Source organism: Dendrobates tinctorius, unplaced genomic scaffold (assembly GCF_039654945.1).
Source record: "Dendrobates tinctorius isolate UK_male_01 unplaced genomic scaffold, ASM3965494v1 ptg000041l, whole genome shotgun sequence".
Taxonomy (NCBI): domain Eukaryota; kingdom Metazoa; phylum Chordata; class Amphibia; order Anura; family Dendrobatidae; genus Dendrobates; species Dendrobates tinctorius.
Window position 1 is genome coordinate 335,072 of NW_027361709.1, and position 60,948 is coordinate 396,019.

Consider the following 60,948-nt stretch of genomic DNA (forward strand, 5'->3'; position numbering starts at 1 on the left):
TAATGACACTCGGGGTACAGGATATTGACACTGACACTCGGGGTACAGGATAATGATGCTGACACTCGGGGTACAGGATAATGACACTGACACTCGGGGTAGAGGATAATGACGCTGACACTCGGGGTACAGGATAATGACACTGACACTCGGGGTACAGGATGATGACGCTGACACTCGGGGTACAGGATGATGACGCTGACACTCGGGGTACAGGATAATTCGGGGTACAGGGTAACGATATATAGTGATCCACATATCGCTCTCCATCATATGCTGCCTTTTAGCACAGGACGCGCTCAGCTCTGCTACATCGCTTTGTACGGCTCATCCCTCACACATCCTCATTATTACAGGGCTGTTACAATGTGTCTTTGTGCAGAGTAAACCCCGCGCTCTCCTTATTGCAGCCACGATCCCATGAATCCTCTGTATTAGACCATATTGCTGTCATTTCAGATGCAGCTTATGAATTGAACATGCACAGAGAGCACATCATCCAGGCAGCAGTGATTTAATGGGAGCAAAGTAACAAATATCTGGATGTGGCTGGAACATTGGAGCAGAGGCAGCAGCCTGTCCTGGGTGATAAAGGACCAGCCACATCCTGTGCGCAGCAGCTGCCCCCTAGTGGCTGCATGTGGAATTTTCTCTGAAAATATTCTATTAATTTGATGCAACTCCATTGAGTAAAGAACATAATGTCAAGTAATGGAACATTTGCATTTCCAGGCATAAGAACTGTCCTAGCCTAGTCCTGCTCACACAGTTGAAGGTCTGTTACAGTGTGACAGCTCAGTCTAAACAAGCACCTGCACAAATCTCTCCTGTTCGGAGAGTTTGTTACAGTGTAACGGGCCAGTATAAACAATCCTTTGTGAGTTAAACATTATAGCATGCTTACAACCATGAGAATCCCTATTATTTGCATGAAGCAGCTGCACAAATCTCTCCTGTGCTGGGGGTTTGTTACATTGTATCCACTAAGGTAAAATGTTTGAATCCGCAGTCAGGATGAAAAAGAAAACTGATTCACCTCATTGTAGATTGTAAGCTCTCACGAGCAGTGTCGTCTTATTTCGTCTTATTTTGCTTTAATTATTGTATTGTTAACGTTGTTACTTATGACTTGTGTTTTGAAACTGTTAAGCTGTAAAGCGCTGCGGAATATGTTGGCGCTATATAAAGATTATTATTATTATTATGATTCACAAGTCAAAAGTAGAAAGAAATCAACTAAAGTAAGAAGTCATAAAATGACAGGAGATCTGTGATAGGAATCCATTCTCCTGCAGTGTATTCATTCCCTGTTCAGTTACGCGTAGCTGGCCCTTTAATGATGTAGCAGGGCTGTCACTGTCGGTGACAGATCAATAAAAGCCACTATATCCAGTGTCCATATGGAGCCACGGTCAGAGTGCAGATGGCACAGTGGCAGCCCCCGGCCGCCCATCGTGCCTGCCATAACATTGGAGCAGTAATGTTCGGGCTCGCAGTCTGTAAAAGGCTCCTGGTACCAGGAGGAATCACTTATAGCGGCAGCTCATAAATTGTGTCCATTAGCAGAGGCTGAGCCATCGCCATAGGGCCAGAGATCAGAATTGGCGCACAAAGAAGATGCGTTTAACCCCTCTATGCCTGATCCGCTGCTTCTTTCTCTTCTAGAGCAGATCGCTGACCATCTCCAGACATTCAACGCAATCAGTCCCTCTCCACATCACAGATTTACCCTTTTTGTTAAATTGTCCAGAATGAAAAAGAAAAGAAAATGTTGAGTCCATCCTAATGATTTTTTCCCTGACCGGGTTCAAACGGTTGAATTTCATAACCGGCAGGGCCGGCATTAGGGGCAGGCAGCCTAGGCAGCTGCCTAGGGCCCCCGCTCCGACAATGCCCGGACTGAACGTGGGTCTCCCGACCACAACATACAACCCAGTATACATCAGTGTACATGAGCTGTAAGCGGGGGCAGCTGTGGACCTGGTGGTCCGTATAAGAAATGTGGCCGGGCCGCCAGACCCCCACCTGAGGCAAATGGCCCTACCATGACGGGAGTTTTAGTTTTGAAATACCTGAAAAGCAAGAGCCCTGATAGGAGTAACCTGATAGGAGAGATCTGATAGGAGTATACTTGCTGTTGACCTTATACCCTTCTATACTTACTGTTGACCTTATACCCTTCTATATTTGCTGTTGACCTTATACCCTTCTATATTTGCTGTTGACCTTATAATCTTCTATACTTGCTGTTGACCTTATACCCTTCTATATTTGCTGTTGACCTTATACCCTTCTATACTTACTGTTGACCTTATACCCTTCTATACTTACTGTTGACCTTATACCCTTCTATACTTACTGTTGACCTTATACCCTTCTATATTTGCTGTTGACCTTATAATCTTCTATACTTACTGTTGACCTTATACCCTTTTATACTTACTGTTGACCTTATACCCTTCCATACTTACTGTTGACCTTATAATCTTCTATACTTACTGTTGACCTTATACCCTTTTATACTTACTGTTGACATTATACCCTTTTATACTTACTGTTGACCTTATACCCTTCTATACTTACTGTTGACCTTATACCCTTCCATACTTACTGTTGACCTTATACCCTTCTATTCTTGCTGTTGACCTTATACCCTTCTATACTTACTGTTGACCTTTTACCCTTCCATACTTACTGTTGACCTTATACCCTTCTATATTTGCTGTTGACCTTATACCCTTCCATACTTACTGTTGACCTTATACCCTTCCATACTTACTGTTGACCTTATACCCTTCTATTCTTGCTGTTGACCTTATACCCTTCTATACTTACTGTTGACCTTATACCATTCCATACTTACTGTTGACCTTATACCCTTCTATACTTACTGTTGACCTTATACCCTTCTATACTTGCTGTTGACCTTATACCCTTCTATTCTTGCTGTTGACCTTATACCCTTCTATACTTACTGTTGACCTTATACCCTTCCATACTTACTGTTGACCTTATACCCTTCTATACTTACTGTTGACCTTATACCCTTCTATACTTGCTGTTGACCTTATACCCTTCTATTCTTGCTGTTGACCTTATACCCTTCTATACTTGCTGTTGACCTTATACCCTTCTATACTTACTGTTGACCTTTTACCCTTCCATACTTACTGTTGACCTTATACCCTTCTATACTTGCTGTTGACCTTATACCCTTCTATACTTGCTGTTGACCTTTTACCCTTCCATACTTACTGTTGACCTTATACCCTTCTATACTTACTGTTGACCTTATACCCTTCTATACTTACTGTTGACCTTATACCCTTTTATACTTACTGTTGACCTTATACCCTTCTATACTTACTGTTGACCTTATACCCTTCCATACTTACTGTTGACCTTATACCCTTCTATTCTTGCTGTTGACCTTATACCCTTCTATACTTACTGTTGACCTTATACCCTTCCATACTTACTGTTGACCTTATACCCTTCTATACTTACTGTTGACCTTATACCCTTCTATACTTGCTGTTGACCTTATACCCTTCTATTCTTGCTGTTGACCTTATACCCTTCTATACTTACTGTTGACCTTATACCCTTCTATACTTACTGTTGACCTTATACCCTTCTATACTTGCTGTTGACCTTATACCCTTCTATTCTTGCTGTTGACCTTATACCCTTCTATACTTGCTGTTGACCTTATACCCTTCTATACTTACTGTTGACCTTTTACCCTTCCATACTTACTGTTGACCTTATACCCTTCTATACTTGCTGTTGACCTTATACCCTTCTATACTTGCTGTTGACCTTTTACCCTTCCATACTTACTGTTGACCTTATACCCTTCTATACTTACTGTTGACCTTATACCCTTCTATACTTACTGTTGACCTTATACCCTTCTATACTTACTGTTGACCTTTTACCCTTCTACACTTGCTGTTGACCTTATACCCTTCTTTACTTACCGTTGATCTTTTACCCTTCTACACTTGCTGTTGACCTTATACCCTTCTATACTTACTGTTGACCTTATACCCTTCCATACTTACTGTTGACCTTATACCCTTCTATTCTTGCTGTTGACCTTATACCCTTCTATACTTGCTGTTGACCTTATACCCTTTTATACTTACTGTTGACCTTTTACCCTTCCATACTTACTGTTGACCTTATACCCTTCTATACTTGCTGTTGACCTTATACCCTTCTATACTTGCTGTTGACCTTTTACCCTTCCATACTTACTGTTGACCTTATACCCTTCTATACTTACTGTTGACCTTATACCCTTCTATACTTACTGTTGACCTTATACCCTTCTATACTTACTGTTGACCTTATACGCTTCTATACTTACTGTTGACCTTATACCCTTCTATTCTTGCTGTTGACCTTATACGCTTCTATACTTACTGTTGACTTTATACCCTTCTATTCTTGCTTTTGACTTTATACCCTTCTATTCTTGCTTTTGACCTTTTACCCTTCTATACTTACTGTTGACCTTATACCCTTCTATACTTACTGTTGACCTTATACCCTTCTATACTTACTGTTGGCCTTATACCCTTCTATTCTTGCTGTTGACCTTATACCCTTCTATACTTACTGTTGACCTTATACCCTTCTATACTTACTGTTGACCTTTTACCCTTCTATACTTGCTGTTGACCTTATACCCTTCTTTACTTACCGTTGATCTTTTACCCTTCTACACTTACTGTTGACCTTATACCCTTCCATACTTACTGTTGACCTTATACCCTTTTATTCTTGCTGTTGACCTTATACCCTTCTATACTTACTGTTGACCTTTTACCCTTCTATACTTACTGTTGACCTTATACCCTTCTATACTTACTGTTGACCTTATACCCTTCTATACTTACTGTTGACCTTATACCCTTCTATTCTTGCTGTTGACCTTATACCCTTCTTTACTTACCGTTGACCTTTTACCCTTCTTTACTTACCGTTGACCTTTTACCCTTCTTTACTTACCGTTGACCTTTTACCCTTCTACACTTGCTGTTGACCTTATACCCTTCTATACTTACTGTTGACCTTATACCCTTCTATACTTACTGTTGACCTTATACCCTTCCATACTTACTGTTGATCTTATACCCTTCTAAACTTACTGTTGACCTTACACCCTTCTATACTTACTGTTGACTTTATACCCTTCTATTCTTGCTTTTGACTTTATACCCTTCTATTCTTGCTTTTGACCTTTTACCCTTCTATACTTACTGTTGACCTTATACCCTTCTATACTTACTGTTGACCTTATACCCTTCTATACTTACTGTTGACCTTATACCCTTCTATTCTTGCTGTTGTCCTTATACCCTTCTATACTTACTGTTGACCTTATACCCTTCTATACTTACTGTTGACCTTATACCCTTCTATACTTACTGTTGACCTTATACCCTTCTTTACTTACCGTTGACCTTTTACCCTTCTACACTTGCTGTTGACCTTATACCCTTCCATACTTACTGTTGACCTTATACCCTTCTATATTTACTGTTGACTTTATACCCTTCTATTCTTGCTTTTGACTTTATACCCTTCTATTCTTGCTTTTGACCTTTTACCCTTCTATACTTACTGTTGACCTTATACCCTTCTATACTTACTGTTGACCTTATACCCTTCTATACTTACTGTTGACCTTATACCCTTCTATACTTACTGTTGACCTTATACCCTTCTATTCTTGCTGTTGACCTTATACCCTTCTATACTTACTGTTGACCTTATACCCTTCTATACTTACTGTTGACCTTATACCCTTCTATACTTACTGTTGACCTTATAGGCTTCTATACTTACTGTTGACCTTATACCCTTCTTTACTTACCGTTGACCTTTTACCCTTCTACACTTGCTGTTGACCTTATACCCTTCCATACTTACTGTTGACCTTATACCCTTCTATATTTACTGTTGACTTTATACCCTTCTATTCTTGCTTTTGACTTTATACCCTTCTATTCTTGCTTTTGACCTTTTACCCTTCTATACCTACTGTTGACCTTTTACCCTTCTATACCTACTGTTGACCTTATACCCTTCTATACTTACTGTTGGCCTTATACCCTTCTATTCTTGCTGTTGACCTTATACCCTTCTATACTTACTGTTGACCTTATACCCTTCTATTCTTGCTGTTGTCCTTATACCCTTCTATACTTACTGTTGACCTTATACCCTTCTATACTTACTGTTGACCTTATACCCTTCTATACTTACTGTTGACCTTATACCCTTCTTTACTTACCGTTGACCTTTTACCCTTCTACACTTGCTGTTGACCTTATACCCTTCCATACTTACTGTTGACCTTATACCCTTCTATATTTACTGTTGACTTTATACCCTTCTATTCTTGCTTTTGACTTTATACCCTTCTATTCTTGCTTTTGACCTTTTACCCTTCTATACTTACTGTTGACCTTATACCCTTCTATACTTACTGTTGACCTTATACCCTTCTATACTTACTGTTGACCTTATACCCTTCTATTCTTGCTGTTGACCTTATACCCTTCTATACTTACTGTTGACCTTATACCCTTCTATACTTACTGTTGACCTTATACCCTTCTATACTTACTGTTGACCTTATAGGCTTCTATACTTACTGTTGACCTTATACCCTTCTTTACTTACCGTTGACCTTTTACCCTTCTACACTTGCTGTTGACCTTATACCCTTCCATACTTACTGTTGACCTTATACCCTTCTATATTTACTGTTGACTTTATACCCTTCTATTCTTGCTTTTGACTTTATACCCTTCTATTCTTGCTTTTGACCTTTTACCCTTCTATACCTACTGTTGACCTTTTACCCTTCTATACCTACTGTTGACCTTATACCCTTCTATACTTACTGTTGACCTTATACCCTTCTATTCTTGCTGTTGACCTTATACCCTTCTATACTTACTGTTGACCTTATACCCTTCTATACTTACTGTTGGCCTTATACCCTTCTATTCTTGCTGTTGACCTTATACCCTTCTATACTTACTGTTGACCTTATACCCTTCTATACTTACTGTTGACCTTATACCCTTCTATTCTTACTGTTGACCTTATACCCTTCTATACTTACTGTTGACCTTTTACCCTTCTATACTTGCTGTTGACCTTATACCCTTCTATACTTACTGTTGACCTTATAATCTTCTATACTTACTGTTGACCTTATACCCTTCTATACTTGCTGTTGACCTTATACCCTTCTATACTTACTGTTGACCTTATAATCTTCTATACTTACTGTTGACCTTATACCCTTTTATACTTACTGTTGACCTTATACCCTTCTATACTTACTGTTGACCTTATACCCTTCCATACTTGCTGTTGACCTTATACCCTTCTATACTTACTGTTGACCTTTTACCCTTCTATACTTACTGTTGACCTTATACCCTTCTATACTTACTGTTGACCTTATACGCTTCTATACTTACTGTTGACCTTATACCCTTCTATACTTACTGTTGACCTTATACCCTTCTATACTTAATGTTGACCTTATACCCTTCTTTACTTACCGTTGACCTTTTACCCTTCTACACTTGCTGTTGACCTTATACCCTTCCATACTTACTGTTGACCTTATACCCTTCTATATTTACTGTTGACTTTATACCCTTCTATTCTTGCTGTTGATCTTATACCCTTCTATACTTACTGTTGACCTTATACCCTTCCATACTTGCTGTTGACCTTATACCCTTCTATACTTACTGTTGACCTTTTACCCTTCCATACTTGCTGTTGACCTTATACCCTTCTATACTTACTGTTGACCTTATACCCTTCTATTCTTGCTGTTGACCTTATACCCTTCTATACTTACTGTTGACCTTATACCCTTCTATATTTGCTGTTGACCTTATACCCTTCTATATTTGCTGTTGACCTTATACCCTTCTATACTTACTCTTGACCTTATACCCTTCTATACTTACTGTTGACCTTATACGCTTCTATACTTACTGTTGACCTTATACCCTTCTATACTTACTCTTGACCTTATACCCTTCTATACTTACTGTTGACCTTATACGCTTCTATACTTACTGTTGACCTTATACCCTTCTATACTTACTGTTGACCTTATACCCTTCTATACTTACTGTTGACCTTATACACTTCTATACTTACTCTTGACTTTATACCCTTCTATTCTTGCTGTTGATCTTATACCCTTCTAAACTTACTGTTGACCTTATACCCTTCCATACTTGCTGTTGACCTTATACCCTTCTATACTTACTGTTGACCTTATACCCTTTTATACTTACTGTTGACCTTATACCCTTCTATACTTACTGTTGACCTTATACCCTTCCATACTTGCTGTTGACCTTATACCCTTCTATACTTACTGTTGACCTTTTACCCTTCCATACTTGCTGTTGACCTTATACCCTTCTATACTTACTGTTGACCTTATACCCTTCTATACTTACTGTTGACCTTATACGCTTCTATACTTAATGTTGACCTTATACCCTTCTTTACTTACCGTTGACCTTTTACCCTTCTATACTTACTGTTGACCTTATACGCTTCTATACTTACTGTTGACCTTATACCCTTCTATACTTACTGTTGACCTTATACGCTTCTATACTTACTGTTGACCTTATACCCTTCTATACTTACTGTTGACCTTATACCCTTCTATACTTACTGTTGACCTTATACGCTTCTATACTTAATGTTGACCTTATACCCTTCTACACTTGCTGTTGACCTTATACCCTTCTTTACTTACCGTTGACCTTTTACCCTTCTACACTTGCTGTTGACCTTATACCCTTCCATACTTACTGTTGACCTTATACCCTTCTATATTTACTGTTGACTTTATACCCTTCTATTCTTGCTGTTGATCTTATACCCTTCTAAACTTACTGTTGACCTTATACCCTTCTATTCTTGCTGTTGACCTTATACCCTTCTATACTTACTGTTGACCTTATACCCTTCTATATTTGCTGTTGACCTTATACCCTTCTATATTTGCTGTTGACCTTATACCCTTCTATACTTACTGTTGACCTTATACCCTTCTATATTTGCTGTTGACCTTATACGCTTCTATACTTACTGTTGACCTTATACCCTTCTATACTTACTGTTGACCTTATACCCTTCTATACTTACTGTTGACCTTATACCCTTCCATACTTACTGTTGACTTTATACCCTTCTATATTTACTGTTGACTTTATACCCTTCTATTCTTGCTGTTGATCTTATACCCTTCTAAACTTACTGTTGACCTTACACCCTTCTATATTTACTGTTGACTTTATACCCTTCTATTCTTGCTTTTGACTTTATACCCTTCTATTCTTGCTTTTGACCTTTTACACTTCTATACCTACTGTTGACCTTATACCCTTCTATACTTACTGTTGACCTTATACCCTTCTATACTTACTGTTGACCTTATACCCTTCTATACTTACTGTTGACCTTATACCCTTCTATTGTTGCTGTTGACCTTATACCCTTCTATACTTACTGTTGACCTTATACCCTTCTATACTTACTGTTGACCTTATACCCTTCTATTCTTGCTGTTAACCTTATACCCTTCTATACTTGCTGTTGACCTTATACCCTTCTATACTTACTGTTGACCTTATACCCTTCTATACTTACTGTTGACCTTACACCCTTCTATACTTACTGTTGACCTTATACCCTTCTATACTTGCTGTTGACTTTATATCCTTCTATACTTACTGTTGACCTTATACCCTTCTATTCTTGCTGTTCACCTTATACCCTTCTATACTTACTGTTGACCTTATACCCTTCTATACTTACTGTTGACCTTATACCCTTCTATTCTTGCTGTTAACCTTATACCCTTCTATACTTACTGTTGACCTTATACCCTTCTATACTTGCTGTTGACTTTATATCCTTCTATACTTACTGTTGACCTTATACCCTTCTATACTTGCTGTTGACCTTATACACTTCTATACTTACTGTTGACCTTATACCCTTCTATACTTACTGTTGACCTTATACCCTTCTATACTTACTGTTGACCTTATACCCTTCTATACTTGCTGTTGACTTTATATCCTTCTATTCTTGCTGTTGACCTTATACCCTTCTATTTTTGCTGTTGACCTTATACCCTTCTATACTTACTGTTGACCTTATACCCTTCTATACTTACTGTTGACCTTAAACCCTTCTATTCTTGCTGTTGATCTTATTCCCTTCTATACTTACTGTTGACCTTATACCCTTCTATTCTTGCTTTTGACCTTATACCCTTCTATTCTTGCTTTTGACCTTTTACCCTTCTATACTTACTGTTGACCTTATACCCTTCTATACTTACTGTTGGCCTTATACCCTTCTATTCTTGCTGTTGACCTTATACCCTTCTATATTTACTGTTGACCTTATACCCTTCTATATTTACTGTTGACCTTATACCCTTCTATATTTACTGTTGACCTTATACCCTTCTATACTTTCTGTTGACCTTATACCCTTCTATACTTGCTGTTGACTTTATACCCTTCTATACTTCCTGTTGACTTTATACCCTTCTATACTTACTGTTGACCTTATACCCTTCTATACTTGCTGTTGACTTTATACCCTTCTATACTTACTGTTGACCTTATACCCTTCTATACTTACTGTTGACCTTATACCCTTCTATTCTTGCTGTTCACCTTATACCCTTCTATACTTACTGTTGACCTTATACCCTTCTATACTTACTGTTCACCTTATACCCTTCTATACTTACTGTTGACTTTATACCCTTCTATACTTACTGTTGACCTTATACCCTTCTATACTTACTGTTGACCTTATACCCTTCTATTCTTGCTGTTCACCTTATACCCTTCTATACTTACTGTTGACCTTATACCCTTCTATACTTACTGTTGACTTTATACCCTTCTATATTTACTGTTGACCTTATACCCGTCTATACTTACTGTTGACCTTATACCCTTCTATACTTACTGTTGACCTTATACCCTTCTATACTTGCTGTTGACCTTATACCCTTCTATACTTACTGTTGACCTAATACCCTTCTATACTTACTGTTGACCTTATACCCTTCTATACTTGCTGTTGACCTTATACCCTTCCATACTTGCTGTTGACCTTATAACCTTCCATACTTGCTGTTGACCTTATACCCTTCTATACTTGCTGTTGACCTTATACCCTTCTATACTTACTGTTGACCTTATACCCTTCTATACTTACTGTTGACCTTATACCCGTCTATACTTACTGTTGACCTTATACCCTTCTATACTTACTGTTGACCTTATACCCGTCTATACTTACTGTTGACCTTATACCCTTCTATACTTGCTGTTGACCTTATACCCTTCTATACTTACTGTTGACCTTATACCCTTCTATACTTACTGTTGACCTTATACCCTTCTATACTTACTGTTGACCTTATACCCTTCTATACTTGCTGTTGACCTTATACCCTTCTATACTTACTGTTGACCTTATACCCTTCTATACTTACTGTTGACCTTATACCCTTCTATACTTACTGTTGACCTTATACCCTTCTATACTTGCTGTTGACCTTATACCCTTCTATACTTACTGTTGACCTTATACCCTTCTATACTTACTGTTGACCTTATACCCTTCTATACTTACTGTTGACCTTATACCCTTCTATACTTACTGTTGACCTTATACCCGTCTATACTTACTGTTGACCTTATACCCTTCTATACTTTCTGTTGACCTTATACCCTTCTATACTTACTGTTGACCTTATACCCTTCTATACTTACTGTTGACCTTATACCCTTCTATACTTTCTGTTGACCTTATACCCTTCTATACTTACTGTTGACCTTATACCCTTCTATACTTACTGTTGACCTTATACCCTTCTATACTTGCTGTTGACCTTATACCCTTCTATACTTACTGTTGACCTTATATGCCCTTCTATATTTTCTGACCTTATTCCCTTTTGTGGTGTTTCCATTATTTGAGTCCTTTTTCTAAATTGTTAATAAAGGGCCCGCTTGTCATAGGCCCCAGCAGACGGTCTTTGCACATGAGCGCAGACTCCTGTGTTTGCTTTATCTCCAACAAGTCACCACCTTAATTTGGTCAAAACAGGCACAGGTATAGCGATCTATTGCATCTTCCCCCAGGGTCTCCCTAGAATACGGTTTCCACGACAGCTTGGAGGCAGCTTGCTGCAGCAGGAATCCAACCACTTGATCTGCCTGCATGGAAAGTAAGCTACGTGTGGCCAGATAAGGCCCTCCCCTCATCACAACCAATCAGCAGCAATTTTTAGGGGACAGGTCATTTGTTTCTAGTCCTTGGTGCACCTTTGCCAGAGTTACACTTTAGGGGTAGGCTGATTCCGCTACATTGTATCACTTCACTTTGCGGTACGGTTGTGAGATCACAAACGCTGGCTTTTAAAATCTATTGGGGGATTTTTTTGAAACGTTGTTATTACTTTGCTTCTCAATAGAGGAAACATTGAAGCATCCGATACCAGAAGTGATGATGACCGGTCAATCAGTCGCCCGACTGCTGCAGTCAATCACTGGCCTGAGTGGTCATGTGACAAGCACAGAGATGTCACTACTGAGGACAATGACTGGCTGCAGCAGTCTGGTGACTGATGGGCAGGACCTCATCACTTCTGTCATTGGTGTAGACCACAGGACCGGCATCGCTGGAGTCACAGGGGTGAAGGGGAAATGTAGTTATATCCATATTTTGTACCTTAGAGTTCATTAGCAGACCCCTCAGAGTAGGAACATGAGACCACTGATTGGACCAGGGGGCGCTTCGCTCCCGCACACATTTGTCCGTTCTGTACAAATCTTATTGAGATTCTCATAGAGTTTATCTCTCTACAAGAAGAAAAACAGTGAGAAATGCAGAAAACGTGTCGACATTCGGCTTCAGACGTGTGATAAAAGGAGGAGGAACAGAACATGGAACACGCGGCTAAAAATAAGCTTTTATGTATCAATCACACGGAGCGTCGCTGAATAATTACACGGTGACAGCGCTGCCGACACTCGCTCTGCAAACATTATTACCATCCATGCTGTCACTAGAGGGGCTGAGGGTGCAGATGTCATCACCACCTGGACCCCACACCGTCCCCAGCCCACCAGGACCAATGTGCTGTGTGGCCCCGAAACTCCAGCGTCCAGCCCTGACTGCAGAAGGAGGGGAAATGACCAAAGCATCATTGTATCCTGAAAAGCTCTGCAACTTTCTCTCATACGTCTACATTCCTCATCGTTTTCTATATCTCTCCTTGTCAGGAAAACGTTAAAAAAAAAACCGGTAAAATATTACAATAAATTCAGAGGATGAAAACCTCGCTAGTCGCTACTACTGTATCCAGCCCAGACAATCCTGTGTGAGCGAAACAGATTGATACATTTTACCTGCACTGATACATTGTAACAAAGTCTGCAGGATACAAAAGAGATTTGTTCTGCTGTTCGGCTCTCGTAGAATATTCATTTGCTAACAGAGCCTCCAGAAGACATAATCTGAGTTTGTAGAAGACTATAAGGACTTTATAGAAAGTTACACCAACTTCTTGGTGTAAATCCTACTCATTCATTCCCGGTTCACTGGGAAATTGCCCTTTAAATTCTTCCACCTTTTAAGGACAGAGGTAAAGAGACAAGATGTTGTCTGTGTACAGTTCACACATGGGCCTCTAGGGGGCAGACAGACACAAGTGAGCACAGACATCATTCTGTCCTGTCGCACTGACATCATGTTTTTATTGTTACCCCTTTAAATCTCTGCTTTACTTGCGCTTCTACAAAAATGTTCTCAGCTCTACATTTAATTGTCTCGTATTTCAAGTCGATGTAAATGAGTTAATAAATAACACATGGAATCTCACATACATTTGGTCTGGAACACGTTCACGATGACAGAAGATTGAAAAATACTCAGATAATACACAGCACTGGAGCGCGGAGGATGCAACAGGAGTCTGTCTTTTCAGTCCTTGAATTATTGTAACATGTTTAATGTCTAAGGAAAAGCTGACAGCAATAACCGAGAGCAGAAGGAAACTCTGTATTATCCTCCAGAGCTGCACTCACTATTCTGCTGGTGCAGTCACTGTGTACATACATTACATTACTGATCCTGAGTTACATCCTGTATTATACTCCAGAGCTGCACTCACTATTCTGCTGGTGCAGTCACTGTGTACATACATTACATTACTGATCCTGAGTTATATCCTGTATTATACTCCAGAGCTGCACTCACTATTCTGCTGGTGCAGTCACTGTGTACATACATTACATTACTGATCCTGAGTTACATCCTGTATTATACTCCAGAGCTGCACTCACTATTCTGCTGGTGCAGTCACTGTGTACATACATTACATTACTGATCCTGAGTTACATCCTGTATTATACTCCAGAGCTGCACTCACTATTCTGCTGGTGCAGTCACTGTGTACATACATTACATTACTGATCCTGAGTTACATCCTGTACTATACTCCAGAGCTGCACTCACTATTCTGCTGGTGCAGTCACTGTGTACATACATTACATTACTGATCCTGAGTTACATCCTGTACTATACTCCAGAGCTGCACTCACTATTCTGCTGGTGCTGTCACTGTGTACATACATTACATTACTGATCCTGAGTTACATCCTGTATTATACTCCAGAGCTGCACTCACTATTCTGCTGGTGCAGTCGCTGTGTACATACATTACATTACTGATCCTGAGTTACATCCTGTATTATACTCCAGAGCTGCACTCACTATTCTGCTGGTGCTGTCACTGTGTACATACATTACATTACTGATCCTGAGTTACATCCTGTATTATACTCCAGAGCTGCACTCACTATTCTGCTGGTGCAGTCACTGTGTACATACATTACTGATCCTGAGTTACATCCTGTATTATACTCCAGAGCTGCACTCACTATTCTGCTGGTGCAGTCACTGTGTACATACATTACATTACTGATCCTGAGTTACATCCTGTATTATACTCCAGAGCTGCACTCACTATTCTGCTGGTGCAGTTACTGTGTACATACATTACTGATCCAGAGTTACATCCTGTATTATACTCCAGAGCTGCACTCACTATTCTGCTGGTGCAGTCACTGTGTACATATATTACATTACTGATCCTGAGTTACATCCTGTATTATACTCCAGAGCTGCACTCACTATTCTGCTGGTGCAGTTACTGTGTACATACATTACTGATCCTGAGTTACACCCTGTATTATACTCCAGAGCTGCACTCACTATTCTGCTGGTGCAGTCACTGTGTACATACATTACATTACTGATCCTAAGTTATGTCCTGTATTATACTCCAGAGCTGCACTCACTATTCTGCTGGTGCAATCACTGTGTACATATATTACTGATCCTGAGTTACATCCTGTATTATACCCCAGAGCTGCACTCACTATTCTGCTCGTGCAGTCACTGTGTACATACATTACTGATCCTGAGTTACATCCTGTATTATACTCCAGAGCTGCGCTCACTATTCTGCTGGTGCAGTCACTGTGTACATACATTACATTACTGATCCTGAGTTAAATCCTTTATTATACTCTAGAGCTACACTCACTATTCTGCTGGTGCAGTCACTGTGTACATACATTACACTACTGATCCTGAGTTAAATCCTTTATTATACTCTAGAGCTGCGCTCACTATTCTGCTGGTGCAGTCACTGTGTACATACATTACACTACTGATCCTGAGTTAAATCCTTTATTATACTATAGAGCTACACTCACTATTCTGCTGGTGCAGTCACTGTGTACATACATTACATTACTGATCCTGAGTTAAATCCTTTATTATACTCCAGAGCTGCACTCACTATTCTGCTGGTGCAATCACTGTGTAAGTACAGTACATTACTGACCGGGAGATGCGCCCTGCATTATACTCCAGAGCTGCACTTGCACTTTCGGCCATTTCAGGATGATTGACAGCTAAGTTTCGCTGCAGAGATTTCTTGCACTCCTCCTCGGTCAGATTTTGGATGTGATCTGAGTCACCCCTGTTCTGACATCTCATTGATAAAATGCATAATAAATATTTGAGGATTTCACACCCTATATTATATTTTCACGTTTGACATATGTGAGGAATCTATTCTATTATTTCTAAACACTGTTTTTCGGTGATCACTTTCTTCATACTGCACCCACACATACATGATACACCATTTAAAAGGTAAACTTGCCCCCTTCAGCAAGAAAATAGCCAAACAAACCACACATCCACGATTTGATCACAAAATACAGTTTAAACATTAATTTTCATAAACCTGCAGAAAGGCAAAATGACCTGCAGGTGGCACCACACTACACCAAAGCACACTACCACAAAGCTGCTTACAGACATCACAAACAAATCCAAACGTTTGTCTTGGGGGCTTTCCAGCTTGCTCAAGTGCTTGCCCAGCCTATTTCAGGCACATTGGAGGATTGCAATACCTGTCTGTGTTCATCAGCTCATGAAATACATTTACATTTCACCAGCTTGCTTTTTCTGAAATTGCCTGCGTCCCCGACGACCAATGTGCGAAAATTTCGCATGAGCCATACTATTTATTTAAGAAAATCCAGAAAAATTACAAAACTTCAAGAATCTTTCCAGGTTCAAAGATACAATGCTTGGAAGCTTGTGCCGTTCCCGTTTCCACCCCTGCATCCGGCCACCGCTCATGTGTGATCCTCATGGACATATAAGAGCATGGTATGAGCCGTGCCCGGATGGCGCCCCTGCGGGTCTTTACAAGTGTTGTCTATGGCTTCAATTTGGAGAAATAGTTTCTACGCCGTCTGTGCAGGGAAAACATTTTTTTTGGGACATTCAGCTAAACTCCCAAATTCCGAGGCTTGGAGGAATGTTACTATAATTAGGCGGCATCGCTGCCAACCAGAACCCAGCGTCACTGCCAGAGGTGGCAGTAATGTCACAGTCTGAGATGTGCGGAGCGATGGGTGGAAGGAACAATAACCCCGACCACCATCCGAGGACAGCCGAGCGCATATCGTGCATCTGCTGGAGAAATACGGACCAGAACCAGCGCAGGGCACCGCTCCAGACTGGCGAGAGGCCAAGCGGTGATCAGTCCCGGTGGAGCTGCTGGAAGTTTCTGTGTCTGATGTTAGTTATGTGTCTACTCCCAGTCCTGTCACAGAAATGTCCATTCACTTTCATTCACACCAACCCAAAGATAGGGACTCAGCAAAAATTCCTGCACATTCCTCCGCGCTCTCGTGTTTGCCCGTCATATCCAGCGCAAAGACCCTGAGAAAAGTCAAATGTATTTCTCTGTAGAGAAAAGCTAATTGATTCATAAGTCCCATGTTAAGAATTTTCTGGTCACCATTTTGCTGGATTCTTTTGAGGACCGAGAAAGGGTTAAAAAAAAAACCCACATTGGGCCCAATTCATCCTTTGCAGGGTGTTTTCTTTGCCTCCTGGTATTCATTCACCCTTTTGCACTCAATTCTTCAAAGTATCGCACGGGGTTCTTGAATTTTGCACAAAATAAAAGATACTTTTTATTTTTGCCTTCAACTTGTGTTGACATTTTTTAGCACAAGCTTCGCACGTTCCACTAAAATCGTCTCATATGTCAAGCGGGCAGAAAAGTCCAAGGGGCTGGGAGAACTGGAAAGCATTAGCGCCAAAAAATAATGTAGCAAGGTTTTAAAAAAGTTGCAATTGACGAATCGTCAGAAAATATCTGGGAAAACTCAATCGTCAACCACGACGGCGAACTAACAAAAAACAGGTGATCCCAGATAACGGAGTGTAAGACGGGCGCAAAGAAGGAAAAGGGGCAAATGAAAAACAGGCAAAAAAAACACCAAAAACAAAAGGCGCAAATGTAACGATCTGGGCGCCGGGTCCTCTGTCACATGAGGGACGATGCTCGCTATTGACGAGATCCAAATACTGAAGACCTGAGTGTTGGACCGGGGCAGGGCAGCGGTGCCCGTGGTGGGCTCTGGGGAGGGACTAGGACAGGTGAGTATAATTGGCGCTTTTTTCTTTAATCCCTTCCTTCCCCGCTCATTTATTGCCCTTAGGATTGCATAATATTTGAGGACAACTTTGAACTTTGGGTAGAATTTGCAGTTGATCTTTTATGCAGATTATTCTGCAGAGCATTCCATCAGACCGCAGACACATAAGGGGCACGGCGCAGTCATCCAGGTGGGACTGATTAATGGGCCCTCAATACTGCCGGCTCTGTCTCGCCCTATTTAGAAATCATTCTTCACCCCCTCCTTGTTACTCTGGGGAAGGGGCAGGTGGAAAAGTGGAGTCACCGCAGTCCTGTAGCCACCGCACTCAGAACTGATGATGGATTCCCCCCATTAACAGTAGATTAATGGGAGCTGGTGTGAATCAATTAGTGACGAGGATTGCAGGTCGCCCCGGCATCGACTCCTTGCCATGGACATGGGGGGGGCACGTTTTAGGGAACAAATGCCCCAGAGTAAGCTGCAGCAGCCCCCCCTGCACCAGTGAATGTGGACCCCCGGGTGGCACCCACCATCTCACATCTGTCACACTTCCAAATGTTCAAGAAGTATAATTTTTCCTTGTGGAGAATGACATGCTAAGCATTTCGAGGTGAGGAGACTTAAAGCCGCAATGCTCCTCTGGGAAATATGCTAATTATGCATATTGTCTCTTCAGAGAGGAAGAGGATTAGAACTCTAGTGCCACCTATTGGAAGTAGCAATCCTAGAAGTCAATGTTGACCCTTTAACGAGCCTTGTTACATGACTTAGGATAAAAGCCAGAATCTCAATTTGCAGACACTGTGTTTCGGGGTACTGCCCCTCGTCAGTGCAAAGTGTGAGATCTGGTTTGGCTGTGTGAGAGGCGTCTGACCGATATCCAAGAAGTATCATTTCTCCTTGTGGTTCCAAATGTTGACACATAAACCCATTTTGTCACAGTTTGTTTGTTGGCGCACAGGTTAATGTTTGTTACGCGGCTTTGTACATTGTGACCAGTTGTATCCTTTGAGACCTAACAGTAACATTTAGTGGCCCAGATCACTGCTGTCAGACTTCTGGTCTCCTTTTGTGACTCAGAATTGCATTTTGGCACAAACTGTTTGTTGCAGACACTAGTTTGTGACTTTTCGGTCATTACTATTGTTCTCAGATACAGAATTGCATTTTCTCACCACTGTTTTATGAAGCGGATCGTTATTTTGTGACCAATTAGATTTTTTGATGATTTTTGATTCCGTTTTGCGGGACAGAACGTTGTCCCATGATGTTTTGTGGCCTGTTACATTTTCTGTCCCCCGATCATTATTTTGTCATTTATAGAATCATTTTGTCACCCACAGTTTTGTTTTTTGTGACCGATTCTATTTTGGGGGCACAGATCACTCATTTGGGGCGAATGGAACATTTTTATTCTTTTGTCACCAGTGATGATTTGTCATTCAGGAGTCTGGACAAGTGAGTGACAACCGCGACAGACATTTCTCCATGCAGGACGTTGTGTAACATTTGATGAATGGAATCCAGCTCTGATTTTTCCTTTAATCAGCGGCGGCTCCGGCTCGCGTGACGTCGCTGCAGCACCGGATCGTCTTGATTTGCAGAAGTGGCGGAACGAGACAATCCGGGGAGATGAAACGCGGCTGTGTATAAACATGTGGGAGCTGTTGAATCTTGCCGGAGCTGACGGTACACGCTCGCCGCACGCACTCGTGTTTATACCCCATCAGATGTGAAATATAATGTTGCCCTAAACAAGACTAAATAACACGAAATCCACAAACCAAACATGAGGGAAAACTGCACAGGGGCTGGAAACAGCGAGTGCAGCATCATCTGTGATAAACCTATCCCTGGTAATGGACAAATGCATGAAGGGCAATTCCCAAAAAATGCCCCTTACACGTTCATCCCACTCCGAATGCAAGATGCTGTTTACTGCCCCTGCCCATGACCAACCCTCGATAAATAAATACTGACGTAATGCAGCCCACATAATACCACCACACTGTGTCCAAATAATACTGCTCTACAACGTTATGTAATCGCACCACTCAGTGACCACATAACAATTCACAGATTACTAATATATCAGTACCCATATATTCGCACCATAGAGTAACATTAAAGTGCCGTACAGTAATAAGATTAGTAATATACTGTGCTCAGATACCACTGCTATTCATTGCCCATATAATACTGCCATACAGTGCCCACATCATACTGCCATACAGTGCCCACATCATACTGCCATACAGTGCCCACATCATACTGCCATACAGTGCCCACATCATACTGTCATACAGTGCCCACATCATATTGCCATACAGTGCCCACATCATACTGCCATACAGTGCCCACACCATACTGCCATACAGTGCCCACATCATACTGCCATACAGTGCCCACATCATACTGCCATACAGTGCTCACATAATACTGCCATACAGTGCCCACATAATACTGTCATACAGTGCTCACATAATACTACCATACAGTACTCACATAACTGCACCACTTGTGTCTACACTAGAGATGTTACCAGGAACATACAGCGGTAATACAGCCATACAGTGCCCACATACTGTATTACTGCCATACAGTGCTTACAAATTAATGCCATACAGTGCCCACTTATTGCTGCCATTCAGTGCCCACATAATATTACCATACAGTGCCCACATATTACTGCCATATAGTGCCCAAATAATATTGCTATACAGTGCCCACATATTACTGCCATACAGTACCCACATATTACTGACATACAGTGGTTACATATTACTGCCATACAGTGTCCACATATTACTGCCAAACAAAGCCCGCATATTACTGCCATACAGTGCCCACATAATAGTGCCGTACAGCATGTAACTAATACTTGGGGCCCATAATACAGATGAGCAGTACCCCAGCCCCTCTTTAACAGACGTAGCTCAGGAATGGCTCCACTGAGTTTTCCGCCTTTTGCGCTTGTCTTTGTATTCCTGGGCACGGCTATGGGCACCAGACAAAAACACAGCGACCCGACCCGTGTTCCACTGGGCGCTCAATGCTCGCTTGTTTTCTGTCTTGGACTTCGCTCTCAGATTTGGCAGCGCTGCATCTGGCCCTTGTGGTTGTAACTGGAGACGAGGGCTGAAAAGTAATGAAGGAAAGATTCTGGGAGCAGTCTGCAAAGTTCTGGATAAAGGCTCCAGTGTGCCGATTAACCCCTTAGGGGCAAAGGTCCCAGAGCCTTGGCCCCTTGTAGACCCCTCCTGGTGCACCTGGCACTAGTGGAGTGGATGATAAATTATGAATTTCCAGTTAACATGAAAATCGATACACTGTATCGCTCTATAATGTCTGCAGAAGGCAAAGATGAAGCCTCCAGTGTGAATATAACCCGAATCGTGGAGAATTCACACTCAGGACCCCCAGTGTGACGGCCATCTGCACTGGTCCCTGGCATCTCCTCCACAGCAAAGAGACCAATCCAACATATGCCAACAGGTATAGGGCCAGTACAACACCACCCAGCTTTCCTACAGTCCGAAATGTCACATCCTCCTTTTCATCACTGCAAGCCAAACGACATCGGCTGCGGAGCTGTGATGGCGCCATGTCCCCGAATCCCAGAAACCAGAGCAACAGAACTCAATATGTAACAAGTGGAGAGTTCAGATGTTGTATCTAATCTCATTATGTCTGCTGAGCCGTGTATCTAATCCTCTCCTGTGTGATACTGTCTGCTGAGCCATGTATCTAATCCTATCCTGTGTGATACTGACTGCTGAGCCGTGTATCTAATCCTCTCCTGTGTGATACTGACTGCTGAGCCATGTATCTAATCCTATCCTGTGTGATACTGACTGCTGAGCCGTGTATCTAATCCTATCCTGTGTGATACTGACTGCTGAGCCGTGTATCTAATCCTATCCTGTGTGATGCTGACTGCTGAGCCGTGTATCTAATCCTCTCCTGTGTGATACTGACTGCTGAGCCATGTATCTAATCCTCTCCTGTGTGATACTGACTGCTGAGCCGTGTATCTAATCCTATCCTGTGTGATGCTGACTGCTGAGCTGTGTATCTAATCCTATCCTGTGTGATACTGTCTGCTGAGCCATGTATCTAATCCTATCCTGTGTGATACTGACTGCTGAGCCGTGTATCTAATCCTATCCTGTGTGATACTGTCTGTCCTGTATCTAATCCTCTCCTGTGTGATACTGTCTGCTGAGCTGTGTATCTAATCTTCTCCTGTGTGATACTGACTGCTGAGCTGTGTATCTAATCTCCTGTGTGATACTGTCTGCTGAGCCGTGTATCTAATCCTATCCTGTGTGATGCTGACTGCTGAGCTGTGTATCTAATCCTCTCCTGTGTGATACTGACTGCTGAGCTGTGTATCTAATCCTATCCTGTGTGATACTGTCTGCTGAGCCGTGTATCTAATCCTATCCTGTGTGATGCTGACTGCTGAGCCGTGTATCTAATCCTATCCTGTGTGATACAGTCTGCTGAGCTGTGTATCTAATCCTCTCCTGTGTGATACTGACTGCTGAGCCGTGTATCTAATCCTCTCCTGTGTGATACTGACAGCTGAACTGTGTATCAAATCCTCTCCTGTGTGATACTGACTGCTGAGCTGTGTATCTAATGCTATCCTGTGTGATACTGACTGCTGAGCCGTGTATCTAATCCTCTCCTGTGTGATACTCTCTGCTGAGCCGTGTATCTAATCCTATCCTGTGTGATACAGTCTGCTGAGCCGTGTATCTAATCCTATCCTGTGTGATACAGTCTGCTGAGCCGTGTATCTAATCCTCTCCTGTGTGATACTGACTGCTAAGCCGTGTATCTAATCCTCTCCTGTGTGATACTCTCTGCTGAGCCGTGTATCTAAGCCTCTCCTATGTGATACTGTCTGCTGAGCTGTGTATCTAATCCTATCCTGTGTGATAATGTCTGCTGAGCCGTGTATCTAATCCTCTCCTGTGTGATACTAACTGCTGAGCTGTGTATCTAATTCTCTCCTGTGTGATACTGACTGCTGAGCTGTGTATCTAATCCTCTCCTGTGTGATACTGTCTGCTGAGCTGTGTATCTAATCCTCTCCTGTGTGATACTGACTGCTGAGCCGTGTATCTAATCCTATCCTGTGTGATACTGACTGCTGAGCTGTGTATCTAATCCTCTCCTGTGTGATACTGTCTGCTGAGCTGTGTATCTAATCCTCTCCTGTGTGATACTGACTGCTGAGCCGTGTATCTAATCCTCTCCTGTGTGATACTGTCTGCTGAGCCGTGTATCTAATCCTCTCCTGTGTGATACTGTCTGCTGAGCCGTGTATCTAATCCTATCCTGTGTGATACTGACTGCTGAGCCGTGTATCTAATCCTCTCCTGTGTGATACTGTCTGCTGAGCCGTGTATCTAATCCTCTCCTGTGTGATGCTGTCTGCTGAGCCGTGTATCTATTCCTCTCCTGTGTGATACTGACTGCTGAGCCGTGTATCTAATCCTATCCTGTGTGATACTGCCTGCTGAGCCATGTATCTAATCCTCTCCTGTGTGATACTGCCTGCTGAGTCGTGTATCTAATCCTCTCCTGTGTGATGCTGTCTGCTGAGCCGTGTATCTAATCCTCTCCTGTGTGATACTGCCTGCTGAGCCGTGTATCTAATCCTCTCCTGTGTGATGCTGTCTGCTGAGCCGTGTATCTAATCCTCTCCTGTGTGATACTGACTGCTGAGCCGTGTATCTAATCCTCTCCTGTGTGATACTGACTGCTGAGTCGTGTATCTAATCCTCTCCTGTGTGATACTGTCTGCTGAGCTGTGTATCTAATCCTCTCCTGTGTGATACTGTCTGCTGAGCTGTGTATCTAATCCTATCCTGTGTGATACTGTCTGCTGAGCCGTGTATCTAATCCTATCCTGTGTGATACTGACTGCTGAGCTGTGTATCTAATCCTCTCCTGTGTGATACTGACTGCTGAGCCGTGTATCTAATCCTCTCCTGTGTGATACTGACTGCTGAGCTGTGTATCTAATCCTCTCCTGTGTGATACTGACTGCTGAGCCGTGTATCTAATCCCATCCTGTGTGATACTGACTGCTAAGCTGTGTATCTAATCCTCTCCTGTGTGATACTGACTGCTGAGCCGTGTATCTAATCCTGTCCTGTGAGATACTGACTGCTGAGCTGTGTATCTAATCCTCTCCTGTGTGATACTGACTGCTGAGCCGTGTATCTATTCCTCTCCTGTGTGATACTGACTGCTGAGCCGTGTATCTAATCCCATCCTGTGTGATACTGACTGCTGAGCTGTGTATCTAATCCTCTCCTGTGTGATACTGACTACTGAGCCGTGTATCTAATCCTATCCTGTGAGATGCTGATTGCTGAGCTGTGTATCTAATCCTATCCTGTGTGATACTGACTGCTGAGCCGTGTATCTAATCCTCTCCTGTGTGATACTGACTGCTGAGCCGTGTATCTAATCCCATCCTGTGTGATACCATCTGTCCTGTATCTAATCCCATTATTCCCGACTGATCATTGACCACGGATTATAATTCCAATTCCTTTTTTAGGAATGAGTGTAAATGTCGCAGGACGCTGGGGGTCGGCGGACGGCGCAGTGTGAATCCGGTGTTCTTGGCCCCGGGCCGCGGTCTCATTCACACCGTCTGGGTGTTCCCTGGTGAAACACTGGGAAAGCCGCCAGTGCTGAGCCCCATTGGTGCGGGGCGGATTCTGGGGCGGATTCTGGGATGGGATTGGCCGGCGGAGTTTTTCCAGGAGTTCTAGTTCTGGGCTGAAGTTCCATGAATCAGTCTGTGCTGGAGCTGAAGGTGAAGTCTGACAACCCTGGAGATGGCGCTCAGCGCTGGCACCCAGAAGGTGAGTGCAGAAACATAGCTCCAGCTGTTGTGAAACTACAACTCCCAGCATAACTCAGCATGTTATATTGGTAATGCTGCTATCTGTGCTGTTGAACTACAAGTGCCAGCAGAACACGGCACAAATTTACTTCTAGGCTCTGACTCTGAGGTCCCAGCTGAGGAACTACAAGTCTCATGCTGATTATACATATGACTCTTATCACCTCCAGTCATTGTGAAATGCTTCACAGATACAAGCACTACAAGTCCCAGCAAAACATCCCAGATATTATTCACAGGCTATTGCAGTAGCCCAAAATGTTCTAACCGAAGTAGCTGATGTCTCCTATCTGTTGTAGAACTACAACTCCCAGCAATCACAGGACTTCCTCAGATGCCCCAATATGTGACCTAATGATCCACGTCGTCCTCATATATGACCGCAGAACAGATTGCCATTCAGGAGCCCCAGAAAGCTGGGGGACCACCTACACACAAGGTGGGAAGTTGCCCCTTAAGTAGCCGCCAGCTTTCCCAGAAACAGATATCACAATGTAACCACTGAAGAGGAACAATGTAACAATTTACATTTCCTGGGGCTATTTATTATGGGGGCGCTTTTACTATGTGCCCCCCGTAACATCAGCACTGACTCTATATACAGGGGGCTGCTAATACAGAATGAAGGGGGCAGAAGATTCACAGGAAACAATTCATCCAAAGTAACAATAGGTGACTGATGGGCGGCGTGGACCCCCATGTGCCCCCTCTCCTTGTGTCATCACAATGACTGGCAGCAGCTGTAACCTCCCATCACTGCACACACCTGCACTGGAAACTAGGAAGAGCAAATACTTCCCAGAACTCAGGTCCAGCAGTCAGGTCAGTAATCCCTGTACCCAACTCCTACCTCCCAGCATCCCTACTCTATTGATTAATCAGCCTGAGGCTACAATGTAATGGCCAGGGGACACCGGCAGGTAGGAGGCAAGACTCCGGGCCTGGGAATACTGACCTGACTGCTGGACCTGAGACCAGAGCATTCACTCGCTCATCACTACTATCAACCAATCAGCATTTCCTTAAATGTATTATATGTACACAGTGACTGCACCAGCAGAATAGTGAGTGCAGCTCTGGGGTATAATACAGGGTGTAACTCAGGATCAGTAATGTAATGTATGTACACAGTGACTGCACCAGCAGAATAGTGAGCGCAGCTCTGGAGTATAATACAACTTGATGTAACTCGGGATCAGTAATGTATATACACAGTGACTGCACCAGCAGAATAGTGAGTGCAGCTCTGGAGTATAATACAGGATGTAACTCAGGATCAGTAATGTATGTACACAGTGACTGCACCAGCAGAATAGTGAGCGCAGCTCTGGAGTATAATACACGATGTAACTCAGGATCAGTAATGTAATGTATGTACACAGTGACTGCACCAGCAGAATAGTGAGTGCAGCTCTGGAGTATAATACAGGATGTAGCTCAGGATCAGTAATGTATGTACACAGTGACTGCACCAGCAGAATAGTGAGTGCAGCTCTGGAGTATAATACAGGATGTAGCTCAGGATCAGTAATGTATATACACAGTGACTGCACCAGCAGAATAGTGAGTGCAGCTCTGGAGTATAATACAGGATGTAGCTCAGGATCAGTAATGTATGTACACAGTGTGACTGTACCAGCAGAATAGTGAGTGCAGCTCTGGAGTATAATACAGGATGTAACTCAGGATCAGTAATGTAATGTATGTACAGAGCGACTGCACCAGCAGAATAGTGAGTGCAGCTCTGGAGTATAATACAGGATGTAGCTCAGGATCAGTAATGTATGTACACAGTGTGACTGTACCAGCAGAATAGTGAGTGCAGCTCTGGAGTATAATACAGGATGTAACTCAGGATCAGTAATGTAATGTATGTACACAGCGACTGCACCAGCAGAATAGTGAGTGCAGCTCTGGAGTATAATACAGGATGTAGCTCAGGATCAGTAATGTAATGTATGTACACAGTGACTGCACCAGCAGAATAGGGAGTGCAGCTCTGGGGTATAATACAGGATGTAACTCAGGATCAGTAATGTATGTACACAGTGACTGCACCAGCAGAATAGTGAGTGCAGCTCTGGAGTATAATACAGGATGTAACTCAGGATCAGTAATGTAATGTATGTAAACAGCGACTGCACCAGCAGAATAGTGAGTGCAGCTCTGGAGTATAATACAGGAGGTAACTCAGGATCAGTAACGTATATACACAGTGAGTGCACCAGCAGAATAGTGAGTGCAGCTCTGGGGTATAATACAGGAGGTAACTCAGGATCAGTAACGTATGTGCACAGTTACTGCACCAGCAGAATAGTGAGTGCAGCTCTGGACTCTAAGGGTCTGTTGTCATAGTTCACATTTTCTGATTTATGGGTCTGATACTCTTATTTCCTCTATGATTATTTCTCGCATTGTTTGGCCAGGTTATTGCTCTCTGGTCCTCAGACCTCTGGTTGCTCTCGCCTCGCTCCGGTGGATGGGTTATTAACCTCCTGCCTTTCTCGGCCTCTAGCTCTGGATTCCTCCAATGTGTCTTAGTCCTGGTTATTATGTAGACTTTGTGGCTCTGGTGCTGGGGGGGGAGATGCAGCCGGACAGGTAACCGCACCCAGTCTGTAAATGAACCCTATGTAAATAACTCTGCGCCGTGAAGCTGAATGTAGGCGATTCTGGAACCTGAGGCAAGAAAAGAACATGAAAACTCTTGTCAGACACCGTAAACAAGGTCGGGGAACGTGTACGCGGCACCAGGAGGGAAAAAACAGGTGGTGCTCAAAAATAAATCCCGCGTGTTAGCGCTTTCCTGGAGGTTCTCTCAGACAGTATCACACAGGATGGGATTTGATACACTAGGGGCAACAGAAGGTGTCACACCTGATTGAATTGGACACACTTACTCTACAGAGTATCACACATGATTGGCTTGGATACACGCTCTACATACTATCACTAGTGATGAGCGAGCGTGCTCAGATAAAGTGTTATGCTCGGGTGCTAGCCGAGAGATTTCGGCGTGCTCAAATAATGTTCGAGTCCCCGCGGCTGCATGTCTCACGGCTGTTTGACATGCGCAACATATGTGGTGATTGTCTAACAAACAGGCCAAAGTCTCATAGTTAGCAGCCAAGCATGATAACACCTTATCCGAGCACGGCCGCTCATCACTGATGGATTAGATACACTAGCTCTACAAGTATCACTTATGACAAGCTTGGATACATGAGCTGACTATTATGTGTGCGGTGTCATTGGGGGGGAAATGTGGCTGCTCCGGTGTTTCCTCATTCACCTGTGATATCTATGACTGTCATATGAAACACAACAAACCAGTGATCGCTGACGATCCGCAGCCCCAAACGGCTGGTCGCTGACGATCCGCAGCCCCAGACGGCTGGTCGCTGACGATCCGCAGCCCCAGACGGCTGGTCGCTGACGATCCGCAGCCTCAGACGGCTGGTCGCTGACGATCCGCAGCCCCAGACGGCTGATCGCTGACGATCCGCAGAACCAGACGGCTGGCCGCTGACGATCCGCAGCCCCAGACGGCTGGCCGCTGACGATCCGCAGCCCCAGACGGCTGGCCGCTGACGATCCGCAGCCCCAGACGGCTGGCCGCTGACGATCCGCAGCCCCAGACGGCTGGCCGCTGACGATCCGCAGCCCCAGACGGCTGGTCACTGACGATCCGCAGCCCCAGACGGCTGGTCGCTGACGATCCGCAGCCCCAGACGGCTGGTCGCTGACGATCCGCAGCCCCAGACGGCTGGTCGCTGACGATCCGCTGCCCCAGACGGCTGGTCGCTGACGATCCGCTGCCCCAGACGGCTGGTCGCTGACGATCCGCTGCCCCAGACGGCTGGTCGCTGACGATCCGCTGCCCCAGACGGCTGGTCGCTGACGATCCGCTGCCCCAGACGGCTGGTCGCTGACGATCCGCTGCCCCAGACGGCTGGTCGCTGACGATCCGCTGCCCCAGACGGCTGGTCGCTGACGATCCGCTGCCCCAGACGGCTGGTCGCTGACGATCCGCTGCCCCAGACGGCTGGTCGCTGACGATCCGCTGCCCCAGACGGCTGGTCGCTGACGATCCGCTGCCCCAGACGGCTGGTCGCTGACGATCCGCTGCCCCAGACGGCTGGTCGCTGACGATCCGCAGCTCCAGACGGCTGGTCGCTGACGATCCGCAGCCCCAGACTGGGAAGCTCCAGCTAAAGGTCTCAATTCTGGAGGTATTTGTGGCAGATCCAGGTACATGACTCCGGATGCTGCTGCCAGGAAGGGTTGGAGGAGGTTTATCCTCCTGCTTCATTATTATTCAGAAAGTGATTCCAGATGCAGACGGTTTATTCCCACTCTCTGACTGCACACAGGTCCTATTGTATAAGGCTGCAGGCAGAGGATTCAGGGGTCTGCACAGAACTGACATCTACAGGTGAGACCCCCCGGCTGCAGGGATGTGGGGGCTTATTAATGTGCTATATAAAGTGTGTGGCCCAGATGTATTATATCCATTGTGCTGCGCAATCAAAACTGCGGCTCTATCTGTTGTAAAAAATTAACTTGGTCTCCGGGACGGAAGATGGCGACGTCTGTTTACCGAAGATAAAGTGGCCCCAGAGTCAACAGCATAAAATCTGCAATCACATGTGCAGTAATGATCCATTAGATCCAGCAGAGATCCACTAGAAAAAAACTTGTGCTGATCCATAAATGCGGCGTCCGTAGTCGTCTATTTTTAATGGATCCAAGAAAACGTCTTCTGTTGCTGGATCCGTTAGAAATAGACAACAGATACATTACTGGATCCGTTCTCCATTGACTCCAATGTTAAAAAAAAAAAATCTGTCAGAGATCAGTTAGTGAATAGCAGATTAATAAGTTGTTTCAGAATAAATGTTTCCCTAGTGGATTTCTGCTGGATCCAGGGCCGGACTGGCCATCTGGCAATTCTGGAAAATGCTAGAAGGGCCGGTCTGGTTGTGGGCCGCCTTGTTTGCTGCGTTGTTAGCAGAATCCGGTGTTCTCAAAACAGCCATACTGTGACCGAGCACAAAGTCACTTACCCCAGCAGCCACTGGTGTCATTAGAAATATGGGTCTTGTAGTAAATCTTCCTTTCCTCCATCCAGGGTAATATTACTAATATCTCCCATCTGGAGCTTGGGGACAGGGACAGCATGGGCCTGTGTGATTCTGAATGCCAGGGCTGAATTCCAGCCCCAGTCCGTACCTGGCTGGATCCATTCCAACAGATCATTGCTGGACGTGTGACGGTGTGAACATCGCCTAATAGATTTTTAGGTTTTTTTTCCTCTTTCTTGTTTCTGCAATACATTTTCCTGGAAACAATCAACAAGTTGCAGTTGACGGATCTGATTTTAATTTTCTGTGCTTCTAGGTTGTAATTTAACAATATAACTAGATGCTTTTAGGAATGGGCTCGTTAATGCACCCTAATACTCCCTAAGGGTATGTGCACACATTGCAGATTGCTGTGCGGATTTTTCTGTGTGGAATCTGCATATTTTGGCAGAACCCGCAGGTCAAATTCTGCACGGCTTTATTGTGGATTTCGCCTGCGTTTTTACACTTACAGATTCCTATAATGGAATAGGTGTAAAAACGCTGCGGAATCCGCACAAAGAATTGACATGCTGCAGAAAATAAACCTCTGCGTTTCCGTGCGGATTTTTCCACAGTATGTGCACAGCGGTTTGTGTTTTCCCATTGAATAACATTGTTCTGTAAATCGCTAGCAAATCTGCAGCGGATCCGAAGCAAATCTGCAACGTGTGCACATGTAGCTTTAGATGCTGTGGATTTTTCCATGCGGATTAGCCTGCGGTTTATCATCTCTACAATGGAGAAGGTGTGAAACCGCTGCGGATTCCGCACAAAGAATTGACATGTTGCGGATTTGAACCCGCAGCAAACGCGCTCGGAAAAATCCGCAGCATGTGCACAGCGTTTTTTCAGTTTACCATTGAAAACAATGGTACTGTACAACGCACCTAAATCTGCTGCGGACCCGCAGAGCCTGAAACGCTGCGGATCCGCAGCAGAATCCACGTCGTGTGCACAGAGCCTTAATACTCCCTTGCATGCTGGATCCATTAACACTTAAATAACCAAAGGCGATGTTAAATATTTTGGGTGAGGCTTGGATTTCCACGCATCAAATATTTATTCTTTTAAGCCGATCTGCTGTATGCCGGGGATTTACACAAGTAATAGTAAGATATACAGAAGGCGAGGCTCAGTCAGCCATATTCAGCCACATTCAGCCTGCTTGTTGACTGTTTCCACTAGAATAAGGAACTTTTTTCAAAGTTTTTTGAAGATGCTGCCCGCAGAGCTCTGATGTGGAGGCAAAATACTGGACCTCAAAATGAGTCCGCAGTCCTTATTCCTGAATCCCACTGATATCATAACCACCCCCTATATTATGAATGGGCATTACCAGGCTAAAGGGCTTGTGACAAGTGCCCCAGACGTGGACTGAACCACGACCTATAGAGCCGCATTGGGTGGGTATGCAGGAGGAAGATCAATGCCTAGCCTGTCCCCTCGTGTAGATTGTTGGGGTGTCAATAAATGGAGGCCGTCTTTTCCATACTCGCACCCTAAAGTGCAGTTCGGAAGTAGTGGAGGTTTTCCACAATTTACTGCAGCTTTAACCCTGTGCAGTATCAGGCTGAATTCCCACAATAAGGATTTGGTGCAGTTTTTTTTTTTTTGCGCTGCATTTCTGCACCAATTACCCCTATTTGTGTTTTGATTTTCAGCTGCAGTTTTTCTCTCCTTTCTAATATGTTGTATTTTTTAATAAAACCACTTATTTTGGAAACTTTCTGTTACTTCACTTTGTAGAAACTTTATTGATAAAGTCACGTGCGGACTGCATCTATTTTTACTGCGTTTCTGCTGCCAAAATGCATCCGTGGTGTCTCTGCGCCTCATTCTAGTCTATGGAGCAAATGCGCAAATAAAAACGTATTTTCTGCAAAAGTAATTGACATGTTAAGAGACTTGAGAAATGCGCCGCTGGTCAATTTCCACAGCGCTAAAGCATGAGATTTCATAGAGCTCATCTACATACGTTGGTTTTTTTTGTGCGTAAAAATACGCAGTAGAAAGATTGCATCAATAGTCGTAATGGGAAGGTAGACTCCGGGGCGAAAAGTCGCATTTCTGCAACAGAATTGCTGCAGCTTTAGAAATCTTAGAATGATCAGAATCTCAAACTATTATGTAACCCCATCCACAGACATTGCACTGTAAGGCTGCTTACCATGTTTTTGCGGGCAGATTTTGCGGCCCCAATAGATTTCTATAGGGCCGCAAAATCGGCCCACAAAAATTCCACGGTGTGCCGTGCGGCCGTGACCACCGGTTTTGCGGAACGCCATTTTTTTTTTCCCCCAATACTATTTCCATAGTATTGGAAAACAAAACACGGTGATTCGCAAACTTTTTTGCGGTCCGTTATTGCGGCAGACCACGAAAAATGCGGTAAGGCCGGAGTCACACTGGCGAATAAAACGGACTAATGCAATGCGATAAAAAATCGCATTGCATTCGAACCCATGTTATTCTATGGGGCAGCTCTCATCATGCGATTATTTTTTTATTTTTTTTATTTTTTTTTTTTTTATATCGCATCCGATCCTCTGACCGAGTCAATCGCAGCATGCTGCGATTGTCACCGATTTTCGGATCGGATTCGACAATGCATGTCTATGAGGGTGAGAAAAAATGGGATTGCAAACGGACCCGATGTGAGTTGCGATAAAAATCACACCAAAAGCCGGCAATTTTTTTTTTCCTAAATACAGTAAAATCACAGTGTCCAGTTAAATAAAGCAACGAATTAATAGATATAGACACATTAAATAAATATATATATTTATTTAATGTGTCTATATTAATTAGTTTGTGCGGGGAAACCTGTCATTGGGCTCCATTATATGTCCATTTTGCTTTCCTGCGAGAAAATCTCGCCAGACAGATGTCAAAAGGATGCTTACATGCAATTAAAATCGCATCAATGAAGATAAATCGCATCAAAAACGCATCACTGGTTAAGATTAGAGTTGAGCGACTTTTGGTTTTTTAGGGTCGCGTTTCGTTTCGTGAAACCCGACTTTTCCAAAAGTCGGGTCGAGCAAGATCGTCCGATCATAGGGAAAAGTCGGGGTCGTCCCGAAACACGAAACCCAATGTAAGTCAATGGGGAATAAAAGTCGGCAGTGAGAGGACAGGAAACACACCAACAGTGCCCATTTTAATGCCAAAAGCATCAATTCTTCTTACTTAAGCTTGTCAACCTTAATTAACTTCATAATACAAGTTACGCACTGAAAAATGGGGGTTATTTGGCTTAAGTTGTGGGGGGGTAGGGCTGGCTGCAGGTTTTCATGTGCCCTGGGCGAAAGAGCGCCCCTTTAACACATATCACAACTCATCATGCTCCGATACGGCAGAGAAATAGCGGTATAGTACAATGAAAAATACTTCACTTTTTACATCTCATGACGAGGCCCATCTATTTCTCCATACAGAATCATTGGTCCCATATAATGTTTGAAACAGTATATGATGAGCTCCACATAATGCTACAGTATATGTTGGTCCCCATGGATGAAGCTCCACTGTCTTATGGGCCCAAATAATGCTCCAAACATAATGGGCCCCATTTCTAATGCTCTAGTGTATAATGGGCCCTGTAAATGCTGCTCCAGTGTCTGATGTCCACCTTTGGAATGTTCCAGTGTATGGTGGGCCCCATCTATCATTCTCCAGAGTAACGTGCTCCCCAAAAATTGCTGTCCCAACATTGAAAACAATGAAATAAGTCTCCTCGCTAGGGAATCCCTGTACTAGTCTGGACTCCTCGTCGTTCCCATCTTCCATCTCACTGCACAGTATTTCAACCTTGCAAGTGCTGTGATCCTGAGCAAGCAGGGGGGGCCCACTCGTTGGCGACGGCACTGGCACAGGGCCCCTGATAGTACGGTGGTGTGTCTGATGGCGGGTGGGCCGAACCTGCACTTTCATCTGCAGCTTCCTCTTTGTCACCGTGTAAGATGGAACTGTATATGGGAAGGGTAACCTGAGTTTCATCAGGGTCAGATTCAGGCCGGGTAGCGTGCGAGGGGAATGTAGTGGTCTGGGTCAATGTACCAGCAGATTCATCGAGCAGTGGCTGGGCATCAGTGCACTTGTGTCGCCCCCAGGAGTACGGTCGCCACAGTGGCATTACCTTCCTCCTAGGGAGTGTGATGTCATGCTTGGGAGCAACGAACGATCTCTCTAGCAGGTTAACTGATTGGGCGGCGTTATTCCCACGAGTCATGACCCTCCAAACAGCGTTCATGAAGGCAAAGTGTTTGTTTTACGTGGGCAGTATGGTTGCAAAGCTGAACCTTAAAGGAATGTCCAGAAGGGCACCACCAGGAGTGGAGCCTACGGCGTAATTTGACTCAACACGGGCAACCTCAACCATGCCAGCTACAGAACAGATGCACACATTGCAAGCTTAATTCCGTTAACGAACGAGACTCCGCCATGCCCCGCGGTCCGAGTCCGGCTTACTAGAGGGACACGTGAGGCTCTGGCACATGAGATTGGCCAATAACTAGTGTGTCATGCCCTTACATGTCCGTGGCTGCATGTGCGCTACACTGAAAAGGCCAGCGTTTGTCACTTACAGGTGCAGATAACCCGCTGAACAACGTTAGTGATGGGGATCACTGATTACAATTATTACCCGCGAACAATGATTTCCCAGTAAGTGCAGGTCAACCGCAGTTCCGGAATTAGGTCTAACCGTCATTCCTGAAAAAATGAAAAACTTACGTGTGCAAACCACAGGTGCTGTAGCTTGCTTAACAGCTCGCCAGCCGTTCTCACGCCCAGTATGGATTACACGTGATTGCACAAAGGTGAGAAAGGGTACCGTATCCCTGGATAACATGTATGGATAGCGTACACATTCAAAATATATGTCTATACATCAGGAGGCAGGCTCAGACGGTGTCAGGCACAGTATGGATTTGAAGGCCCAGACTACACAGCGGAAGGGGGGCCCACTCGTGGGCGTCGGTACTGGCACTGGGCCCCTCATAGTACGGCGGTGTGTCTGACGGCGGGTGTGCACCACCACCGTCAGAGACACTTGATTGCACTATGAGGGACCCTGTGCCAGTGCCCGCGCCCAAGAGTCGGCCTACCCACCTGTCCAGGGCAACGGCACTCGCACGGTGTCGTGCGCTAGGTGGTGACCCCGGCCATGGGGGGGGAGGCAGCACAGTTAGGGAGTTTTAGAAAGTGGCATATGTTGATGTTGGACATTCAGCTGATGCAAAAGGCGAAATAGGTGAAGTACCAGGAAGAGGTGGACCAAAGCAAGCCATTTTTCTGTCACCCTATGTGTCATCAGGGGAAGGTGGGACAAAATCCTTGGAAACCCATTCGTGGTTCATTTTAATGAAGGTTAGATCATCCACATTTTGGGTTGACAGACGGGTCCTTTTTTCTGTCAGGATTGATCCAGCTGCACTGAAGACTCTTTCCGATAGCACACTTGCAGCTGGGCAAGCGAGCTCCTGTAAGGCATATTGGGCCAATTCAGGCCAGGTGTCCAGTTTAGCGGCCCAATAGTCAAAGGGGAATGACCTGTGTGGGAGAACATCGATATGGGAGGAAAAGTAGTTTGTAACCATAGTTGACAAGTGCTGTCTCCTGTCACTTTCCATCGATGCAGTATTACCAGTTGTGTGAGCGGTACTTGAAAAATCAGTCCACAACATTGTCATGAAACCCCTGTCTCCAACGCCACTTCTGCTGTGTGCACCACGAACACCTCTGCCAAGCTGCCCCCGGCCCGTACGGCTCGTGTGAGAACCATCACCGCTGCTGTGTGCTGGGAATGCCTCAAGCAACCGATTTACCAGAGTTGCTTGTTTATTAGCCAATATTAGGTCAAGGTTCTCCTGTGGCATGATGTTTTGTAATTTGCCTTTATAGCGTGGATCCAGGATGCTGGCCAACCAGTAGTCGTCATCGTTCATCATTTTGGCAATGCGGGGGTCCCTTTTTAGGATCCGCAAGGCATAATCTGACATGTGGGCCAATGTTCCCGGTGTCAATGATGCACTGCGAGTGCTGGGTGGAGGAGCACTTTCTGGCAAATCCACATCCCTCCAGTCACGCACAAACCCTGTACCAGACCTTGCCACGCCAACATTTTCACTTGCCCCACGAGATGCATCCTCCTCCCCTAAGTAATCATCCCCATCATCATCCTCCTCCTCCTCTTCTTCCTCCACCTCGTCCAGGAGAGGTCCCTGAGCAGACAATGGCTGAATGTCATCAAGGATTCCCTCCTCCTCTTCCTCCTCATCAACATTGGCTGCAGACGCCTGCTCCTTAAGGTGCGTCAAAGTTTGCATGAGTAGACGCATAAGTGGGATGCTCATGCTTAGGATGGCGTCGTCTGCGCTTACCAGCCGTGTGCATTCCTCAAAACACTGAAGGACTTTACAAAGGTCTTTCAGCTTCGACCACTGCACGCCTGTCAACTCCATGTCTGCTCTCAAAGTGCCTGGCCGTGTATCCTCCCACAAATGCATTATGGCCTGCCTCTGCTCGCACAGCCGCTCCACCATGTGCAGGGTGGAGTTCCACCTTGTTGCAATGTCGATAATGAGGCGGTGGTTGGGAAGGTGGAGCAATCGCTGCAGCTTCTGCATACGAACGGAGTGTACAGGCGACCGGCGGATGTGCGCGCACAGTCTTCGCACCTTCTGGAGCAGGGCTGTTAACTCCGGATAATTTTTGAGGAAGCACTGCACCACCAGGTTCAAGGTGTGAGCCAAGCAAGGTATGTGGCTGAGTTTTGAAAGGGCTATGGCTGCCACAAAATTACGGCCGTTATCACTAACTACCTTGCCTGCCTCAAGATGTACACTGCCCAGCCATGACTCAGTTTGTCGCTTCAAGTACTCGGCCAGCACCTCGGCAGTGTGTCTGTCGCCCAAACACATCATCTGCAACACAGCCTGCTGACGCTTTCCACTAGCTGCTCGATAGGGGGACACATCGTGTGCAACAGTGGCAGCTGCAGATGGAGTGCTCGTACGACTGCGCTCTGTGGACGAGCTTTCGCTTCTGGAGGAGGAGGGTCGAAAGCCTACAGCCAACTGTTTCCTAGACCGTGGGCTAGGCAGCACTGTCCCACCACCGCTGTCCCCTGTGGACCCTGCATCCACCACATTAACCCAGTGCGCAGTGATGGACACGTAACGGCCCTGGCCATGCCGACTGGACCATGCATCAGTTGTGAGGTGCACCTTTCCGCTCACTGACTGCTTGAGTGCATGGACAATGCGGTCTTTCACATGATGGTGGAGGGCTGGGATGGCTTTGCGAGAGAAGAAGTGGCGACTGGGTAGGTCATAGCGTGGTACTGCATAGGCCATGAGTTCGCGGAAAGCTGCGCTTTCCACCAACCGAAAGGGCATCATCTCAAACGAGATTAGTTTGGCAATGTGGGCGTTCAAACCCAGTGTACGCGGATGAGAGACTGAGTACTTTCTTGACCTACTCATAGTGTCTGGGAGGGTGAGCTGGACTTGAGAGCTGCATATGGTGGAAGTAGCGGTGGACAGGGCGGACTGAGAGAGCGTTGATGATGGTGATGGAGTTGTTGTTCTTTCTGATGGCCTAGAATCAGTCTTTCGTTGATATAACAGTGGGATTCCCTGACTGCTGTGGCCTTGCAACGACACCTCAACATTTGCTGCTGTGCTAACCGGTGGGCTTACAGTGGGGGAAACAATGTAGCGTTGCTGACTACCTTCGTTGTGATCAGTTGCACATGTGGCACTTGAGGTTTGGTGTTGTGTCCACGCTTGCAAGTGCATGCTGGTTAAATGTCTAAGCATGCAACTGGTATTCAAATTTTTCAGATTTTTCCCTCGGCTAAAGGTCTTTGTGCACTTCTTACAGATAACCTTGGCCTGATCATGAGGATTTTGTTCAAAAAAGTGCCACACTGCACTCTTCCTACTTTGGCAGACATTTTGCGGCCTAGCACGCTGTGATCTTTTGACCCTCTGGACAAGCTGTCCAGCAACTCTTTTGATGTTTGGAACCTGTCTTTGGAGTGCTCCGGGCCTGCCAGATAACAGCTGTTGCGATGTCGATGTCTACTGTGGATGCTCCTCATCTGAGCTATTGGAAGCAGCACCCTCTTCCCCCAATGGATGCCAATCTGGGTCAACAACTGGGTCATCCATCACCTCCTCTTCTATGTCATGTGCACCTTTCTCTGTGTCACCGTGTATGGTGGTATAGTGTGCGGGAAGGGGCACCTGAGTCTCATCAGGGTCAGAATCTGGCTCTGTACACTGCGAGGACAATGTAGTGCTCTGAGTGAATGTACCAGCAGAATCATCCATCAGCGGCTGTGCATCAGTGCACTCCATGTCAGATTCATCTTGGCCTGGGTAATTCACCATTTGACTTGATAATCCAGGCATGGTATGTGAAAACAGCTCCATGGAGTAATCAGTAGTATGGCCTGCGTCATCCTTCAATCTTGGTTGGGGTGAAGGACACAAGGAAAGGTGTGGTTCATGAACATGAGCCTCCAATGACGACTCAGTGCTTTTACTTTTTACAACTGAAGAAGAGGAGGCGATAGAGCTGGAGGCTGAGTCAGCAATGTAAGACAAAACTTTTTCCTGATGCTCTGCCTTTAAAAGCGGTTTGCCAACTCCTAGAAAACTAAGCCTTCGAAGCCTTATGGAGCCAGACGATGACGCAGGCTCAACACCTCCTGCATTCGATCCTATTTTGCTCTTGCCACTACCATCAGATCCACCACCAACACCATCATTACCAGCTGCCAACCCCCGCCCAATTCCACGGCCTCTTCCACCAGCCTTCCTCATTTTTGGTAGAAATGTAGACAAAATCCAACAAACTATATAGTAATGTAAAACAAGGTACAAGGTGTCTATAGGACAGGGGAGATTTTGAATTTCTGCTCACACTAGTGGACACTGGACACTTTTGGATTGTGTGAGGCCCACTGAATATCTGAGCGCTATGTCACAGGCTCGATGGCACAGCTGTGACAAAAGTGACTAGAGGATAAGTGAGATTTTGAATTTCTGCAGACACTTGTGGACACTGGACACTTTTGGATTGTGTGAGGCCCACTGAATATCTGAGCGCTATGTCACAGGCTCGATGGCACAGCTGTGACCAAAGTGACTAGAGGATAAGTGAGATTTTGAATTTCTGCAGACACTTGTGGACACTGGACACTTTTGGATTGTGTGAGGCCCACTGATATCTGAGCGCTATGTCACAGGCTCGATGGCACAGCTGTGACCAAAGTGACTAGCGGATAAGGGAGATTTTGAATTTCTGCTCACACTAGTGGACACTGGACACTTTTGGATTGTGTGAGGCCCACTGATATCTGAGCGCTATGTCACAGGCTCGATGGCACAGCTGTGACCAAAGTGACTAGAGGATAAGGGAGATTTTGAATTTCTGCAGACACTTGTGGACACTGGACACTTTTGGATTGTGTGAGGCCCACTGATATCTGAGCGCTATGTCACAGGCAGAAATTGGCTAGTGTATCACAAACTACAAGGTGTATGTAGAATTGGGCAGAATAGGAATCTCCCTAGAGTGCAGGTCTGTAAGAACGGAACATGTCCTCGACTTATTCTCACAGAGTGACACACTGATAGCTTCACTGTGGCTGTGATAACAGCCGTTACACGGTACTGTGTGAGGAGCGTACACCGCTGTATGGTGTGAAAAAATGCACGCTCAGTACCTCAGCAGGACAAAAAAAAAAATTTGGGATTGCTTTTAAAAAAGCAGTTTGCAGAGCAGTGGATAAACAGCAATGCAGGAATGTCAGGAAGCCTTAGGCCTGTTTCACACTTCCGTTTTTGTGTCCGCCAAACGGATCCGTTTCCGTTTTTTTGACGGATCCGCGGTAACCGTAATGGAAGTCTATGGGACAAAAAAAACGGATCCTGCAAAAAATGGCGGATCCGTTTTTTTACGGAAAACAACGGATTTTGACGGATTTGAAAAAACGGAAGTGTGAAACAGGCCTTAGAAGGCAGCCCAACAACCAACACCACTGATACACCACTATATAGCCTCCCCTTGCACTGCACACACAGTGACTGGTGTGTTGTACAGGCAAAATCGCTAGCAGCAGAAGCAGTTTTTGTTTCTTCTTCCCTGCCTAACGCTCTCCCTACAGAATCAGCAGCAACCTCTCCCTATACTAAAATCGGCAGAAGTAAGATGGCGGTCGGCGTGCACGCCCTTTTATACCCCCTGTGACGCCCACCAAAGCAAGCCAATCACTTGCATGCCCTTCTGAAAGATGCTGGTGACCCGTGCCTATGTCATCACGTTGCCCACAGTGTCCGTGGATCCTGATTGGCTGAAAAAGAGCGCAAAGCAAACTTTTGAAACGCGACTTTGGCGCGTAAGTCGCCGACCTCGTGGCCGACCTCATCCTAGGGTCGGGTTTCGTTTCATGAAACCCGACTTTTGAAATGTTTCGACCCGTTTCGCTCAACTCTAGTTAAGATACCTTTGTGCGATTTCGGACCGTTAAATTGGGACCGATTTTTTTTTTTTTTTTTTTTTATTCGTTGTGTGTGACTCCAGCCTAAGTGTAAAAGTAGCCTAAAGTGTTTTACTTCTTGTCCACAGTTTGTTACAATGTGTCCAGTCCAGATAATCCTGTGACTAAACACTAGCATCTGATCTCCTGCTCTTATCTGCACTGATACATTGTAGCAAAGCAACCTCCCAATGCCATTATTGTAGAGTCACAGCTGTCACTGAGCTCCAGGATCCCTACTCCTGGCTGGGAGCTGCATGGATCACACTTGGCTTTGATCCCTGAATCTATTGTTTATTTTTAAAGGACCTTGAACTTTTTGTCTTGTGGCCACAGGTCTCCCCGACCGGGGGGATTATATGAAGCTGTCATGCTCTGGGTGGGAATCCCACTGTCAGTCCAAGATCAAATCGAGATCCGCTGATGTCTACAAGAGCCCTTAAAAAGTTGCAAAACTATTCTTTGTGCAATGGGAAGTTTCTTTTTTTTTTTTTACTTGTCCTTCCCCCCCCCCCTGAACTCGTGCTCTGTGATCCACATTAGAAAACAGCGCCCCTCTTTTCCTAGGCTGTGTGTGGTACTGCAGGTCTGCCCCCATGTAGGCCCATGTGGTGCTCTTTGTGGGAGAATGTTGGCGTCTGTCTATTCTCAGACATCCAAAGCTCCTGAAGTCACTTTGATAACGTGTTCTACGATTAGATCCGGCGTCTCTTCTGTCACTCTAGGTCTGTTGTTCGCCATTGTCCGGCCAGGGGGCACAATACAGAACGTGATCTAGACATTAGGTAAATGAAAGGGAAATCTAACAATTCTTCTAGCCTAGGCTGGGGGGGCACATACTTTCTTAGAAGACTCAAGCATGACGGAGCACAGTACCAGCTGCTATTTAACGCCTATCAAAAGGGAAAAAATAAATTATATCCGGAGATAATCCTATTATAACGGTGTTATTGCAGCCGCGCTCACAAAGTGAAGATACATAGCGTTTCCTTACAGTCTCCTCCATTTCTCAGGGGTCGCGTTCTGTAATTTTGCCCAAAGTAGGAATTTCTGAAGATGCAACGAAGGGACGATCTGTAATAATACCCAACGATAAGAGCTAGGGGACGAGGGATTCAGTCACATAGGAGAACAGCAGTGAAATCTCCCATGGTTATTAGATCCCACAGACCTGGCACAGGACATCGGTACACGGCTGACACTGGATGACCATAAAAAGGCATTTTGGTAGTCACGTCTGGGGTTAATAGTAGGTCTGTCTGCAATAAACTCATTAGCTCCCCCTAGTGGCAGCTGTAGGCAGCCTGAATTTCCCTATGTAAAGCAATAGTCTATTCTGTCAGTCTGGGCTGAGCACAAAGACTTGTAGTGAATATTGCCCCTATGAAAATCGCACCTTTAGTCCTGTAATGCTGGACTCTCTTCAGAAACTGAACTTCAACAAATATGCTAATTGGTGTACTCTGTGAAGCAAAGAATCTCAACGGACTGTTCCACCCACTTTTTTTGCATGTCCCCGCCTCCCTCACTAATGACTGACAGCACTGACTTGCCGGAGATTTTTCTGCAGACAGTGCTCACTTGCGCCCCTCCCTTCTATGGGGCCAATTCATAAAAACTGTCATTACGCACGTTAGTTTTATGGTAGGACTCGCTGGAGTATGGTGCCTTCAATTCATTAAGATGCACACACCACTTAGTGAATGTGGTGCATCTTCTCAATGGCGTACGCCTCTATACGTGTGGCTAGAAATGCTACTCGAGTCAGGGACTTGAGTAGCATTTCTGGAGGAAGAAAAGCCGGCACTTTTGCTGCTGCAAATTAGTGTAAAAACATAAAGAATGTGCAATATTTTTGCACATCTCCACAATGCACAAAAAAACTGTAACTTTTCAAAGTGTTTTACTCGAGTTTTCTGGCAAACCTACATGGATCATTTGTCACCTATGTGCGTGGATTACACTGCCAGGGCTGAAGAATTAGTGCTCTATATCAGAAAAAGCCGGAGATGAAGAAGGAGCTCTGATCCCTGTAGATTCCTGCGTCTTGTACCTTGGTGCACTGCTACATCTACAACATTCCCACGTAAATGCCATCTGAGTCCGCAGTTATCGCCTACTCCCCTCAGTCCATTTTCCAGTACGAGTTATAGCTCTGCGATAAACAAGGAATGCACGAAGTACATGCAGAGGGTTTTTATTTTTTGAACATGTGAGGGGGGAAAGACTGTGTCTATTTTCCTGGTTTGGTGAAGTCTTGCAAGGTCTCGGAGAAGCTGCCAGGCTTATTTCTGTCTGCTGTGACAGAGGTGACGGTTGCAATGAATTTGTGACATGACATATCTTCGCTAAACAGCCTAAGCCCCTGGGACCATAGGACCGTGCTGCTAGAGCTTCCAGCCGGCTGCATGCGAATGATCTCTTGCATGGACCGAATACCTTCCACAAAACACAATCTAGTCTGACAATAGCGCCTTGCTCCTAAGGGGGACAGGTGAGGCGGATTAGCACATGCCTTTCTGGTTATCTCTCACCAATTTAATCTTCTCATGTTTAAAATAGGCTCAAAGTGATGGTCGAATGCAACATTTAAAGATGGGGAACATTCCCGTCTTCCTCCATCACTGTTATTCCTCCTGTGATCACGTCTTGTCACTGTAATTGACTGTCTCCAATATAAGACATGAAGGTAAACTCAAGGGCACCGCTATGGGGTCTGTGGACAGGCCACATCTCTGTGAACTTGTGCAGTGTTGTATCTTTCCATGGATATTAACCCATTAACAAATAAAGTAAAGAGGAGCAGAAGGGGCAACAATTGCAGATAAGACTCTTTTTGAGATCCTCTAGAAAGTTCAAAATAATCTGAAATTCTCATCTACGTTCATATTTTTTAAGTCTTGCACCATGTGGCTACAACTGAATGTGCCCAATCATTGATAATCTCAGAATCTGACACCATAAGTAATGGCTGATTGTAAAAACTGTGAACACCTGTTGGCTGCATGAATCTTACAGATGTGTGTCCTTATTTTCCAGATGCTGGTGGGACAAGAAGGTGCAGAGAGAGGTCCTCCCTGTGTGAGGTGTAAGGGGACGTGCACAGGATTCCAGACACACTCCTGGAGGTAAAGTCATTAGACAGTGAACTTCTGCACACTGAAAATGGATTGGTTCCGGAAATAATCAGGAAATGTGTCTGACTTCTAATGTGATGTTTCTTCTGGTTTTGTAATCACTGTAGTTTGCAACAAAAAACCTAAATCATCTTCAAATGATAAAACGTGTGAGTCGTTTTCTTAATTTATTTTTCGAGTAAAGCGATGTAACAACCAACATGTTCACTATGGCAGCAGCCATGAGGTTTGTCACCACTTCCAAGATACAGTGTGATTCAGCCCTTACACTTTCACCTCTGAGAGCTCCAAGTGACTGTAGAGTCCCTGGACCACCCCACCTTGACAAGTGCAGATAGCCTTCGGGGTACATGTAATATGTGCAATCGCATGGGATATAACAAGTACTCAGTGGAATGCCACCAGTGCATATGTTCATCATTCTTACTGTGTGGCAGTTTTATTTTATCATTGTGTAGCTTTTACATGAGTTTGTTTGCTATTATTTGATGACTGTATGTTTGTATTATTTGAATATTGTATGGCGGCATTTCTTACCACATGATACTTTTACTGTACACTATGTAGAGTTTTCTGAAGCTCATGACAATGCTATTTAGACAGTGGTTTCATAGTATTAGTTGGCCACCATATGGCACTTCTATTTGGCCACTGTCACTTCTCCGATACCACACAATCAACAGAGCGAGGGAAGTGTGAACAATCCCAAGACCTTTATTATAGGCAAAATTAAAAGGTCCATAAACAATCCACCACACTGAGGATACAATAGTCCAGAGCACGAATGCAGTTCAGTAACAGGATGAATGTCCAAGGAGTTGAGTCCAATAATCCAACAGACAGAGGATAAAATGGGTCCATATGCTTCCCCTCCTCTCTGACGTGCTGTCTTCACACGATCATCACCACACAGGGTCTGACTTGTTCGGCTCCTGTCCTCCCAGCCCCCTCCTTATGTCCAGGGGTTGTCAGACAGGTTGGGGCGGTTTTTAGGCCACCCAGACCTGACAAAGGTGCTTTGGAGATTAAGGCACCACAGGGGGTTCATCAAGAGGCATAGATACACTCAGGCTGCAGACAGTAAAGGGGGTTTTACACTAAGCAATATCGCTAAAACGTCACTGGTTTTGTGACGTTATAGCGATATTGCTAGCGATATCGCTATGTGTGATACTTACCAGCGACCGGCTCCCCCGCTGTCCATCAATGATCGCGCGAGAATGTCCGGCTCCATTTCTCGTCGGGCGCTTCCTGCTGGGCTTCCTGCTGTGACGTCCAGCGACGCGTGGAGGTGGGCGGGAGGACGCAGGATCGCTGTGTGTGAAAGGTGAGTATCGTGCGCTGCGTCGCTGCTGCATCGCTGTGAGATCTTTCTGTATGAAAGCTCACTAGCGATCATTTAGCGATGCACCAGCGATCCTGACCGGGTCGGATCGCTGGTTGGATCGCTGGTGCATCGCTAAATGTAAAAGGGCCTTAAGTGAGCTAATTCAATTATCAGACTTTTGGAAGGTAATTGAGACTCTAGACAATATGGGGGATACACAGAATGATACAGGGCAACAAGAGAACACTATGGAAATCCGTAAAATATAAATATACACAAAATGATACCCACATAACATATCACACCATCACAGCCACCATAAAGTATAACACTGTCTTAAGGTACTGTCACACTTAGCGATGTACCAGCGATCCCGACCAGCGATATGACGCGGTCAGGATCGCTGGTACATCGCTAAGTGGTCGCTAGTGAGCTGCCACACAGGCAGATCTCACTAGCGACATCGCTGGGGTCGGGGATCGCTACTTACCTGTCACACCAGGCGATCCTGCGTCCTCCCGCCCGGCTCCACGCGTCGCTCGTCGTCACAGCAGGAAGCGCCACAGGAAGCTGACGACGAGAAACAGTCCTGAACGTTCTCGCGTGATCAGCGATAACCAGCGGGGGAGCCGGTCGCTGGTAAGTATCAAACACAGAGATATCGCTAGCAATATCGCTATAACGTCACTAGTTATAGCGATATTGCTAGCGATATCTCTTAGTGTGACAGGCCCTTTAGACACTATATGGCGGTATTATTGCAGCACTGTATGACTATATAGGGAAAGGCGCTAACTTTAGTTATAAAAAGAGCGAAGAGCCAGCACTGCCAGTGGTCAGAACGCATAACATGAGGTGCATATGCACATATCTTACTGCATTCAAAATGAGACATTTAGCAAAATATTGATCAATATATTGAGCCACCCCGCCACGCCACGGCAATCTCATATGGGGGGTCCTACTCTGCATTTTTATTTATTCACTGTGCCATTGCGGCCTCCTAAATGTTTTAAAAGCAAGACCATATCAAATGCAATCCATACCTGAAGCATATCTGCATCACTCCCGTGCAGCCAGATGGAGCAGGTGCAGATGAAGGCCAACCAGGTCTGAACACAGACATCTCAGGTTTGACCTCCACACACTGCCTGACCAGCAAACACAGATGAAGGGCAATGCAGGCTCAGACATGGATGCAAAAATAAATAAAGCCTGGGGCAGGGCGGGGCTGCCGTGAGTGTGCACAGCAGCCTAGATCAATCACAATAAACACAGAAAAGATGGCGAACATGACCCAGCGTGCACGGCAACAGTGGTGGTCAGCCACAAAACCAATTTGCAATAAAAAGAGAGAAGAGCCAGCACTGCCAGTGGTCAGAACGCATAACATGAGGTGCATATGCACATAGCGATATCTCTTAGTGTGACATGCCCTTTAGACACTATATGGCGGTATTATTGCAGCACTGTATGACTATATAGGGAAAGGCGCTAACTTTAGTTATCATCCAGATGAACATCCAACATAATGTAGAGCAGGTTTATCCAGACAGTAATACTCCATGGAATCACAAAAGCTTTTCGGCCCTGGCACTGCCATGATAAACCCTAATGGCAGTAAAGAATGAAGTGTTTTATTTACGGGCTACTTAAAGGCTGTCAGGAAAGTCATGCACACAGAAAGTAGGGGAGAAACGACATTAGGCGGTGATGAGTGGATGCAGCGAGCGAGAGACATAATCACAGATAGACGATGCCATAAAAGCAAAGACAAAATGAAACCGAATAAACAAACATTGTAACAAACGTGCAGCGAGATGACAAATGAAAGCGAGCGATCGGGGTGCTACTTCAGCAGACTCTTAGTGAATCATTAATGATGATCATCTGTAGCCGGAGAGCGAACAAGCTCCTATTCATGTCAAAGAGAAACATTCTGGATAGTACCCGGCGCGACAAATGAATATTCCGTATCAATCACGCGGCTCAATAATGAAGCAATTTATGGAGCGTATTTGTCGCTATAAGTTATTCCGAAAATGAGGGAAACCTATTGACTTGCTCTCCTGTCTGGTCTCTGTAATCTGCAGCTTTTAGTGCTCAGCCAGCTGTCTGCAAGGTCTCGCGCTCGCTCGGCTGATCACTGACGCAAAGCGAGCGATAAACTTACAAAACTACAAACTAATGAGCGAGCGGTCGGAAAAATAAACCGGCAGGTCTTCAGACTCGGCTAATTGCTGCATGGAATCGCCTCAATTAACTCCGAGGTTTTCATTCTTTTGATGTGGTGTCGGCCCAAAGAGGTTGCTGGAGGTTTGGGTCTTCGCCTGTGTGACGGTCTGTGACCAGCCGCGGGCTCATAGTACGATGGAAGGGGCGACGTCTGGGTAACGAGGGCTGACACATTACAAATTCTCTTGGTCTTGAAATGTCTCGGAGGGGCGCTCTCGTTTTATAGAAATGACATTTAATCACCACATAATGAATACTTCTGCAATTTCCTAACGTGCTTGTTATCTCAATTCTCCCCCATTTTAAAGATCTGTTTGCTTCCAGTGACTGAGAAGACTTGTGCAGCTGCAGTCTGGGGCGCAGGTAGTCTTGCTGTCATCGGAGAGTGGATACAATTGTATCCAGTGCAGACAATCCTCAGTGAGCGCCAGACTGAGACATTGTAGCCGCCAATGAGATTATAAAATGGTAGAGTTGGATGGGACCTCCTGGGCCATCTGGTCCAACCCCCTGCTCATAGCAGGATTCACTAAATCATCCCAGACAGATGTCTGTCCAGCCTCTGTTTGAAGACTTCCATTGAAGGAGAACTCACCACTTCTCGTGGCAGCCTGTTCCACTCATTGATCACTCTAACTGTCAAAAAGTTTTTTCTAATATCTAATCTGTGTCTGCTCCCATTCAGCTTCATCCCATTGCTTCTAGTCTTTCCTTGTGCAAATGAGAATAAAGATGATCCTTCTACAATGTGACAGCCCTTTAGATATTTGTAGACAGCTATTAAGTCTCCTCTCAGTCTTCTCTTCTGCAAACTAAACATTCCCAAATCCTGTAACCTTTCCTCATAAGACAGGGCTTGCAGACCAGTCACCATTCTGGTCGCTCTTTTCTGAACTTGCTCCAGTTTGTTGATGTCTTTTTTTTTTTTTTAAAATGTGGCACCCAAAACTGGACACAGCATTCCAGATGAGGTCTGACCAAAGAGGAGTAGAGGGCAATAATGACTTCACGTGATCTAGACTGTATGCTTCTGTTAATACATCCCAGAATGGCATTTGCCTTTTTTGCTGCTGCATCACACTGTTGACTCATATTCAGTCTGTGATCTATTAGTATACCCAAGTCTTTTTCACATGTGCTGTCACTTAGCCCTATTCCTCCCATTCTGTATATGCTTTTTTCATTTTTATTGCCCAGATGTAGAACTTTGCATTTTTCCCTGTTAAAAAGCATTCTGTTAGTTGCTGCCCACTGCTCCAGTTTATTTATATCTTTTTGAATCCTCTCTCTCTTCTCTAGTATTAGCTATCCCTCCTAGCTTTGTGTCATCAGCAAATTTAATCAGTTTACCCTCAATTCCTTCATCTAAATCATTGCTAAAGATGTTGAACAATACAGGGCCCAGGACAGAGCCCTGTTGTACCCCACTTGAGAAATTCTTCCAACTGGATGTGCAGCCATTTACGACCATACATTGGGTCCGATCACTAAGCCAGTTATGAATCCACCTAACAGTTGCCTTGTCCATTCCATACTTAGCCATTTTTTTCAATAAGGATGGTGTGAGATGCTTTCTCAAATGCTTTGCTGAAGTCAAGATATAGTATATCTACAGCATTTCCCTGATCCACCCAGTCAATAATTCTGTCATAGAAGGAAATTAAGTTAGTCTGACATGACTTATTAGTTACAAACCCATGCTGACTCTGTTTAATCACTTCATTCTTATCCAGGTACTGACATACATGTTGTTTAATAATTTGTTCAAAGATGTTTCCTGGTATAGAAGTCAGACTCACTGGCCTATAGTTGCCTGGGTCCACCTTCTTCCCCTTTTTGAAGATGGGAACAACATTTGCTCTTCTCAGTCTTCTGGGACTTCTCCTGTTCTCCACAAATTTTCAAAGATTATGGAGAGTGGTGCAGCTGATGCGTTTAGCTCACAGAGCATTGTGTGCATCAGACACAATTGTATCTACCAAGTGCAGCACCAGCTGTGCGCCGTCACAAGAATGTTCTTATTAACAGACAGCAAACAGAGGTCTTGAAAATGGTGAAGAATCGAAACACAAATTATATCAGAAAGTTGTAGAGTAGAGATTAAAAGGAATGTGTCGCCAGAAAATGACATTGTTTAAATCAGGTTTTTGTGTTTCCCCTTTTTTTTTTTTTTTTTTTTCCAGGAAACGCACATGTACATTAGCAGTGATAAACAACCTGTGACCCTATCTACTGCACTCAAGCATCAAATGAGCGTGTGCAAAGGTCATCAGGGAAGGGAGGGGGAGGAGGTGACCTGTGATATCATCTAATGTGATTGATACAACTCTATACACAGCTGATAATACAGACTCCACCATTCATTGTACAGGAGGAGGAGGAGGAGGAGGTGAGCTGTGACCTCACCTATTGTGAATGATGTATCTTCTATCAGCTGTATGTAGAGGTGTTATCAGTCATTGTGGAGGTGAGCTGTGACATCACCCATTGTGTATATAGAGTTGTTAACAGTCATTGTACATGATGGGGGATATAGCAGTGTTATCAGGTGTATTTACTATGTAGCCACTGGAGGTTCCACTATGGCAGACTGCGGAGGGCACAGACTGTGCAGAACCATTTCCATCCCGAGGACGCAGATCCATATTCTCCACCATTCCCTTGGTTCTGCTGGTCCAGTGCTGTCTGGCATAGAGGCCAGTATTGTCCAGCTGAGCGCGGTCCATCCCTCATGGGGCTGAGTATTATTTTAAGAAGTGCCATTTTGTGTGAGAAGGCAGTGAGGAGGGCATCATACTGTGCGGTTGGGCATAAAGAGGGACAATTATTCGTTGTTGCATTATGGAGCCACTATTACTGTGTGAAGCAGTAGGTGGGCACTATTAATGTGCGGTGCTATTAGTACCCCCAAACGTTTCCAGGACTGCAGCAGTAGAGCACGGATTAAAGGGACAACTGGATGGGCTACTTGCGTGGAGGGTGAGCATTTCACCCTGGATCCTCGTGGCAATAGTGCAGCATAGCGGGGGTATTTATGGGGCTGCTGGGGCAGATGACCGCGCCATATGGGGCACTAAATATTCGCTCTGCCTTTCTGGATGTAGGAGCAGGGCTGCGTCTGATCTATAGGACCTATCATTACGTGCTGTCTTCAGGCCGCCATTACATAGGCTTTAGCAGATTTTCCTGGGATATTAGGAAAGCTGCACAGGCGCCTATCCTGATACCATCAGAGCGGACATAAACCCGGCATTAATCAGGATGCCAGATAAAATGGGTGTCTGGCTCTGAAGCTGGGAATTTTTGGATAAGAGGAAAGGTCGGGCCGGTATCTCCTCTGTGATGGGAGGCTGCAGGAATCTGGAGCACAAACTTCTGTGCCCCCCCCCTAAATAAGTGGCCACAATAATGAAGGCTGGAAAAGTCATCGCTGTCAGTAAATGTATGGTCCGTTCATTGCAGACCCTCCATGCACAGCGCATACCGAGGCCGTCACTTCAACGACTGCAGTATTATCCCACCACAAGGCAACGTGTGCACCATATGGCGGCACCATTTATAGCATTACCTGGTTACTGGGTGGTATGTGGTGGCGTTATTTAGGCGCTGTCTGGCGGTATAATATATTGGTACTATTTATGCATTCTATAATGGAATTATGTATGCACTACATGACGGTATTATATTTCCTCTGTTCGGTGCCATTATTTGAGTTCTGTATAGTGGTATTATTTATACACCTTATTGTGGTGTTATTTGAACACTTTGGTATTTTTTATGCATCTTTATGGCATTATTTTTTATGTATTGTTTAAGAACTACAAAGCCAAGAGTATTTAAAGATTCCAAAGTTGGGAGGAGGCCTTGCTGCCTTCAGACCTTTTGTCGTCTCGGCAAAAAAAACAGCTGACAGATTATTTTTAATATGTAATCTGACAGCAGCATGATGCAGGAACTGAGACCCTGATTCCAGTGATGTGTCACTTACTTTACTGGGTGCAACTGTTATGATGGAGTCACTGTCTCCTCTGCAGCAGAGCTCAGAATGTTGAGCTGTGTATAACCCCGCCCACACCCCTGATTGGCAGCTTCCTATGTACACTGTATCAGTGTTGCGGTTGGACCAGGAGTCACCAGACATCTAGTCCTGTAGTGATAACTTCCTGCTGATAAAATACTGATTTGTATTGAAGCAACAACACACAGCCCAGTAAGTGACACATCCCAGAAATCAGGGTCTCTGCCCCTACATTATACTGCTCTCAGATTATATAGCAAAAACCTTATGAGAACTGCTATGACAGTGCCGCCTGTGCTCAGGAGTCTCGTCTTCATCTTCTCCTCATGTCTTCTCATATTGAAAAAAAATCCCATTATTGCAGGAAATGGTGCAGGCTGTGCCAGTGCCCCCGCGAGGACCACGCTCTACCCACAGAAGTAGAAGAAGATCATCGGATCGGGCAGCTGCTCTCAGATACCCGGTACTCAGGACTGACCGCACGCGTGAAAGGCAGCGAGGGGGCGAGAGTCTACAAAAGGAATCGTATGATCATCACCAACCCCATTACCTCCCGCAAAGATCCCACCTTCCTCACTGTCACCTATGAGTGGGCACCGCCCGGGCTCAACCAGAAACTGGTACGTTCATCACACTGCACGTTCATGGCTCCACTGGTCCAAGCTGAGGTTTACAAGCCCTGAAAGGTTTCACACTCAAGGAGTAACATGCAGGATCTTCTTGGTAACTCCATCTTCTTCCCCCAACTTCAACTCTCTGTAAATGTTCAGCACCAAAAAAATTGATGCAATATGAAAAATTAGCCCTAAAGGGGGAGAGGAGGGGGATGCAGCTGCAGTTGAGACTTAATACTGTGCAAGGGAGGAGGGAGCGGCAGAAAAAAGGTATCTGATTGGTTTAGAGCACACAGCTCCGATCTGACATCACCACAGAGAGGCAATGGGCAGAAACAGGAGCCGGAGGGAAGGAAGAAGTCCAAAATCTGCAGGCCCCCCTCTCCATTTCTAATGTACTGGGGGGATTTATTTGGTAGCAATAAGAGTTTATTACTCTTCATGAATTCTATGATAATGTCTGACAATCGGTGCTTCTCCAGGCCATGCGGTATATGGAACTAGTCCCGAGGAGGCTGCAGCCGGTCGCTGGCACAGAAGGGGCACATTACCGACGTCTACAGCTGGTGAAGCAGCTACCAGTCCATGACTACGACCCAAAATGCTGCAAGGGGCTGACGGAGGGTGAGAGGCCTGTAATGGAGGCGCATGTAGAGCAAATCAAGGAGAACGTGATGGGGGTGGCCGAGGTGGCGTTACCCTGCAGCGCCAAGCAAGATGACAAGGACCCTAATGCCACAAAGACGACAAATGTCGCAGATTATGTGAGTACTATGGTCACCGGCATCTCCGCCACCCGACCCCTGATACAGTGAAGACCCTCACTTCTGTATTGCTATATGTTTTAGTAGATTGGATATGTGACAATAGTTGTGACCGTAGCGCCCACCTGTCCCAGAAAGACAAATAGAATTGTGTGCATTTATAGAGAAAATAACGTTTACCATAAGTATTTTTATTTTTTTCTCCTCCAGTTGTGCGAATTTTGCCAACAGCTAATGCCCGCTGATGCCCCCGCCGTCTATGCTGACCGGGCAGGCTACAAGAAACAATGGCACCCGGCATGCTTTGTGTGCTGCCAGTGCAGAGAACCCCTGGTGAACCTCATCTATTTCTGGAAAAGCAATCGGCTCTGGTGTGGGAGACATTACTGTGAAAGCGAGAGGCCACGGTGCACTGGATGTGATGAGGTGAGAAGACTGACCCACTATGTGTACCAGTGAATATAACTACTATAATACTGCCCCCTATGTACAAGAATATAACTGCTATAATACTGCCCCCTATGTACAAGAATATAACTGCTATAATACTGCCCCTATGTACAGGAATATAACTACTATAATACTGCCCCTATGTACAAGAATATAACTACTGTAATACTGCTCCTATGTACAAGAATATAACTACTATAATACTGCCCCCTATGTACAAGAATATATCTACTATAATACTGCCCCCTATGTACAAGAATATAACTGCTATAATACTGCCCCCTATGTACAAGAATATAACTGCTATAATACTGCCCCTATGTACAAGAATATAACTACTATAATACTGCCCCCTATGTACAAGAATATAACTGCTATAATACTGCCCCCTATGTACAAGAATATAACTGCTATAATACTGCCCCTATGTACAAGAATATAACTACTATAATACTGCTCCTATGTACAAGAATATAACTGCTATAATACTGCCCCCTATGTACAAGAATATATCTACTATAATACTGCCCCCTATGTACAAGAATATAACTACTATAATACTGCTCCTATGTACAAGAATATAACTACTATAATACTGCCCCCTATGTACAAGAATATATCTACTATAATACTGCCCCCTATGTACAAGAATATAACTGCTATAATACTGCCCCCTATGTACAAGAATATAACTGCTATAATACTGCCCCTATGTACAAGAATATAACTACTATAATACTGCCCCTATGTACAAGAATATAACTACTATAATACTGCTCCTATGTACAAGAATATAACTACTATAATACTGCCCCCTATGTACAAGAATATAACTACTATAATACTGCCCCCTATGTACAAGAATATAACTGCTATAATACTGCCCCTATGTCCAAGAATATAACTACTGTAATACTGCCACTATGTCCAAGAATATAACTACTATAATACTGCCCCTATGTCCAAGAATATAACTACTATAATACTGCCCCTATGTCCAAGAATATAACTACTGTAATACTGCCACTATGTACAAGAATATAACTACTATAATACTGCCCCTATGTCCAAGAATATAACTACTATAATACTGCTCCTATGTACAAGAATATAACTACTATAATACTGCCCCTATGTACAAGAATATAACTACTATAATACTGCTCCCTATGTACAAGAATATAACTACTATAATACTGCTCCTATGTACAAGAATATATCTACTATAATACTGCTCCTATGTACAAGAATATAACTACTATAATACTGCTCCTATGTACAAGAATATAACTATAATACTGCTCCTATGTACAAGAATATAACTACTATAATACTGCCCCCTATGTACAAGAATATAACTACTATAATACTGCTCCTATGTACAAGAATATAACTACTATAATACTGCCCCCTATGTACAAGAATATATCTACTATAATACTGCTCCTATGTACAAGAATATAACTACTATAATACTGCTCCTATGTACAAGAATATATCTACTATAATACTGCTCCTATGTACAAGAATATAACTACTATAATACTGCTCCTATGTACAAGAATATAACTATAATACTGCTCCTATGTACAAGAATATAACTACTATAATACTGCCCCCTATGTACAAGAATATAACTACTATAATACTGCTCCTATGTACAAGAATATAACTACTATAATACTGCCCCCTATGTACAAGAATATAACTACTACAGTCATATGTAAAAGTTTGGGCACCCCTATTAATGTTAACCTTTTTTCTTTATAACAATTTTGGTTTTTGCAACAGGTATTTCAGTTTCATATGTCTAATAACTGATGGACTCAGTTATATTTCTGGATTCAAATGAGGTTTATTGTACTAACAGAAAATGTGCAATCTGCATTTAAACAAAATTTGACCGGTGCAAAAGTATGGGCACCCTTATCATTTTCTTGATTTGAACACTCCTAACTACTTTTTACTGACTTTCTGAAGCATTAAATTGATTTTGTAACCTCATTGAGCTTTGAACTTCATAGCCAGGTGTATCAAATCATGAGAAAAGGTATTTAAGGTGGCCACTTGCAAGTAGTTCTCCTATTTGATTCTCCTATGAAGAGTGGCATCATGGGCTCCGCAAAACAACTCTCAAATGATCTGAAAACAAAGATTATTCAACATAGCTTTTCAGGGGAAGGATACAAAAAGTTGTCTCAGAGATTTAACCAGTCAGTTTCCACTGTGAGGAACATAGTAAGGAAATGGAAGAACACAGGTACAGTGCCAGAAGTGGCAGGCCAAGAAAAATATCAGAAAGGCAGAGAAGAAGAATGGTGAGAACAGTCAAGGACAATCCACAGACCACCTCCAAAGACCTGCAGCCTCATCTTGCTGCAGATGGTGTCACTGTGCATCGGTCAACAATACAGCGCATGCATAACGCCTTTTTGTATGACCAAACAACTCAATCTTTGTTTCATCAGTTCACAGGACCTTCTTCCAAAATGTAACTGGCTTGTCCAAATGTGCTTTTGCATACCTCAGGCGACTCTGTTTGTGGCGTGCTTGCAGAAATGGCTTCTTTCGCATCACTCTCCCATACAGCTTCTCCTTGTGCAAAGTGCGCTGTATTGTTGACCGATGCACAGTGACACCATCTGCAGCAAGATGATGCTGCAGGTCTTTGGAGGTGGTCTGTGGATTGTCCTTGACTGTTCTCACCATTCTTCTTCTCTGCCTTTCTGATATTTTTCTTGTCCTGCCACTTCTGGGCTTAACAAGAACTGCACCTGTGTTCTTCCATTTCCTTACTATATTCCTCACAGTGGAAACTGACAGGTTAAATCTCTGAGACAACTTTTTGTATCCTTCCCCCTGAAAAGCTATGTTGAATAATCTTGGTTTTCAGATCATTTGAGAGTTGTTTTGAGGAGACCATGATGCCACTCTTCATAGGAGAATCAAATAGGAGAACTACTTGCAAGTGGCCACTTTAAATACCTTTTCTCATGATTTGATACACCTGGCTATGAAGTTCAAAGCTCAGTGAGGTTATAAAACCAATTTAGTGCTTCAGGAAGTCAGTAAAAAGTAGTTAGGAGTGTTCAAATCAAGAAAATGATAAGGGTGCCCATACTTTTGCACCGGTCAAATTTTGTTTAAATGCAGATTGCACATTTTCTGTTAGTACAATAAACCTCATTTGAATCCAGAAATATAACTGAGTCCATCAGTTATTAGATATATGCAACTGAAATACCTGTTGCAAAAACCAAAATTGTTATAAAGAAAAAAGTTTAACATTAATAGGGGTGCCCAAACTTTTACATATGACTGTATAATACTACATTCTATAGAGGAATGTGGATCACAGTAAGGAGAATCATTGTACATTGTTCATGTACATTTTGTACTTTTCCTCCTGTAGATTATATTCTCGGAGCATTTTCAGCAGCATGATGGGAAGACGTGGCACGCAGAGCATTTTACCTGTGCCGGCTGTGAGCAGTCCCTCATTGATGGTCCGTATGTCCTGGACAAAGCTCTTCTCCTTTGCCCCACCTGTAGCAGGAGCAGAGCCGCTCATTAGATGGAGGATTGCATCCGATCCTGGGGCGTCCGCTGGGTTCCTTCTGCCTGTTGGTCCTGGTCATCAATCATCATCATCATCTCTGGACTTTCCAGCATGAGCACAACATGGCGATGACCATCCTAGAGCTGTGGGGTCAGCGGAGGAGCCGTCATCAGTGGGACTGACCGCTGTGCCCCTCGCTGCTGGCGGATATTTCGATGCCAGATACTGGAATACTAACAGATCTTCTATTTATTTTTCTGTGTTTATTGTTACAATTGTGACTTTTGAGCTGTGAAGCGTCAGCTCTAGATCACCATCTCCAGACCGACTCTAGACAGCCAGGACAGGTAGACGCCAAGTCCAGAAGTGAGGACTTTGTGTTGCTCAAAAAATGATAAACTTTGCATGTAATTTAACTATTGTTATGCCAGAGATAGTTGCTATTTTAACAGATGTTAATACATTTACAACTAACAAAGGAAATGTACACAGCAACTATGCAAGCCTATGTGTCTCCATTTTTGCCGTAGTTCGATCCTGCAGTGAAGAAACTTTTGAAAACGATATTATTTTGAACGTTTCCCCCTTTGGTCTCCATTGGTTACAGACTACAATGACCGCTGTGTAGTCAGACCGACCGTCCGGCATCACTCTGTAGGATATAAAGGAAATGGGGGGTAACGGATGACCTCAGCATCACCCCCATTTATACTTTTATAGGCAGAGAGAGGGGAGAGGTTCATGACTGGAGGGCCTGACTACACAAGGGATGTTTGTAGTCTGTAACCATGGAGACAAAGTGCAAGAAAGTTTCAATTAGAACAATTTGTAAAATGATTTCAAAAGTATACACATCCCATAAACCTGTATAATAGGAAAAATTAGGGCAATAGTCGACTGATGAATTTGAGAGAAACAGAAAATCCTGACTGCGACGTCTCCCTGCCATGAACGATAATCATCCAGAAAGATCAATGATCAGATGATGTATGTGTATAGCCAGCCTTCAGCCTAGACGGTGTCCTGTTTCTTCATCCATTGTTTTATAATTCTGCTCATTAATATTTATTCTGTGCTTTCTACACTGATGATCAGGGACAGTATAAGCCTCCATCATTATCTCCAGATATGGAAAGGATAGTCTATAAATTCACCACTAGGGGGAGTACAGTGAAGACAGATTAAAAGGGAATCTGTCACGCTTTTGTTGGACTATGAGCTGCTGGCATCAGGAGCTTATCTACAGCATTCTGTAATGCTGTAGATAAGCCCCCAATGTAACCTGAAAGATAAGAAAGAGAGGGCCCCGTTACACGCTTCAATGTCCCAGCGATCCCACCAACGATCCGACGTGGATGGGATCGCCTGGACATAGACAGACTCACCAGCGATCAGGACCAGCGAGAACGCTGGTATCCAGGGTAAACAGCAGATATCTAAGAGCCGCGCGGCGCTTAGTTACCCGCTGTTTACCCTGGATACCAGCTCCCAGCGTCTGCTGCATAGCGCTGGGAGCTCGCTGATCGTTGGTCTCTCGCTGTCACACGCAGCGATGTGTGCTGCCCAGCGATAGATTTATGGCCCAGACCATTGGGCAATGATCAGCCAACTGATCGTTGCTACATGTCACATGCAACGATGTCGTTCACAATACCGTTGTGTGTAATGGGGTCTTTAGATTATACTTACCGGAGGGGGCGGTCCGATGGCTGTCACGGTCCGGTGCCTTCCATCTTCATACGATGCCGTCCTCTTCTTCCCTTCCTGTTGTGGCTCCGGCACCTGCGCACTGCAGTATTCTGCTCTGCCCTCAACAGGGCAGACCAGTGCGCCTGCGCCGCGGCAGGAAGAGAAGAGGACGGCATTGTATGAAGATGGAAGGCACCGGACCACGACGCCCATCGGACCGCCCCCTCCGGAGAGTATAATCTAACTTTTTTTCTTATCTTTCAGGTTACATCAGGGGCTTATCTACAGCATTACAGAATGCATTACAAAATGCTGCAGATAAGCCCCTGATGGCGGTTCCGGCAGCACATAGCCCAAAAAAAGGGGTGACAGATTCCCTTTAAAGGGGTTGTCCATTGCTGACTTTTTGCTTGTGTTTGGGGTTAAACATATATTTTTTTTCTATTTAACATATCTTAAAGTTGTTGCACTGTATGGCTTTCTGGGCTCTTTCTTTCCTTCTACTCTTCAATGTGGCCTTTGGTTGTAACTCATCTGAGAAGAGCTCAGAAAAAGACAGTTGAGAGTTAAACCCTTCTGTCAGACCTACACAATGAGCTCTCTGATAGAATCTCTGCTGCAGTCAGTGCTTCACCTACAGGCAAGCAAGTATCCTGTCTGCAGGGTAGACGATAACTTGTCTATGAGTTGGGGCGGTCTGCAGAGCAGGTGACCTTTCATCCCCGTTTGTAAGGAGTGGCCGTGCACCTGCTCCACCACCGCTCCATTCATTCTCTAGGGCAGGGTTCCCCAACTCCAGTCCTCAAGGCCCACCAACAGATCATGTTTTCAGGATTTATTGCTCAGGTGATAACTGTTTCCCCCTGTGCAATACAAAGGAAATCCTGAAAACATGATCTGTTGGTGGGCCTTGAGGACTGGAGTTGGGGAACCCTGCTCTATGGAATTACTGAGAGCTGCAATCATCTGTTGGGAATTTGACCTCCCGCTTCCTTCTATAACGGGGATAGCAAATTCTCCTTTCTGCCGATCGGTGCAGGTCCCAGCAATGTGACACCTACTGAACATCAAGTCATCCAGCGGATCAGTGCTAACTTGTCAATGGACAATCCCTTTAATCATTGCAGCAACTTTGCTTCCATACGTCTCTAGTTTTAGGTTTGTGTTTGCTTTCAGTGGATGGAAACCTTCTTCTTTACATCTAAAGGCAGCAAACCTATCCATCACTAGGCCCTGCTGTAGTCTAAGAAATAAAACCCATGGTCTCCAGTGCCGACAATGCTCTGTGAGAGACACATCAGCTGCACAGGCACAAATCTCTCTGGTTTTTGCTACAATGTATCAGTCTGAAGTCTGAGCTCACAGAGCATTGTCTACACTGGATACAACCAATTTCCCGACTTCCAGCAGGACTATATAACAGCAATACAACACGGAAAAGAGAGACAAAAAAGTCCAATATAAAACGTATCTCATTTTATTATAGAGACATATTAAAAACCACCAATGTATATCTGCACCTACACTGAAAAATGATCAATAATGTGGAACAAAGGTGAAAACAGCACCAGACCCAAAGGGGATCTGTATGAAGTGGATGGGACTCCTCCGAAAATAACCACTTTACTTATTAAGTGTTAGCGCCTCTATTCATCCTGACTACTCATCCTGTGCTCTCATAATAGGTTTAATAAAAATATCAATCTGGACCATAATAAGTCATCAGAATCAAAAGCTTCGTGATAACGACCAGTGAGCAGAATAATAAGAGACACAGAGCACTGATGATAAGGCAACAGATTGAGTAAGAACCTCTCTATATGATTTAACCCTTAGTCTCCACACATGGTTACATGCTGGCAGCCCCGACGCACGTTTTGCGTGGGCTTCCCCAGAGGGGCCAGCACGTAACAGATTGCTGTCTGAGTGTTTCCATTCACTGCATGTAAACATGAACCTTCAAAATAATGGGAACTGAAACAGTCTGTAAGAAAATGCAGCAAAAGCTGCTTGGAAGGAGCAGGGGGGTTTATGCCTTTTTTTACTTTGTTATTAACATTGGTTCCGTGTTTTCTGACAAGGCATTGGCTGACGTGATGCTTCTTGGAATAAATCGACATGTACAAATGAAGGGAGTTTTACTCTTTAATTATGTTTTTGCTATCACACTTGACCCACAGATTCTGCGCCAATAAAGGCAACCTCCACTCCAGACTGATACATTGTAACAAACAATCAGGACAGTAGAGAGGTTTGTGCTGCTGCTGATTGCCGAGACCCTCAGTAGTGAGAAGTCCGGGGGAATCTGTCAGCAGGTTCATGTGGCCTCATCTAGGCAATGTGTAGGATGGCTCAGCAGTCAGTATCACACAGGACAGGATTAGATACACAGCT

General features: G+C 44.3%; 1 protein-coding gene across 1 annotated transcript; it reads left to right on the forward strand.

Annotated features, from left to right (window-relative positions):
* The first annotated feature begins 24,907 nt into the window (after nucleotides 1-24,907).
* Nucleotides 24,908-60,685, forward strand: LMCD1 (LIM and cysteine rich domains 1). Its single transcript, XM_073574925.1, has 6 exons — nucleotides 24,908-25,042; nucleotides 43,801-43,889; nucleotides 51,843-52,098; nucleotides 52,575-52,856; nucleotides 53,067-53,282; nucleotides 56,719-60,685. The coding sequence occupies exons 1-6, from the start codon at nucleotides 25,016-25,018 to the stop codon at nucleotides 56,878-56,880; spliced, it is 1,032 nt and encodes a 343-aa protein (XP_073431026.1). The 5' UTR covers nucleotides 24,908-25,015; the 3' UTR covers nucleotides 56,881-60,685.
* The last annotated feature ends 263 nt before the right edge of the window (nucleotides 60,686-60,948 follow it).

Bases quoted from the DNA above. Each gene is read 5' to 3' on its own strand.
- LMCD1 (XM_073574925.1), top strand. From the start codon at position 25,016: ATGGCGCTCAGCGCTGGCACCCAGAAG. The intron at 52,857-53,066 runs GTGAGTACTATG...TTTCTCCTCCAG, and splicing joins CGACAAATGTCGCAGATTAT to TTGTGCGAATTTTGCCAACA. The intron at 53,283-56,718 runs GTGAGAAGACTG...TTCCTCCTGTAG, and splicing joins GGTGCACTGGATGTGATGAG to ATTATATTCTCGGAGCATTT.